The 72,089-nt window shown below is 25.3% G+C and overlaps 3 protein-coding genes and 1 non-coding gene across 6 annotated transcripts in view; 2 read left to right on the forward strand and 2 right to left on the reverse strand.

Moving 5' to 3' along the window:
- Positions 1 to 1,301: 1,301 nt before the first annotated feature.
- On the reverse strand, positions 1,302 to 22,230 carry LOC145835938 (V-type proton ATPase 116 kDa subunit a 1-like). Of its 3 annotated transcripts, XM_082943706.1 has the most exons (23): positions 22,077 to 22,230; positions 20,169 to 20,247; positions 19,439 to 19,542; positions 18,664 to 18,792; positions 17,973 to 18,082; positions 17,253 to 17,379; positions 16,540 to 16,622; positions 15,913 to 16,006; positions 15,512 to 15,589; positions 14,775 to 14,906; positions 12,692 to 12,842; positions 11,274 to 11,413; positions 10,840 to 10,985; positions 10,071 to 10,200; positions 9,779 to 9,897; positions 9,122 to 9,245; positions 7,447 to 7,638; positions 7,077 to 7,139; positions 6,760 to 6,804; positions 5,381 to 5,497; positions 4,013 to 4,130; positions 2,372 to 2,468; positions 1,302 to 2,033 (listed from the first exon to the last, which is right to left on the reverse strand). In XM_082943706.1, the coding sequence occupies exons 1-23, from the start codon at positions 22,191 to 22,193 to the stop codon at positions 1,841 to 1,843; spliced, it is 2,688 nt and encodes an 895-aa protein (XP_082799832.1). In that variant the 5' UTR covers positions 22,194 to 22,230; the 3' UTR covers positions 1,302 to 1,840. The 3 variants fall into 3 exon arrangements, with proteins under 3 accessions (XP_082799832.1, XP_082799833.1, XP_082799834.1); XM_082943707.1 differs by lacking the exon at positions 6,760 to 6,804; XM_082943708.1 differs by lacking the exons at positions 6,760 to 6,804; positions 7,077 to 7,139 and having other exon boundaries at positions 1,303 to 2,033.
- Positions 22,231 to 42,908: 20,678 nt separating this feature from the next.
- On the forward strand, positions 42,909 to 44,823 carry LOC145835796 (putative gamma-glutamylcyclotransferase CG2811). The gene is made up of 2 exons (XM_082943516.1): positions 42,909 to 43,316; positions 44,361 to 44,823. The coding sequence occupies exons 1-2, from the start codon at positions 42,909 to 42,911 to the stop codon at positions 44,520 to 44,522; spliced, it is 570 nt and encodes a 189-aa protein (XP_082799642.1). The 3' UTR covers positions 44,523 to 44,823.
- A 13,857-nt stretch (positions 44,824 to 58,680) lies between these two features.
- Positions 58,681 to 58,824, reverse strand: LOC145837315 (U4 spliceosomal RNA). Its single transcript, XR_014369953.1, has one exon. It is a non-coding gene; the product is annotated as a U4 spliceosomal RNA (small nuclear RNA).
- Positions 58,825 to 66,004: 7,180 nt separating this feature from the next.
- Positions 66,005 to 72,089, forward strand: part of LOC145837140 (pre-mRNA-processing factor 17-like) — a 20,320-nt gene continuing 14,235 nt past the window's right edge. Inside the window, exons 1-2 of the mRNA XM_082944907.1 lie at positions 66,005 to 66,248; positions 67,098 to 67,224. Of these exons, the coding sequence (XP_082801033.1) occupies positions 66,024 to 66,248; positions 67,098 to 67,224 (352 nt within the window). The 5' untranslated portion in view covers positions 66,005 to 66,023. The remainder of the gene's footprint in view (positions 66,249 to 67,097; positions 67,225 to 72,089) is intronic.

Raw genomic sequence — 72,089 nt, forward strand, 5'->3', positions numbered from 1 at the left:
CATTTCAAGGTATTAACTATAAAATCTACCTTTCGGTTTACTTTTTAAAAGTACGCTTAGAATAAATTAAAATGTCTTAACAGCAAAAATATTGTTTCTCGTTTTTATTCTTGTTTTAATATTAATATAACTTTATCTATATTGTCCTAGGCAAGATGTTATAAGATATCCGAGCGGTGCAAGACTCGATAACCGAAAGGTTTTTTCGTGCACCAGGTCCTAAGACCAATTGTTTGAGCGCTTTTTTGTCGTTCAAAAAAATATATATCATTTAAGAGAAAACTTGACTTAAACAAACATAAGCGAATTTAATAGATTAACAATTATATAACAATATTAATAAGAGTACATTTAAAAAATCTTTAAAGCTTAATTTTGGTTGTTTTGACAAGCAGGTTTTGCCCTAAAAACATAACTCAGCAAAAAAAAGCTGTAAAGGACCATAACTTGCAGATCTCAGGGTTTAACTATTATAATTGTCATAGTTAGTCTTGTTTTTGCTATTTTACATTTATAAGCTCAAATCGGCTTCCAAGAATGTTTAAGTAAAATGCTAATAAACTTTCTTTGGAAAAAAAACACATATTAAGATCTATAAAAAGTAGTCAGTTATTTGTTTTTGAAATACATCTTCAAAGTCTTGTACCGTTTTTAGGCAAGCTAAACTTAATTTATTGATGAATAATTGCGATAAAACTACTAATAAAAAGTGCTAGCGCTGAATTATAGGCCCATAAGTAAAATAGATTTTGTTTTTACAAAATTTCAGTAAGATTTTTATTGTAGTATTTTATTTCGTTAATATAGTTCATCTTAAAAAACAAACTGATATGTGTATTTTTATGCATTGCTGCAATTCAAATTTGTTAACTTTTTTATTTTACTTCTATTTTAGGAATCCCTTAGTTGTGAAGAATTAAATTATTATATTCTATACCTATAATCAATTATTTTACTACTTTTTTTTATTAATCTACTTAATTTTGTCCAAGTATACATGAGTGTTAGTCTTTTTAAAGTTTAAAGTTAATTAAGAATTAAGTATTATTAAAAGCAATTATACAAATATTTTAATATTTTATTATTTATTTTACTTTGTAATCTTGAACTTTCACCAAAACAAAACATTCAATATTTTTGACAAATAAAAATCTATAAAAGATCATTTAAAATTAGAAAAAAACTTATAGAAACTATTTTTCAAATATTTTGTCAGTAAAGAGCTTAGCACACCAAATATCACTCAAATAAAGTTATAATAAAAAAGTTTCAAATCGTTATTAAATAGAATACCTAAAGCTATATTGATTTAAAAAAAAGGTAAAATTTTAAATATTAGAATTATTTGTTCCTAAAATTTTTATGTTGAAAAAATATATTTAACAGCTTATAAATTAATTGATAAAGATAACACTATAAAAAAAGACTAAAAGTTAATATTTCCGGTCTTAGTGGCATGGTAGTAAAATTTATAAATGATGGCACTAATTTTGAAAATTCATTTAAAAAATAAGGCTTAGCAAAATACACGTTTAATTTTTAGTGTATGTAGTTTTTAAATAAGATTTTAAGTTTATATATTCTAAAATACCAAACTTTACAGAGTTAATCTAATTTTAATTACTATTTTTGTTTAAATTAACACACAGAAACAAATGTTTAAAAATTTAAAACTGTTAAGATAGAAATAATCTTTTAGAAACTATATAAAAAAGTCAGCTCTGCTTGTATAACAAGTTGAAAACAATTTACCTAATACTTAAAACACATAACCTTGCAAACACACGATAGTTCGAAATAATCGATACGCAGCACTTATCGTTTTTTATCAAACACTCGATTAGCTAGCAGCTGCAGCGTCCGTGTTTTCCGCCTGCTGCAGAATTTCCCTGAAGCTGAAAGGTTCGAACTTCTCGCCCTGCCCCTTGTAAAACTTCACTTGAAACTCCACCCAGTGCAGCCTGAGGGCGTGCAAAAACGCCGACAGCCCCTCCATGCCCAGCAGGATTCCCACCGTCAGCGCTACGAAGATCCTGCGCGAAACAAGTTCATTCAGAACTTCAGAAAATTGGCGAAAGTTGTAATTGCATGCTTTTGGTATAAACGCTCAAGCAGCTAGATTTTAGAACTTTTATTAAGCATGCGCACTTACTGTATCAACTTTGCAAGTAAAGATTTGGTGACTTAAAATTATTAGTAAAGACAATTAAATACCTTTAAAAACGGTACTTTGAAAAATCGGTAAACTACTTACTTTAAAACTTAATACTACATTTGGTAGTTTTTATAAATAAAAAAACTAAATGAGTTACTCTTCAGAGAAAAAACTAATGAAAAATTCAAAACTATTTCGAATTTTACAAGTACTAACCCAAATATGAAGTACGTTATTATTGATCCTATTAAAGAATTTGAAGATATTGTTAATCCGATATGCATTATCATTTTCCATAGCACTTCTGACAGTTCTGCAAAAAGTAAAATGAAGCATTATAGTTTAGTATTAATTATATATTTATCTTAATTCTTTCAATGGAAACGAAGAAATTGTAAAATAATAATTTTGAAGTATCTATAACAAATATATTTGTATATCTGACTATATATTTTCCATTGATAAGTTGGAAACTATGAATATGTATGCCGAAAATAAACAGGGTTGCCACTCCTTTTTTCAAAATTTTTTCCAGGTTTTCCAAATTTCTTCCAGGTTTTTAAAAGAAGACATTTTTGGATATATTTTTAGTTTTAAGCTAATTTCTGTATAAGAAACTGTGTTAAATAGTATAAAAACATTGAAAAGATACTGTAAAGTTACTTCAAATAGGTTTTTTAATAAAAAAAAATTTGATGATGACAAAAAATTTTTATCTATATGATAGATTTTTTGTGTAAAATCGAAATTTTACTACTGAAAATGTTTAAATTATTTAAAATTCCAGGTTTTTTCATCATAATTCCAGGTTTTTCCAGGTTTTTTTCAAAATATCTCAAATTCCAGGTTTTTCAAGGCTATTTTTGCCTAAATTGTCAAACTCCAGGTTTTTCCAGGTTTCCAGGTAAAGTGGCAACCCTGAATAAAGAAGCTGTTCAAATTGGAAAAAAGTTAAATAATTTTAAACTAATCAATAGTGGTTAACGTAAACTATGAAATACAAAACAGTTGATAATAATAATTTTTTGATAAAAAAGGTTCCTTTTTTGAAACTTTTCATGAATTTATCTTAAACATGTAAAAGATTAGTCTAAAGAATAGTCTAAAAGATATGCACCATCTTTTAGACTATTTTAAATTGAAATAATTCTTTTTAGAGAAAGTATACTTAACCTATAAAAAAAGTTACACACGACTTTTTTTTACTCTTCATTACAAACCGAAGGAATACTGTGCAAGTTTCAATAAATTCTGGTGTTGCAGGCAAACCTGCTTACATACACGCTGGCCGCAGATTTACGTTTTGCGGGCCGCATCCCATAAAAAAAAACATTCTTGTGCGCTGCATATTTGGCGACCTCCGTTCTGAAGTAAGTTTATCTTCTAGTTACATTAGAAGAAATTAAAACATTTTCCCAACAACGGTTCCGACCGAATCTTTATCTATATCATATCTGATAGATCACCAGCATGAAATAAATAAAGTGTTAGTTACTTACAAACAAATTAATTTCTGTTATATGTACAATTTTATTTTTCTGTGAAAACTGTTGGACTGTGTTTTTCAAATTTTTAACAGTATACGCAATATGCATAGAAAAATTAAACGCTCATTATTTCCTAATATCCTTAGTTTTGAAATATTTCTAATATATTATATCCTGTTTTAATCCAAACTGTATATGTGTTTTTTATATAAAATTAAATAAAATAACAATTATAACAACTCGTAAAACATTTTTTTTAAACGTATATCTAAAAACAAACAAAAATGCTTTTTTAACAATATGTATGTACACCATCTCAGGGTTATTCAAAAATTTTAAAACAACTGCTGTAACAAACACAACAACAAACCAGAATGAGCGAGTGATAGCGCCCACAAACGGAGATACGAAGCAGTATGTGAAATGCAATTGAGACAATACTCTATCGTGTGTATCACCTGGTATATTATCACTTCTCCCATGTTGAACTGGTGATTATGTACGGTACTTTTAGAGGTAAAAAAGAAACAAAAGTTCAAATCTTTAACGCATATTCGATTAATTGTGTATTTATTTCAAAGTTACCTCAGATTACTCTAAATACGAAAACTTTATTAAAAGTAGGTAAAACATGCAAAATGTTTAATAAAAAATACTGCTGAAAATGCTAAACATAACTGTTACGTAGCTATTTAAATTTACAAAGTAAACTACATACAAAACATATTATCTATAGTTGTAATAAATGCGATTTTTTTTTCAATAAAATATTTTTTTTAACAATTTAGCTAGCCTTCAACATAAACCATTTTTTATTTTCAGTAGTCTTCTTCTTAAGTTCGCAATTTAAATAAAACTCAAAAGAGCGAACTCAAGAAATCTTGATAATTTTGTTCCTACAAAATATCTATTTTCAATACGTTAAAAGTTTATAGTGTTATGAAGAGATATAAAATTCCCTAAAACATAAAGGTTGATCTATGAGTAATTTTAATGATGTACTTACTGAGTCTACGGTTTTGAAATGAATAGTATGTACAACATATATTAATCAAAAATACCTGCTTTGATAACAAATATAAAAATTACATTTAGCTTTTGACAACTTCCTTAGTGTTTTAAAAACAACTTAGCAACAACAACAAAAAGTATGTTCCAGACCTAAAAAGCAAGTTAGTAGTGCTGACATATTTTCTAAAGCCTCTACTTAAGTAAATTACATTGTTTATTATTTTTAAATCTGTTTTTAAACATTGCCTTCTATACAATTTTTATACTCATATATCAGTTATAAATGATGCAGATGTTAATAAGATTGTTCGTTTTTTTATGTGGAAATTTTATTAAGGGCTTTTTAATAATTTTATACTTATGTTATATATAATCATGAGATTTTTAGATTTAAACTGCACTGTTCTTTACTCCTAGTATTTTTTGACTTTACCGCATTTTTTAGTAGTTTTGAATGTATTCTTTTTGTTTTTTTTTTAATTTTAGTAACCATGAAAAACCTAATTTTTTTTTTCTAAGAATTAGTTATAAACAGAGTTATTTTTTAATTTAAACCCAAAATATACACAATTGCAGTTTTAACACAACGTTTTAAGGTTGAAAAGTGCGATTTCAACAAGAAGCGCGAACTAAAGAGGAAGACTACTGTACTTGATAAAATTATTGATTTTTAAAATACATATCACTAAGCTATGCACATAAAACAGTATATAGTAAATTTTTTCACCTCGTGTTTGTCTCTTGTAGCAGAATCATTGCTATCGTCGCTGCTTGCGTTTGATAATTGATCGTCGTTATTGAGAAGCGCTGAGTCGTCAACATTCACTAGTTGGTAGTCATTTCCCTGTGCCAAGTTTTACTGTCAGTATCATGGAAACATTTTAAAGACAATTAGCTAAGAATGCACTCACTAACTCTATAATATTGATGGGAATATGCGTTTCTACTTATGTAATATTTAATAATCAAAATTTTCTTAAGCAATTAAAATTATCGATGGTTTAATTTTGTAAGAAACTTGTAAATTAAAAAATAAAAATCTAAAAGATGGCCCTATATTTGAAAGAAAACTAATGTTTGTAAAATTAAACGAGTTGTTTTTAACAATCGTTTCAAAGGATTAAGTTTGAAATTTGCGACAAAAGCCAAGAGTAGTGTCGAAAGCGTTAAAAAAATTTAGTTAATATTGCATTTTTTAAAACTTTATTTGAAGTGTATGTTTATTTTTAACAATAATTTCCACAGTGTAAACACTTTAGACAAACTATCTTTAATTTGCTTGTCTGTAAATCTGTTAGTGAAAGAGTGAAGTATTGTTACGAAAATATTAAGTTTCCTTAGAAACTATTCAAACAAGTATAATAAAAAACTAAAACTAACAATATCATTGCTGACAATTACTGACATTGTATAGTATAAATATTTTGGTACAAAATACAAGTTCAATATAGTTAATTAAACTCTGTTTAAGTTTTTGAAAATAAAACTAATAAAATTAACATAATGCACACTAAAACTGAAGTAAAATTAAAAGCAAGGAACAAAAAAAACACACAAAAAGTAAAATATAACTAATTTAGTCAGACATTTAGTAGAAAAAAACCATCACCAAAAATCTACCAACTAAAAAGAAGACCCGTAACCGTAATGAACTAAAATTTCGTGCAAAGTCTACAAATAGTGCTTGGCTAACAATTATAATCGATCTTTTCTCAATCTTGAGCAACTTCGGATCAACGTTTGTAGTAATTATGGTTTTAACGTTTATTTATGTTGTTTTAATGTTTTTGTTGGGTATATGCGTCCTTTACATACAGAATATGTTTCAGAAGGATTCAATTAGTCTTTATCCTAAAAAACTACTTTTATAACCAATAAAGGTTAATTTTTGGTTCATAGTTAGTATGAGTGTTAAATTGGCACCCATGCATAACTGACCATTCCCACTAAAAACTAAAAATCCATTAAACATAGCCGTGTTTTTTAAAGAAAAAAATACAAGAAAACTGATATGTATTCTACTTTCAGAAAGTGTTATTTCTTAAATAAATAGCAGCCAAGCACTATCTCAAAAGGAAAATCACACCAGGCAAATTGGTTCATTACCGTTAAGTGCCTTCTTCTTATTTCGAACTCCCAATTTCGTTTGCGCTATAGTTAAAAAAATCGTAAGTAGATATCAAAAACAAACTTAAATAAAAAAATTTCAATTTCAACTATTTTATGTTACTTTGTAAAATTAAGATTTTCGAAATCATGCTATATTTACTTTTAAATAAGATTTTAAGATTTTATTAAAAAGTTAAATGATAAACGAATGAAAAATTATATCACAGTTAAAATGTAACTGCTAAAATTTTAATTTACATAAAAAAGAAATGGTAACACAAAGTGACATAAAACCACAACAAATTGACAGTTACCATGTGCTGACAGAAACTTTCCCCATTGTCGCTTGTCGGTAAAATATCCACTCGGGTCACTAGCTGATCATGAAATTCATTACATAAAATAGATGATAAGCGAATAAATTTAGTAAACGACATAACTGAAAGCAAAATAAGCTACCCGTATGTAAATTTATACTTTTCAAAAAATCTTTATTAAGGTAACTTTTTCAAAGTTTAACTGATATAACCTATAACCCCTTGAATTTTAAAAAGCTTTGAGAATAAATTACGTCTTGCATGTGACAAAAACATACCCTTTAGAATTCAAAGATATACGTATGAAGGTTTTAAAACTTCTGAACACAAACTGTATTTCAAAATTAAAAAAAAAAAACACACCAACCTGCTTTTTCCTCTGGTGCCTCTTGTAGAGTATGTATGGTTTGGCGCACAGCATCCAAGGCACGCATACGAACGCGACGATGACGAGGAAATTGTTCACTCCGTTCTGACCAGTGAACAGCAGCATCTCCTCGTTCTTCTCATGCGTGAACATGAACATGTTGATCAGACCAATCAGAAGGCTCGGCGCCGTCTGTTAATCGTTTTGATTGGTTGTTGAAGAATTATCAATTTATGATATTTTTTTAGTTGTTCTTTTTATTGGTCAAAACAATTTACAAACATTTTGCTTCTTTGTTTAAGGAAATTAATTTACGTTTTTAAAATAGGTTTTTTTTTAATAATTTGCTATGCTCTAGTTTATAGTTTATAAAACTTTACTCTACTTCTTGTGATATTCTACTCAACAAATGAAGTTATTGTTTATGTATTTTAATTCCGTAGTTTTTACATTAAAATCTAAATAAAAATTTATTTTCTAAATGTAAACCTTTTTAGAAAAATAATTTAGAACTTTTGTTTACTTTATAAACCTACTGTTTTGAAAACAAATTTAAAACTTGCTTTTTAATTACGATTTGATTTTTTAATTTGGTTTTTAATGAATCTCATATATGTTAATATACGTTTATATATACAAGTATGCAATAAAAATAAACGCAATTACTATATTCTCTAGAAACTTCAAACTATGTATAAATTTAACATTAACTCATTTTTAAAAACAACTTAATTTACAAACAGTATTTTCATATTAAGGGCATAGGGGCGGGTCCACCTTGATTTTTACAAATTGATCTTATTTTATAGAGTTTTATCTGAGCTATCAGACATTTTTAACCGCTTGAAAAATTTCAAAGTATTTCTTGAGATATGAGCGATCAAAGTCAGTGACCTAAATAGGTTCTTAATGGAAGGCACAAACTAAAAACGCGAAAAAAGACCATTTCACAAAAAATCTATCTCCTCCTTAATTTTTTAAGCAACTTTCTTTAAACTTTCACAGAGAGTCTATTATTTTAAATAAATTTTCAAAAAGATTGAATGCAGGATTTTTTTAAATTTTGAAAAATAAAATTTTTATTAAAAAAAAACCACCTATTTCTTTAGTTTTGTTTATCTAAAATTTTTATTTTTTAATATTTTAAAAATTCCAACATTCAAAGTCTTTTAAATTATAAAAGGAACGTTTCCTGAAAGTTTGAGGTCTCTAGCTCAAAAAATTAAAGAGAAGATAGATTTTTAGTGTTTTTTTTAATTTTCGAGAAAATTGACCCTAAAAAAATTGCGGTCTCTACAATTGTATTGAAAACTTTTCTTTTAATTACAATATCTTAAAAGTTAAATAAGACTTTTTAATCCTATAAAAACTGGCTTGTAGTTTGTACTTCAAGCTTTCATATAAGATCCAATGTTATTTTTAGTAAAAAAAATGTCGGACCCCCCTATGCCCTTAAACCTTTTAGTTTTACTTAAATTATTTATTAAGTAGCTTACTTTTATTAGTTTTGAAACATTAGATACAATATAGCTAATTATTTTAATTTAAAACAAGTCTGTCATTAGACAACATCTGAAAAATACCTCAGTTTGTGATAAATCATTAAACTAGATACAGTAAAGAAAAACTTATAAATGAAAAAATTATAATTTAAAAATTTATACACAAAACCCACATTAGGATTTTTACATGTGATCCATTTGAGAATGATTTGAAAGCACAAGTAGCCAACAATACAGTTGATAAAAATCATCTGAGGAATCCACTCACAGTAAAACGCTAACTTGTCCTTGAAAAACCTGTTTATGGAACAACAATTAGTAAACTTTAACAATAAAAGCTATGTTATAGTTTTTAGCGTTTTTTGCCGTATTTCTAATTGTTTAAAAAGAACTACTATTCATTTACAAAGTTCTGTAAACATTTATGTATAGAGTTGGTTATTAAGTAAACAAAAATAAAACAAAATAAAATTGTTTAAATTCAAAAGTTTTTAAAAATTTTATTGTAAGTAATATTGAAAGTAATACAACTTTACGAAAAAAAAATAAAGTCATTTGGCAAACACGTTCAAGTTCAAAAATACTTGAATGTAGTAGTTATATGGTACTAAAATTACAATGAAAACTTGAATAGCTTATATATACAATTATAAAACATTAGTTTAATTTAATATAGTTTTAAAATGAAATATATAGATAGAATTTATAAATATTTGCTTAATAATTTTTTTTTTCAAGACTATCAAAAATTTACAAGTAAACAATTTACTAACACAAAAAAGTAAAACAAAAAACAACGTATAAGCATAAAAGATATTCAGAAACTTTACCTAATATTTTTATAGGAAAGAATCAAACCAAACAACATTTGAGTCATGCCAAGGATAACCGAACTTTTCATTTTGTAGCTGTTCTGAAACATAATCTTGTTCTCTGCTGTCTGCCAAATCTGTTCAAACAACCTTTTTTTCAATACTTGATAAAAAAATTTGTTTTAAAGCTTAAAAAACTGTCAAGTTGTTTAATAAATATAAGTCAAAGAAGAAGAAAAAGAACACAGCTACAGACAAATTTTAAACTATACGTGTGCACCTTTATGTACTTAAACACTAATCAACTAACGGGGTCCATTCCATACAAGTAGGGGACACCGGATGAGTTCGGGTAGGGTTCTGGACCGACACTTCTGTACACCGGACCACCATGGTACGGGTCCAATGTGTACTCATACGTGCTGTTCAGTGTCTTTTCGCTACGAAAATTATTTATGTTAGTTACATAGTTGTACTTCTGTTACAAAAATGCTGAAACATCATTTGAAGTTAAGACAAAAATGACAAACAACCTTTTTTCAGCTCAAATATAACATTAATACAAACGAGCGCATTATAAAATACATCTTTAAATAAGAGTATATAATAAAACTTGACCGTATAAAATTTTCATTAATTTTTTATTACATTATAGCAGTCGTTCTGAAGTTTTTAAGAGTCGTAAAACATTCAAAAAAAAATCAAACATGTTTATTAATAAAATAATTTTTATATACAGACTACCACGGTATTTTATTATTATGAGTCAGACTTGTGAAGATCTACCAAAAGTCTGTTTTTAATATTATTAAGATAGAATACATTAATATTTTCAAAAATATTTACGGTCATCAAAACTTTTGTGCAAGGGAATACCATTTATTTGAATAGTAGTAATTTCAATGCACAAGTAAACATTGTGGGGAACAGTGCATAATTTAATGAAAATTTTGTTTTAATTTATAAGATTGTTTAAACAAAACAAACTGTCCAATCGTATGCTAACAATAACCATTTAGATAAAAATCTTACTTCGTTTAAACTCAATACATAATACAATGTAATAAACTAAAACTAACAAATCTTTTATAGCAGAAACATTCCAAGCAGATCCGAAAACATTAAGTGAAATTGCAAAACACTCGTTGTATAAGAAACCGGTGTACATTGAGAAAAGTCCCATCATCAAAATTAGATATCTTCCTCCGAAAATCATCAACCAAATCTAAAATTAGGTCAAATAAATAACTAGTTTTGTTTCATTGATGTATGTTTGAATATGAATTTTCAGATTTTTTTTTCATTTTAACCCAATCTTGTTGTATCAGCTTTAAAAATTTATCTAACTTACTTTACAAAAAATATAACTTTAGAAAATCAAATTTTTTGAAGTTAAAAATCATAATTATTTACAGTAATACAATCTAAACCGTCATATTGTTTCAATATGGTTGTAAGAGTTTACAAAATACAAAAGTCTAGACGTTTACTTATGAAAACACCAAAAACTGACTTCGCTCTTAGACTTTGAGTTGAGAAATCTTCTTTCGTTTCTGACGAGATAGAAACCGAACAGGAACATGACTAGTCCGTGACCCAGATCTCCGAACATCACAGCGAACAAAAACGGGAATGTTATTATGGTGAAGGGAGCTGTAGTTTTTAATTATACAGGTTTTGTGTAAAGTTAACTTAACATTATTATTATCTGTAGAAATAATTTTTTTTTTGTGTCTCCCAGCTGCCATTAATTTTATATTCACGCAAGCACTTATATAAAAAAAGTTGTGCTTAAGTATACTACAAGGGTTGCCACTAATTTTTTCAAAATTTTTTCCAGGTTTTTAAAAGTACAAATTTTTGGATCTATTTTTAGTTTTAAGTTAATTTCTATTAAAGAAACTGTGTTAAATAGAATAAAAGCATTGAAAAGATACTGTAAAGTTACTTTAAATGTGTTTTTTAATAAAAAAAATTTTTGATGATGACAAAAAATCTTAATTATATGGTAGATTTTTTGTGTCAAATCATAATTTTACAACTGAAAATGTTAAAGTTATTAAAAATTCCAGGTTTTTCCAGGTTTTTTAATCAAATTTCCAGGTTTTTCCAGGTTTCTTTAGCCTCAATTGTCAAATTCCAGGTTTTTCCAGGTAAAGTGGCAACCCTGATACTACAGACTTCTACAGTTGTAAAGTAAGATAAAGATCGTGACGCGTATTAGACTTTACATTATAAGTTCCAAAAATAAAAACAAAAGGCAATTAAAATAATAAAGTATATTTAAATAAAAATTCGAGACAAGAATTCATTTTGCAGTTTATTTTATTTTTTGTGAACTTAAAATTTTCCAATCTACCCTCTTCAAAAGTTCGTGTAGATAACTAAACAGATTTTTGTAAAATAGAAAACTTAATAAAATTGTAAGATTATGCGTCATAATAGGTAAATAAAAAGGGTAGATTGAAAAATTTTAAGTCCACAAAAAATAAAATAAACTGCAAAATGAATTCTTGTCTCAAATTTTTATTTAAAGTTAGTACCGAAAAGAAGTTACAGAGTATATTTAATTCGTTTTGAAAACAAAAATTAAACATTAAAACTTACTATTATGGGTTACTTATAATATTATGAGTTAGTATAGTAAACTATACTAGTAAAAAAATGTGTTTTTGTGTAATTTTCTAACAGTTAAATAGTTTAAATTAGTTATTTATTCTATTAAGAGTTATCGATATTTAAGCTTTAGCAGAAAAATTTGTTTATGTCTTAGAACATTCTAACAATTTTTTCTTAATGAGATTGTAATATTAATTGAAACATTAACAAACTAATTAACGCTAATTATTACAAAAACATACATACACACTGATGTATCTACAAATTAACAAACTTTTATTGATATTATAAATGAGTTATAATTTAAATAACCGGGGTTTATCTCTCTATAGGAAGCCACACCGTAAGCATCGATGATGTTTTGAAAGCTAGATGTGAAGTTATCAGTTTGGTGGAAGGTCGGAGGTTGCTCTTTTGTCTTCTTGATATGAACGTAGTTGTTCACTGTCGAGCTTGAAAGCTCCTGTGAAAAATATAGTTCTTGATGGGTAATGCTTTAAAGTTTTAACAAACTTTCTAGACAAAGAAAACAAACAGTTTTAATTCTTATTTGCATGTGTCTACTAAACTGCACAAGTTAATGTTCATAGAAAGTTTACAGGACTTTTTATAACAAGAAAACACAGCTTATTATGTGTTGCTTATATTAAAAAATATTTTAGGAAAAGCTAAGCAATATATAAATTGCAACTAAACACATAAAAAACATTTAAAAGTCTCAAGTAAAACAAAAAAACTATTTGTTAAGTATTCTTTAATTTTATTTAATGCTTATATAAAACTGTATATTTAAAATTTAGGTTTCAATGAAAAAGTTATCAGTATGAAAATGCATGACAGTACAAGAATAGAAATCATGAACAAAAGTTTTAAAGTGTTAATTACATAATGATTCTTAAAGCTAATAGGTAAAGAAACAAGCAAACAAATTGAACAAACAATAAAAATAAACCTGGCACTTATGTAAACACCAAATATCAATTACATAAAAACACTAACTTAATTAAACAACGTCACATAAATGTATAATTTTTAACAGCATCAATATTTTATGTGTAATCAAACTTTCAATATTTCGTCATTACTATACCTTAACTGTTTATATTATATTATTAAACAGTTAAGCTTTTTCACTGAATAAATACACTTTGGATTGTAAAATTATATTAATGAACAATTTAGACTTTTTATTTTTTTCTTTAGCTTTCTGTCAAACAATCAAGCTTAACTATAAAACTTATCAGTTGAACTTATATTTCACTGAAAAATGGGAACGAAGTAACAAACTTTATTGACGTTTTTATCCGTAGTAAACAAAATGTAAACCTTTTGCTTATATTTAAACTTTAATATCGGACTTTAAATCTACTTTTTTAATGGCTTAAAGGTTTTAAGAAAAAATCATCGAATTAAATAAAAAACAAATTGTACATATTTGTGGTTGTATTCATTGTAGAATTTAAATAAAAAGTTACACCAATTTACCTTTACATTTTTTTTATAATATAAATTTTTCAATGCTATTTTAACATAAAAAGTTTTCTGTTTGTACAAAAAGTCCTAATATTGACTCTAGATGGTTAGTTTTTATTTTTTCTCGTATTAAAATTCTAACTTACTTTAGAATAAAAATAGTTAATTATACATCTAAAAAGAATTAAATCTTAAAAGTTAAACTAATTTTCTAATGTTTTAATTAGTTTTGTCACCATTTAAAAAAAAATCATAAAAAAAATATATAAGATCTATATATTTAGAATTTTTTATATAAAAAAACAAAGCAAAAATGAAGATTTTTTTAAATTTAAAGAAAAAAACCTCATTTATGCATGTTGAAAGTGTTTTCAATTTGTTTTTTAATAATGTATATGCATTCAGTAATAGAAAACTACAAATACAGTTGATTGAAAACGATCATTAGTACTGAATAAATACTAAATAAAATTTCATTAAAACAATCAATAAAGTAATATAAGAAAACATAAAACTTGTTTTAGTACCTAAAATGTATACATTGTAAACTAGAAAATTAACAATTAAGGAAATATTACATTTAAGTTTTAAAAGAAAATTTTTTATCACGGAAATTCTCAAGTTAGTGATTATTTTTAATTTTAAAGTTATTGTCTGTAACTTACGAAAAAACTATAAATCAATCAGCTAAGGCATTAAAATTTTACAGTTTACAATATACAAAAAGCTTTACTAAAGCAAGTTTTTAGTAGCAAAAGTAAAAATCCACTCTGTGTTAATTACATTCACTTTAATATTATTCATTTCAAAAAATTACTTTCTGCTGGCACAACTTTTCTTCGAAGTTATATATTTATCATCTCATATTGTAATCATTAATATAATTAATTTCAAAATAATAATCAGTAATGTAACAACGAACCGAAGCCCTTCTCATGATGAACTGAACTTCTTCCACGTGTTTCGATGCCACCCAACCCTCGCCAATCAGACACTTGTCCATCGTCATGTTGAACTTGTTCAATGTTGCGTATATCGCCTTCGTCTTGCGCACCTTCATTAAAAATTATGTTAGTATATATAGATCTTAATCATAATAATCAATCTTAATCTAATTTCCAAATATTTTTATAGTTACATTACTGTAACTGCGTTAACTTAAAAAATTAAACATGAATTTAAAGTTTTACTTTTTTTTTTTTGATTACTTCACATTTCTGTATTATCACAGCTAAGAAAATTATTTGAAATAGATGTTTTTACAATTAAATGTAAGTAATTAATGAACTCTTGTTTTTTTATTAAAGAACTTTAATTTTAAATTGAATATGTGATTCAATCGATTAGTGGCCAGCTAAACACAAAATAAGTAGTATGTTTTTGACATTGATACGAAAACTTTTAATCATAGAGCATTTATTTTAATGTGGAAAAATCTTTTTTGATTGGAAATATAGTAAACAAGATAAAAAAAATTATTATTAGTTAAAACTAAATAGCTAAGACTATCATTAAAATATTTCTGATACTTAAATCAAAAACAAATTTCTATAAAAAAAGGAAAACTTTTTATATTAAGTTTAGAACTTAATAAGCCTTTACTAAGAATTAAACAATTTCAAATTAAACGTTTTTAACATTTTAATAAACTAAACAAACTTTTGTTTTCCATGTTTTAATTTGTGTTGAAACTTCTGCTAATATTAGCTGGCGAGCCTCTGAAGATCTTTCTAAAACCTGTTTTTAATAAATACAATTCAAATTAACAAAATTTAAACTTAAATTTAGTTCTCATGTAAATTATTTTATAAAAGAAAACTAACGTGTTGTTCTAGTAACTTTTTATTATGTTTAATCTTAACATTTACTTTTAACAATTTAAGTTTAACTAGAACTTACTTTTATAACAATTTTTATTTTCAAATGATTTTCTTAAACTTGTGTATGCTTAAAAAATGTACTTTTTTAATGCAAGTTAAAATAGACTTATGCAGTTTTACCTAAAACAACGTAAACTTTTTATTTTTTAGTCGAATTTACGAACAAGAATAATAAAAAACCTGGTTTAAATCATCGATTCTGGTCATGACCCCGATAGCCATTTCTCTTCGGGCTGGGGCATTGTCTGGACATGGGTAAATTGTTGCGTGGAACCTGAATATAAATTAATTACAGTGTATTTTCAGTTTTACATTAAGTGTTAATTCTTAAGAAAATTATGCTAATATATGTTTTAACACTTTACCATATATTAAGAAAGTTTATAAATAATACTAAATATTTTCGAAGTTTTGATATATCTTTATTATTTAACTATGGTATTAAGTTGTAATTTAGTAAACAAAATGATATGGTCAAATGATGTTTTGAAAATATTACGTTCTTAACCACATTTGTACATAGCGTAGTATTGTTATAAACAGTTATTTTTTATACAAAAATATAAAGTAATCGATTTCTTGTCTTATAATAGTTTTTAAATAAATATACAAACACTATATAGTTTATCTTTTCACATTTTTTAAAGAACTTTCAGCTTTATGACAATATAAAACCTTTTTTGAATCTAAAAAAGTAGTTGCATATAATGTAGCATTTTAAAACAAAAATAACAAACTGATAACAATTTATGATAAAAAATTATTCCTATCAAAACTACATAGTAAAAATATCAACGATAATCTGACCCCTCACAAACGTATCTCACTCTTCGCTCAAGCTGGCTACCTTGGAAGAAAATCACGTATACTGACTTGTGAGTCAACTTTCCCTGTTTTATTGTTTTTGTAAGCAATATTGTGTACAAACTACTAATAATATGTCTTTTATTCGTAAAAATTTTTCTATACTTTTTATAGTATTGACATTAGCGTTTTAAAAATCATAAAACCAACATTTTAGTTAATATAAACTTATTTTTTTAAAGTTTGAAAGTTAATTCTATTGACGAACAGGATTTTGTTGTAATAAAAACCATTTCCAACTTAAAATCACTACATTTTTCCATTTATTAATTTTTTTTGAATTGCTCTCAATTTTTTGTCAAAAGTTTAATGAAATCTAAAAATTTATGAAAGTATTTAAAATATTGTTGATTAGGACGTGAATATACAAGGTTATAAATGAAACAATTAAACATTAGTTTATAACCTTATAAATTCATAAATAATAAAACCAGTTTGTATAATAATACTAGTACTGACTATGAGATAGGCTAAATAGAAACTATATAATTTTTCTGGATATTTCATCATTTTGTTATACTATCATGAATTATATTAAGATTAAAGTTATCACTTAAAGAAGTTTTTGAATAACACTACTAGTCGCTTATATAAAAAGTATACTAAAACACACTCATAACTTAAACTAGAAATTATTTCGTAATAAGCAAACACACAGTTTCAGGATCTTCAAAAGCCTTTTCAATATCATCGAACTTAATAAACACGTTTCCCCTGCATGATCTCCACAACACTCTTTCGAAGCTCGCACGTTTTTCAACCGGTATCACTCCGGTGACGAAACTGTTTAGTTTATTTTGTAATAATTTTATAGAAACATGAACTGAACTAACCTACAAACAACTTAGGAGGTTTCTAATATATTTTAAAACCTTCCTAAAAAAATAATTTAATAATGAAAAAAATGCTTAATATTGCTGTTTAGTTCAAGCTAAATTTAATTTCTGTTATAAAGGTGCAGTTAGGTGATAAAGTTAGTTTCTACTTATTTTCTAACTATTTAAACAGTTTAACTTTTTTATAAAATAATCTTAGCTTCATTTCAGACGTGATTCAGTTTAACTGAACTTTGATTGATACACTTTTTTAATTTTTTTAAACTTTAAAACATTAAATAGCTAAAAGACAAACTCTGGCTAGCTTAAAACCCTTCCCTAAAACTAAAATAAGAAGTTTGAAAACAGAGTAATGAATATACTTATTTTAAGGACTTTATAACAACAACAAATTAACTACGTAATGTTTTTATTATATTAATAAAGTTTTTGAAATTAATGTATTTTTATATACCATATTATTTCAACTACTGACAGATACAAGTAAAAAAGATTAACATTTTAACGACAACGTTTTAAACTAATTTAAAATTCACAAACTTTAAAGTCTTCTTAGCAGACGAGGCACCTTGATAATCAACATCAAGTAAATTAACTCTGTCATCATCTTGGTCTGTTGAAAATGAGCTGTCTTCAAAGGTAGGTGGTCCCTGCCATAAATATGAGTTTTAAATTTAAAGTTAACTAGCTTTTTGCAGGCTTAAAAAACAAAAATATGAATAAATAGATTGATTTTTTTTGCAAAAATAAATAGTTTTATAAAATAGAACAAAAACTTAGTTCACTATTTTTTTTTGTTGATACGTAGCAATGTAAATGGATGCATTGCAGTTTTATTCTATGTTTAGAAAATCTGAATTTTTTTTCACCTTTACCGTTAATTTTTCAATATAAATAACTGTTTTAAACTTTATTTTATTATACCAAAAGAAGTTGTCATGCTTTATACAGATCAGCTAACAACTATATAAATTCTTTAAAATCTAACTCTAAACAATCATAAGATATTGTTGTAAAGACTTTAAGTATTTAGAACTTAAAAAGTATATTTAACTTTGATAATTTCAAAACTATATATATATATATAAAAAAGTATATCCTCTTTAAAAAAACTATAATTGAAAAGTGTTAAGTTGATAAAATTTTATATATTTTTCTATAACAAAAAAAAAATATTTAAAGTTTAAATGAAAGTTAAGTTACTAAATTTACAGAACAAATTATTACTTACTTCATCAAAAAAGAATTGTGCTTTTTTAAGAATATTTTTCAGCTCAAGAAGTTCTCGGTAGTTTCTTTTTAGTTTATCTTGATTTTTGTTTACTTCACTCATATTTGAATGTAACTTTTCCAATTTGCTCTGTAATTATATAAAGTATTGTTTTAACTTTTTTAACAAAAATTGTTAAATTTTGTTTTCAATTTTAAAAATTAGAAAACAACTAACTAATAAAAGCTTTAAACTTTAGTAAACAAAAGTAATAAGCTTAAAATTTTAAAACTCTTTTAGTTTCTATAAAGATAAGAACTACAGTATCCCTTTACACTTTTTTTTCACAAATTATAGCTTAAAAGTTAATAAATAAAGCATAAACTAATTTATAAAAGCAAGTGTCTACCAATACATTTCTAATTACACAAAATTTCATCATTTCTTTTATATTTTGGGCAAAACCTTTGAAAATTTTAAACTTTATAAAAATACTAACAATAACTGGTAGTCAAAAGCAAAATCAAGAACATAACAATATTTTTCATAGTAATCGAATTGTTAGTTAAACTTAACCAATTAAAAAAGTTGATCCTAAAAAATTTTGAAATCAGTAACTTAAAAAGGTTTCGTACCTAAGTTGATACTTTTTTTTTTAATTATACTATTTTTTAAATATAAAAAAGTATTTTTTTAACTTAATGTTACCAAAACCAAAATCTTCAATGTGAACTTTGTTGTAAAAACTTAATACTTTGACTAAATATTTAAATTAGAAAGATACATTTTGACTAACTTCTAAATCATCCATTTCTTCAGCTCTAAGTGCTTGAGAAGAAAAAGTTCTCGTTCCATCTTGAGCTAGTATTCCATCCTCAGTCATCTCCTTTTCTAGATATCCTGTTCAATATCTTACTATCAATTTGTGCTTCTAGTCTAACTGTCTTGTTAGAACAACGTAACTAGACATTATTTGTTATAAAAATTAGCTTGAAATTAATATTAACCAGTGAACATTTGACTGTAAAGTAAAAAAATACTTATCAAAAATAGTATTTTAATACAACTACTGCATAAAAAACATTTTATTATCAGAATATGGTAACTCGGAATTAAATTACTAAAAAAAAACTTAAATGCACAGAATTAACTTCAAGGAAATGACATAACAACGAATATTAAAAGCAATAATAACCAAATCAATAATTAAAACTTCTACAGTAAAAAACAGTACAACATATATATTTATTAGTATACTTATACATGAATTAGAGCTTTTATAACTGAAGAATATATTGCAAAATACTTTATTTTCTGGAAAAATATTGTTTAAATTTCACTAGTAATAGTATGTATGTATTTTGCTCTTAAATAGACTTACAACAGTTTTGTCATCCTAAAAAAATTATAGATAGTAAACTTCACAACTAAGACTCTAAAACTAGGTCTAAGTTTTAAACAAATTATATACATGTTCAACTAGATAAATTAGTTGTTCAATTTGTTTTTTTTTTTATTTAACTTACTTAATTTACGCTCAATTTCATCACATCTTCGAACTTCTGATACAAACTTCCGTTGGAATGAATTTACATCATCATTGAGCTAAAAGGGACATTGATAAAAAAAAATAAAACTTATAAAAAAAATTAAAACAACAACTACTAATTGAAAACTTTTGTAGTTTAATTACATTGAAACATGAAGTATAAAATTACCTATATTGAAGTAAAAGGCTTAATCAACAAAATTTTTCTAATCAGGGTTGCCAAGGGTTTTTGAGAAATTTCTACTAGGTTTTCTGAATTTATTCCAGGTTTTAAAAGTTCAAGATTTTGGGTTTGATTTAACTAAAAAATAAATTCAAGGTAAAACTGTCTTAAATAGTATAACAACATTGATAAAAAACTGTAAGGCTAATTTAAATGTGATTTTTATTAACAAAAAATCAATTATAATAAAAAGACTTTATCTATATTATATTTTTTGTCAGATCAAAATTATAAATATGAAAAAGTTTAAAATTCCAGGTTTATCTAGATTTTATAGCGATTTTGTTAAAAATTTTAGGTTTTTTCTTAAACTTTCTCAAATTCCAGGTTTTTCGGTTTCTTTAACCTAAATTGTCAAATTTCAGGTTTTTTCAGGGTTTCAGGTTTTTAGCAACCTTGTTTAATACACAACTAGGATAAAAAATTATCTATAAAAAATCATTATTTATATTTACTTGAAACTTTGTAAACAAACTAATTTTCTAATCAATCAAGTACAAAATATTAAAACAATTTATTGTTATAAAAAGGATTGTTCATTTTTATTGTTTCATTTAACCATGTTGTTAGATTCCTAGATTGGTAAAAAAATAAAAATATAAATTCCTAGACTTTTCTAATCACTTTGAGTTAAAGCAATATGAGCAATTTAAAAGAAAATGTTGTACTTTTCAAAAATTCTGCTGTGCTGTTTTACAAAAGTTTTGCTTAACTGTAAAATTCATATTTAGTACTTTTTGCTACCAATTTTAAAATCTACCAAAAGTTAAGTTATGTCTGTTGCATTTATGAACAAACACACACAACCATTTATATTATTAATAACTAACAGTTGTAATAGTTCAAGAATTTTAAAAATTTATGTAAAATTTACAATATAGCATTATTATACATAAAAACTATGAAATATGTAAACTTGCACAATGTGCCTATAATAAGGTAAGCAGACTTGAGTTTACATTTTAAGTCTAAAAACTAAATAGACTAATAAAAATGAAGTCATGTCAAAACAATAAAATGTTTGATAACAATAATTAATAAAAGATTTAGACTTAATAACTCAAACTATAACATCAATTATTTAAAAGTTTAAAACAGAATTTAAAGCTATTTAACTTATGAGTTTAAAATATTATATAAATATTTTTTTTTTTTTTTAGAATAAAATAAAGATACAAACAAAATTAGTTTTTTAGAGTATAACAATAAACTTTCAACCAAGTTTTGTTAGAAACTTTCAACCAAGTTTTGTTAGGTGATACATAAAAAAACAGCAAAATATGTAAAATTACTTAACTAGTTTTTGTTATTTATGAATCGAAACTAAGTGATTTGAACTTGAAGACTTATATTAAATAAATAAAATACTTGTAAATAAAGAACTGTAAATGAAATTATTTTTCATATATTTTCATTATTTATGTGTTGTTACTGTGTTTTACTTTATTTAAGAATTTTTGAAGTCCATGTTTAAATTTGTGTTTAAAAATGAAAATAGAATAGTTAAAATAAATTATTAAATAATACAAATAAAAAAAGTTTTACAATTAAAACTAGTAAACATTTTAAATCTAAATAGTACTAAAAACAACAAAATAAAAAGCACTAATAACTTAAATTAAAAGATTTTACACAGTTTAAAAAAACTAAAAAACAACATACATCCTTGAATTGAACCATGCCAGCCTCACCAAGATCATTTATACAATTAAAAGCTGCTTCAGGCTGAACAAACAAATTGATCAGCTTCATCTCTTCACTTCTATACAAGCTACCCATTTTGTAGTTTGATTATTACTTACATGTATGTATAAACTTTACTCTGTAATTTGTTTTAGGTTTTTTTTACTATTGCTTAATAGGTATTTAACATTGGGTTTAGAATTACAAACAGTTGTACATTTTTAAGCAGAAGACTAAACAAATTTACAAAGAGCCACTATGACACTTTTACTTATTTTGTATTAAATGATATGTTTTGTAAATCTGTAAATTTCAAAACTTTTTTTGTTTCATAAAGTTGAGTAACATTTGCCAATTAAGTAGATTAAAATAACTACCAAAAAATTATTTTATTTAAAATTTTCATTTTATATAAGTTAATCATACAAACTAATTTTAAATGATTTAAGCTAAAACTAACTACTCAAGTGGTGTGAAGTTAGAAAATTTATCTATTTGAGGCTTAACAATGTAAAATAAAGAAAAATAGTAAATAAGCTATAATTAAGGGCATAAGGGAGTCCAACATTCTTTTCTTACAAAAATTAACATTGGCTCTTTTATGAAAGCTTTAAGTATAATAGACATTTTTGTAAAAAGTTGGCCAAAAATTATGGTTAAAAAAGAAATCGAATACAATACAATATCAGCTTGATATTGGTGTGACATTATCCAAGGCAGCTACCAAATATTCTAGCATTAAGCTGTTGCATACAAACAAGTTGTGCAGACAACAAAAATTCATATCAACAAAATATTTTTTAAAATTAAAAACAGCTGTTTAATCAAAATATTAAATGTTTTGATTTACTTAGTTATCATATTTTTGAGAGAAAAAAAAAAAGTTCATTATAATTGTGAGCTGTTTCCACAAAAACTATCTTATTTTATAGATAGTAATATTTTAAAGCTTGTAAACAAACTTGATGCCACATCAGTTTTGAATGACTTTTATGGCTATATTATTATGTCATGTGCGTATTATCAGCTGGTATTCTATATAATTAAGCTACAAATTTTTATTGATACGAAAATAGCATTACACAAAAGTATAAATGTTTTCAGTAGTTGGACAGATAAGAATCTTTAATTTATTTTTCGCAGTACATTAACTGAAAAAAAACTAACGTAAACTTTTAGTGTTTTGCACTACTTATGCAGAATCTAAGAAAAAAATCAAGATTTACATGTTCACACTTTATAACTTTTTTTAAAGATATTTATAAAAACTAACAAACATTCAATAATTTTTTTTAATATTATTTCCAATTTTCTTAAAAAATAACTATTAAGCATACTTAAAAGTACAAATACTGTCTTTGAAACACATTAAGTAGTGATTTACCGGATCCTAAGATTCGGACTCAGATCCGGCCGGATTCTAATTTCAAAATAAGATTTGGATTCGGTAAATCACTATTACTTTTTTGAATTATACTCAATTATTTTTCAAAAATTTAAACAAGTGTAAAACTGTGTAGAGGAATATTAAAATGAAAACTATTTGGGATGTTAAACATACAAGGTTATAAAAAAGTAAGCAGTTAAAAGTTTGAAACGAATCTAAGTTAACATAATGTCAATAAAGCTATTTTTTGATTTTAAACTTCTTTAAAGTTTAACTTTAATTTTATTTTTTTGATTAACATTGATTTTATATTATAAAACTTAATTCGAACACGCCTCTAGAAATTTTAAGTTATTCTCAATATTTGAGAAGAATTAATGCAAGTGATCAAAAACGGCATTAAGAAGTAAAAACTTTTTAAAACACTTGTACCGATATCTTTCCTATGTAGGTGATGTTCTGGCCTACAGAGCAGGTAAACTTGTTTATGACATTTGACTCAAGTGACTTGATTTTAATATCACTGAATATTAGTAATCGAACTTTATTAGAATTAAGGATGGTATTATTTAATACTTTGTGTTTTCCAAAAACAGTTATATTTCGATTTAAAAATCTTAAAGAATAATTTTCAAAGTAGTTAATTGCCAAATACGAACATTGTTGGACTTCAGAACTTTCACCAGTTTTTTTTTGTTGTTTTTTGAAAGTTGAACTATCGATTTGATGATTTCAAGAAAATTCTTTAACTCAGTTCGTATATCAAATCTAAAAATGTTTATGACTTTTTATTTCTAAGACTAACTTGTGAACAGTATTGAAGGTATTTATATATTTTTTATTTTTCCATTTTTTTTAAAAAGTTTACTATGTTACTGTGTCGTTTGAGAAAAATAAGATTTTTAATAAGTATGTTTTTATAAGTACTAATATAATACATTATTATTATTTGAAAACTTGTATTTTACTACATTGCAAGGAACCTTAACCTTTAGAATTCCAATTTTTAAAACATTCTGATTCGGATCCGGCCGGAAACAATTATCAAAATAAGATTCGGATCCGGCCGAATCCAGAGTTTTTGGATTCGGTAGATCACTAATATTAAGTATAACCACATCATAGCTTTTTATTCAAATTTTGCCGATAAAACATATACTTAATATGGGAACGGGTCTAAATTGCACGAGAACAAAATTGCACGAAGACGATTTTGCACGAGTTACATTTTTACCCGAGAGTAAAATAATACAGAAAAAAAAATTGATACTAATTTATAAAAAAAAAAAGTTACTGACCGAGGGTAAGGGTTAGGGATAACAGTGATAGTAAAAATAAAAATAAGTAAATATCTAATAAAAATTAAAAGAAAAATAATAACAATAACTAAAAAAAAAGCTACTGATCGAGGGTAAGGGTTAGGGGTAACAGTGATAATGAAAAAAAATTAAAAAACTAAATTAAAAATTAACTTTAAAAAACAATTAAAAACATTTGACCAGTGCAAAAGTGTTTCTGTGTAAAAATTATCTGGTCGTGCAAAAGTATATTCGTGCAATTTTATCTTCGTACAATTTTATCCCCTTGTGCAAAAGTATCTTCGTGCAATTTTGTGCACTCGTGGAACTTTGTACACTCGTGCAATTTTGTACGTTCGTGAAAATTTGACAGCTACCCACTTATTATTTAGTTTAGTTAAGAGCGTATCATTAATAATCAAAACTTGTTTGCAAATAAACTTTTAACCAACCGCTAAAATTATGAATATTTTTACGGCACATAATGCTGCTTTTATAAAATTCTACTAGTTAAAGCTTTTAGCTAATATTGACTTGACAATTAATAAATGCAATGTTATATATAGAAAAATCAAAAATATAGAAATATATAAAGTATTTAAAAGATATTATATAAATTATTAAAACCTAAATACTGAAAGTTAGTAGTAAATTTTGAATAAATAGCAAGTAGTTTAAAAGTATTTAATTAAAAATATTTTTTTAAATGCTTTAGTTGTTTAATCTGAAGGTGTTGGTTATACCAATTTAAAATATTTTTTTTTTAATTTAGGGTTTTATTAAATTAGTTTTTGGGCATCACTTATCAATTGAAAAAATTAAACATTTATTATTTTAAGTTCTGTAAAACTTAAAATATATTTTTTTCTGTACTTGAATAGAAACTAAGTGTTACTTAAAAGTTTGAAACTCTGTACAGATGTTTTTTGTGCTCAACATTTTTTACTAGTTTTTTAAGAGTCATAATAAAATATAAAACAATTTGCTTAGCTTATTGCGTTTATATTAATTTATTTAGCGTTATTAGTTTCTACCTTAATTAATAAATTTTTAATTCAAGCTCTATCTTATTCTAAAAAAGTTTTGAATATCACTAATTTTCATAAAAATATATTTTAAACTTTATTTCTTAGTTTTTAACTCAAAAGTAGTACTCTTTTATTAAAACAAATCTTAATCAGGGTCATGTTATGATACATTAGTTTGTTCAACTACTTATTCCTGACCGGAGATCTCTACAATTAGTAACAAAATAAATAACAACAAAAAAATTACACTTAAAGTTTAATAATAAACACTATTTTTAATGCTTAGAGGAATGTTCAAAATAGTATATCTACAATGTAATGTATAAAACTATTTATACTGCTATGATTAAAAAAAAAGTAACCATGATTACAATATTAATCAAGATAAGTAATATAGTCATAGCTTTTTTTATATAACTTATAGTTGCTCTAACAGCTTTCAAAATTCAAAAATTTTTAACTGAAAAACCAATTATAGTTATAAAATTTTGCTTTAAACATTATTATAATTAAGAAATAATAATAAAACAAGACGGTGCAAAAATTAAAATTTTCAAACATAACAATAGTGCAAACAAGAAAAGTAAACCATAATGGTCAATTATAATAATTTTTTCAAGTAAAAAATACTAAAATTGCTCTCTATGTTGATTAGTTATGATCTTGAATTTAGAGATAATTTAGTCTCATCAAAATTTATATCTAGTTTTGGTTTTAGTACAGTTCTTTCCTGTTTTACTTTGTTTTTTTTGATGTATGATCTAAAATTTAATGTTGTTCTTTTTATAAATTTTATTAAATTTGCATTGTTGCTATAAAATATTATAATTGTACATTTTTTTATCTTAGTTTTTCTGAATTTATGCATATGCTCATTAGATCGACTTTAATAACTTATTTCTGCTGAACTAAAATAATACAAGTTTATACTTTTATACGTGACCGTAGTAACTTTATAAAAAACACTCTTAGTATTTCCTTTTACAAAAAAGAACAAATTTTTCTAAAGTTTTTACTATAGTTTTTACTAGCGTTTTATTGTTTTAGATTCTGAGTTTTGCATAGAAGAATAGTTAATTTTGATGGTGTTGATGAACTACTTTTAGTTAGCTAGTTTTGGAAAATTGTGAAAGTTATCGATAAACTCATAAAACGATTTTTTCGAAAAATTCGGGGTAATTTTATGGAAATTTTGATGCATCTAAATACTGAGGATGATATAATTTGAAATTTTTGAGTCAAAAGTCTGTAAGGAAACTTTTTTTCAGGCTAAAGCATATAAAATACAGGACCTACAAAAAAAATTCAGAAATTTAAAGTTAAAGATTAAAAAAATTAACAACTTAATAATCTAAACTTTAAAGAATTTTAACGTTTTTTAAGGCAGTTTAAAAAAATAAAAAGTATTTTTTAAACAGTTTTAGTTTATAAATAGTTTACCTTATGTTTTGATGCTAGTCATATACTTAAGAAAAATTGCGAGAGATTAGTTATTAGTAAGTCTTTTAGCTATGTTGTGCAGTTTTTACAAGTCACTTTTAAACAAAGGTTTTGAAGAATTTCTCGTATTTCTGGTATTCTGTACTTGAAATAGCAAAAACTCTATAAATTTGTACTAAAATGACTATTATAATACTTAGAACAAAACAAATTTTGGAAAAAACAAATCTAGTTTTATCTAAGTATGCATAATAACTAGTTTTATTTTCTATCTATCAGAAATATTTAATGTAGTTGATAGCTACTTGACCACTTAGTCAACTATTATTTACTTATGTTTTATAAATGAAGTATTTCTTTTAAATTCCAAAGGGCAAGAGATCGTTAACCTATCACTTATAGTTAATAAAATTGAAAGTGACTTTAACTAACTCGAATGTTAATCTTTATTACAATATTTTATGTACCAATTAATTGCTAATAACAAAACTTTTTTCATTTAAACGGTTTATTGAGCAATGCTTTCAAAATTTAACTAATTTCCTTGTCAAAACAAAATAAATACTCACAAAAATTAATTAATCAAGCACAATACGAGTAAACTAAAGAAGCAATCAATATAAAACTAATCAAATTAATCATAAAAACTAAAATAGATAATTAGAACAAAAATGGACTATTTAAAAATTTTAAGTGTAATTCTAAATCCTTTATCAGGACCTAGTTGGTGATTAAGTTTAGGTTTATTAGTTTAGGAAATTAGTTAAATTTTGAAAGCATTGCTCAATAAACCGTTTAAATGAAGGAAATTAGTTAAATCTTGAAAGCATTGCTTAATAAACCGTTTAAATGAAAAAAGTTTTGTTATTAGCAATTAATTGGTACATAAAATCATGCAAACACCGTTCGCTATATTCTGTTATTACAATATGTTTTCAATCTCATTTTATTTATACTAAAACCTAACAGATATTGGCTGGTAAAAATTTAAATGACTGAACTTAGTTGATATAAAAAATCTCAATGTTTAGAACCAGAAAAGTTATGTTTATCATATAACTGTTATTGTATTTATTTTTTATAAGTACAGCCGTTATAGATCAAGCTCTACTAATCTAGCTGTTTTAAAACTTAAAATTATAATCAAAAAATTGATAAAACTAGCTTAGTAACGACTTTAGTATGAAATACTTTTAAAACTACGCCAGTTATAATTACGTCATTATAAAATTCTGATCACTTTAGTCTTCATATTACTTGTTGTGTTTAGAGTTAAACTTAATTAATAACCATAGCTTTCGGTTAAACTTTTATAAGTATACACTCATTGAATATTTCCAAGCAAATATTTCTAACTATTAGAACCAAACTTTTTCTTTCCTGACATTTATAATTAATCTAAACACTTTAAGTAAAATAACAAAAAAATTTAAACTTATTTTTGAAAACTTTAATTAAACTAACTATATAAATAAGTACTATATTTTAATACTACAAAGTTACAAAAATAAGCTAAATTATCTTAACTTGGCGGCTGGGTTATAAAGCCAATTAAATACTCTATAAATGTTCCTTTATATGTCATTTTGAAACAATTATTCTAAACTAGTGTAAATCAAAAAGAAAAGTCTGCTTTTCGGTATTTTTGAAACAACTTTAAACATATTGAAAAGTTTAAAACATTTTTTTTAGTTTTTAGGTTTACATAAAACTGTGTTACATAATTTTTTTCTTCTAATGTTTTTATAAATAGATAATCTAAATAGACAACTGAGTTAGTTGTATATATTTAAATATATATATTAATTTTAAGATGTAAAGTTTAAAGGCGTTAAATCCTGGAGATTCGATAAGCTAAGCTTATCGAAATATATACCACAGATGTTTTTGTGTCAAAACTTTATTCCGACTAACGGCGTTTCACTGCTCTCAAATAAATCAAAAATCAGATCTTTAAGCTTTTTTGAGACTCCGTAGATCTGTTCTTAAATTTATTTGAGAGCATTAAAACGCCGTTAGTCGGAATAATGTTTTGACACAAAAACATCTGTGGTAAATTAATTTTATTATATTTATATGAAACTTTCAAATTTTAGTCGTTATAAAATTTACTTAGGATAAAAACAAAAAGCATAGGTTATAATTACTTTTTTTTTCGAATTTTAAAATTTATAGCTTTTATTGTCATTAGAATTTAATTTAATAATAATTTAATATAAACTAATAAATTTATTTTTCATAGCATTTATTAAAATAAGATATAAAATTAACTCTATCCGAAAAATATACACATAAAAGCAAAGGTGTGTTTCTTAACAGTTGTAGTTTAAAAAAATGAAGATGTTTTTTCTTATCTTTGTAAAAATGAAAATAAATATTTAAGTTAAAAAGTAAGTTGTTATGATTTACAAAATCTTATTTTTTTAATTTTCGCCTTTTTTTCTTCCATTTATGTTTAAGATATCTTAAAAGTAAAATTCCCTTATGCGAAAAATAAAATATTGATTACATGCTAGCTTTTAATTTAATTGCATGCATATGAGCATGAACTTAGCTCATTTAAAATTTTTTGCAGTTTTTGAAAAATATCCAAACTTTAGATCCAATTATTTTCCTAATCTTTAAAGCTAACTAAGATTTTTTAATTCTAGAGAACGTCCCTTTGCTTTTAATTAAACAAAATCCATTGGATTTTTGAGTGGGGCCCCTTAGAATTTTTTTTTTTTTTGATTTTTACTTTAATGGATGTTTTAGCCAAAAAATATATATTTTTTTATTTTTAATTTTAATATTTTTACTTTGCTGTGTTCTCAAGGGTTGTTGTTTTTTTCCTAATGTTTAATATTTTAATAATATATACAAGTATGCCCAATTGTAAATTTCATAAACCTTCAATTTTCTAATGGTCACTGAAACAAAAATAATTAAAAAATAAATTTCAAAGTTATTTTAATACAATTATTTATTACTATTTTAATGGTTTACACTTTTTCTTATCTAAACTGTTTTTATGTAAGACATGACCCATGTATGTTTTACTAAAATTATTATTAATTAAACCTGAAATCCCTCATATTTTTTATATTTTTTTTTTTTTTTTTTTTATGGTAAAAAAACATCAGTCTCAAACTCTACCCCTTGCAACGATAAACGTTTTCTGGGGAAAAGTGAGTGTGTTACATCATATGTAATTTTACCTGCCCCATTAATATTTAACTTTAACTATCCAAAAATAAAATAAACAAAAAACTATCTTTTAAACAAATAAAAAGCCCTTGGTGACACGCCATTTGGAGAACACTCACAAGGCTAAAATCTCAACACTAAAAACCACAAAGTGTGGGAAAATCATGAAGCTCAAATCCCCAAGTAAGTGTTCACCGGCGCTACAACAAAAAAATCACACCAACAATCCAATCATGTGATCACCGCCCAGGGTTGCCACTCGGTCAGGAAATCAGGAAAAGTCAGGAAAAATTTAAAAAAATGACAAAAGTCAGGAAAAGTCAGGAAATTCGATAAAATTTAAAAATAAGTCAAAAATTTTAATTTACAAAATTCCTTGTTTTCCAAAGTCTTCAAATGGTAAAAATTAATTAAAAGTCCTTTAAAGTCAGAAAAAAAATCCAAATTTATCCTAGAAATTTCAGGGTTGCCACTCGGTCAGGAAAAGTCAGGAAATCAGGAAAAGTCAGGAAATTTGATAACATTTAAAAAAAAGTCAGTTTAAATTTACAAAATTCCTTGTTTTCCAAAGCCTTCAAATGGTAAAATTAATTAAAAGTCCTTTAAAGTCAGAAAAAAAATCCAAAATTTTCCTAGAAATTTACAAAAATTTTTATTTTTATTTCCAATGCCTTCACCTGGTATAAATTAGTAAAATATCCTTTATAAAACTGCAAAAATTTTCTATTAACTTATTAAACAAGTACCCTAGTAGATCAAGCAGATTTTGTAAGCTTTTTAGTATTGATGATCTGTAGCAAGGACACTTCCATAGTGAAACAGTGATATATACACAAAAGTTTATCAAGCATAATTTTAGAATCAAAGTGTTTTTTGTTTAAATAATTGAGTTCTTTATAACTAAGCAGTTAGTTTAGTATTTTATGTAACAAGTTAATGTGTATGCTTTACCTCTTTATAATTTTTTCAAAGTTATTTAAATTTATAAATTAAGTAATAAAAGAGGTATATGCCAAGATTAAATTTACTTATTATGTGTATTTTTTGTAGAGTAACTTAAGTTTTTAAAGTAAATAAGAGTATATTTATTTGTTACAAATTTTATACTAAATGATAAGAGGAAATATTTTATACAACAGATATATAGTTTATAGCAAAAGGTGTTTACATGATTTTATCTACCAATTAATTGCTAATAACATTTTTTTTTTCATTTAAACGGTTTATTGAGCAATGCTTTTAAAACTTATCTAATTTCCTTGTCAAAACAAAATAAATACTCTCAAAAATTAATTAATCAATTAAATTACGAGTAAACTAAAGAAGCAATCAATATAAAACTAATCAGATTAATCATAAAAACTAAAATAGATAATTAGAATAAAAATGAACTATTTAAAAATGTTAAAAGTAATTCTAGATCCTTTATCAGGACCTAGTTGGTGGTTAAGTTTAGGTTTAATTTTTTTAATCCTAATAGCCTTTACTGCAAGTAAAACTTTTCTATTTTTACAAAATTTAATTACCTCAAAAAAAATTAAAAATATCATTATGATTCTGACAGATTCTACATTGTTCTATATATGAAAAAACTGCACTACTTTTAGGTTTTGTATGTTCTTTAATTCTGACGAACAGTTGTTGCTCCGTTTCTCCAATATATTGGGTATCCAGGTCACCTGGACATTAAATCTTATAAACGATGCAATTTCTGTAGAATTTGTTGATCTTTTCTTTCAATGAAAAATAGTTTCCAACTTTAAATGTTCTGAAAGCTACTTTGATATTAATTCCAATTGTTTCCAAATTTTTTGTTATATTTCTGCTGAATTTTTCTGAAACCTTTTTATATAAGGAACTGTTAAATACTGTTGTTTAGGAACTTGTGGCTTATCTTCTAATTTTTGAAGTTTTCTATTTTATTGTTTATGAAATTAATCGGATAACTGTTTCTCAAAAGAAGATTCTTTAATCTATTTGTTTCTAGGTTCTGTAGTTCTTCTGACACTAATCTTTTGTTTCTGATGAACAATTGTCTAATCAAGTTTTTCTTCTATGATTGCGAGGTACAAGAGTGAAATTTTAATAGAACATCTGTGTTTGATCGTTTCTTGTAAATTGAGGTAGTAAATCTGTTCTCTTCCAGCTTATCATTTATGTCAAGAAAAGGAACTTTATATGATGTACCTGTTTCCATTCTGAAAACAAGATCTTGATGTAGAGTACTTAATTTTTGATTGAATTCATTTGCCATCTCTTCATTTGAGAAGATAGTAAAAATGTCGTCCACATATCTCGTGTACATTTTAGGTTGAATTTCATTTAGAAGACCTGTTTCTAATTTGCTATCGAACCAATTGGCCAAAAGGGGGGCCAATGGCGATCCCATAGATAGTCCATCTATTTGTTTGAATACTTGATTATTAAAACAGAAGATGCTCGGTGAACAAGTTTTCAGTATGTTCTTGAATACCTTTTTTGTTATTTTTGATTTTGTGAATACTGAAAGATTTTCTTTTGAGTATAAATCGTTTGCTACTATGTTTATCGTTTCCTCTAATGGAACACATGTGTATAGACTTTTTATGTCAAAGTAAAATCAACTTTTCTAAATCAGTAAATTCTAAATCAGTATTTTCTAAATCAGTTTTTTAAATCAGTTTTACAAAGTAAAACTTTTCTAAATCAGTTTTACTTATATAAATTGTTCACTTAGTTTAATAATATACTACCCAAAATATATAGTTTACTTTTTTATGTCTTTTTTTTACAGTTACTTAAGTATATTCTTTTTTAATTGATTTTTAATTTAAGGATTTTATATTAAATAGTTTGGGTAGTATTTTATTAAACTAAGTGAACAATTTATATATGTAAAACTGATTTAGAAAAGTCAGGAAAATTTTGGTAAAAAGTCAGGAAAAAGTCAGGAAAAGTCAGGAAATTTTTCTCAGCTTGATGAGTGGCAACCATGACCGCCACCAAAGTGAACTCACAATCAGCTGTTGAGCAAATGCATAAAACTAGTATTATAATGAATACATTAGCATTAAATAACTAAAGCTTGATAATTAACTAATTTACTGAAATGGTACTCAGAAAAAAAAATCTAAAAATTAAGCTAAATTAGAAAAAAAAAAAAAATAATAAATAAATAAAAATTAAACAAAAACTATTAAGAAAAATGTAGTTTCTGAAACTTGTATTGGTGGAATTAATTTTAGTCTAATAAAAGTAAAAAAAAAATAAATAAATAAATAAATTATATTTATGCAATAATAATTAATATATACAGCTAACAAATAAATATACAAAAATATAATAAAAACTGGATAGTAGCAAAAAAAAAAAAACAATCACGCACAACCATACAATACCCATCAACAGACCAAAACCAGCCAATCATGATCAGAGTAGACACAATCAAAATTGACCATACATATAATAAGAGAAACAGATAAAAATAACAAACAAAAGCAATTAATCAAAATCTGCATGCAACACAAAATATTCAACCACAGCACTCTAAACCTACTCAGTATACTGGCTCAACAAGAATTTTTTGTAACTATATTTAAACTGATCTTTTTTTAGGTTTTTAAAAATTTCTGGAACACTAGACCACAACTTAGGGCCCAAATACTTGAAGGAGTTTAGGCCAAGTTGTGTTCTAGGTCTTTCAATAACAAAATTATTATTTTTTGAATGTCTTGTATAGTGTGTATGAACCATACTTACTGGAGTAAAACAACTGTGGTCAACCTCAAATCCTCTCAAAGTATTCAGCATCAACTTACAAACTTGCAAATTAAACACCTCATTAAATTTCAGTATACCAGTTTTTAAAAACAATGAATTTGTAGGAGTCAGTGCAGGTACGCGACAAACATATCTTACAATTCTTTTTTGCATACAAACAATTGGTTTCAAATGACAACTAGCAGCACCACCCCAAACAGATATACAATACAGGATATGAGGATAAAACAAACTATAATACACCATTTTCAAAGTACTCGTATCCAAATAATATCTTAATTTTGACATCATAAAACAACTTCTTGAAAGCTTAGACTTAAGGTACTTTAAATGTGCCTTCCAATTTAAATTATCGTCTAATACCACACCTAAGTATTTAATATTTTCACTCTGCTCAATCACAAAACCATTTACCTTAACACTGAACTCATTCTTTTTTGCAGTTCTATTAAACAGCAAAAACTTAGTCTTTGAATAATTAATAAACAATCTATTTTTACACAGCCATTCATCAATTTTCTTCAACTCCATATTTATAACAACATTAACATGGTCAATATCACAATGTTGATAACTCAGACAAGCATCGTCTGCAAACAATCTCAATTTAATATTTGTAGCTGAAAATATGTCATTTATATATACAAGAAACAACAATGGACCAAAACAAGAACCCTGAGGTATCCCAACATTCAAAATTTCACGCTCAGAAACAACATTATTTACAACAGTAGACTGACTTCTATCTTTTAAATAACTTTCAATAAAATTTAACATTGAGCATTTTATATTATAACATTTAAGTTTTGATATTAGAATTTTATGGTTAACAGTGTTAAAAGCTTTAGCAAGATCCAAAAAAACAGAACAATTTACCTTTTTTTTTTCACCAGCCTCAATTAGTTCCTCAACAATCTGATTTACTGCTAACTCAGTCGTACTATTTATTCTAAACCCATATTGTTTGCAGTGCAGTAAATTATTTGACAGAAAATAACCACTCAGTCTCTCACACACCAATGACTCAAAAATTTTAGAAAAAGGAGACAAAAGAGAAATAGGTCTGTAATTATTTACATTGTTTTTTTTACCATTTTTATAAATCGGCACTACCTCAGCATGTTTAAGAGAATTAGGAAACACACCATACTCAACACAACTATTATACAACATAGAAAGATAAGGAGAAATTATTTTTGCACTAAGCTTCACAAAACGAATACTAGGGACATCAGAACGCACACTCTTGTTAGGGTTCATTGTTTTAATATAATTTTCAATTTCGCTTGCTGATATATTCTTAAAAACAAAACCATTTTTTACAGAACCTATTGAAAACTTATCATAATCACAAGCAACATGTGTTCTTTTTTTTATTAAATCATCAGCAATTGACACAAAATTTTTATTCATAACATTACCAATTTTTTTTGGTTCAACAACAACATTACCATGCACATCAAGCACACCATTGATTTTTGAATGAGAGATAGGTTTAGTAGCAACAATATTGTTAATTATTTTCCACAACTTTTTACTGTTTGTTTTGTTTTTGTTTACAACCTGTTTAAAGTAAAGTATTTTAGATCGTTCAATAACTCGATTCAGAATATTTCTATATTTTTTGAATGTAATTGAAAATTTTTTTGTTTTATCTTTGATGGCAGACTTAAACATTAGATTTTTCTTTTTAATTGAAACAATAATCCCCTTTGAAATCTAAGGTTTAGCTTTTAGTTTTTGATCTTTTTTATTTAAAATTTTAATTGGTGCATGATAAAACACTGTGCTACCAAACACACTCTCAAACTCATTCCAACACTCATTTATATCCTCACCTTTTGTAATACTCATTTGCAATTTACCCAAGTTCCTTCTAAGATCATTTAAAAAAACTCCAACATCAAACTTACTGAAATCTTGAACTGATTTTTGATAACACAATTCATTTTTATTCATTAAACATTTAATTTCACAAACAACAGGCATATGGTCAGATATATCATAATCTACAACATTAACATTTAGCTTCTCACGCCCAAAACTAGAATAAACATGGTCAATCAAAGAACTAGAGGAGCAATCAGAAGAAAGTCTAGTTGGGGAATCAACAAATTGTTTAGCACCAGCACTAGAAACACAATTCAAATAGTCACAAGTACGCTGATCTCTACTAAATAAGTTTATATTTACATCACCACCAATTATAAAATCTCTTTTCTTTTCATTTAATATATCTAAAACTTTAACAAAATTTTCTTTAAAAGTATTAAATGTAGAGCTTGGGTGTCTGTACACATTACCAAGTATAAGATTTTTATTGTTTCCAAGTTTAATAGAGATCCACAAATCATCTACATCACACTGTTTAAATGATATACCTTCTACAACCTCATAAGAGTGACAAGCTCTTACAAAAAATGCAACACCACCAGATTGATTACTATTAGACAGTTTATTTACAAAATCATACCCATGCAGTTTACCCATAAAAGGTCTCAGACTAGTCAACCAAGTTTCACAAACACAGATTATATCAGGTAGATTTTTCACTAAATTCAAAAATTCCTCAATTTTATGTAGATTTGCATTTATGCTTCTAATATTCATGTAAACAACACTAATAGTATTTTCATTTCCAAAATTCACACAATTTAAGTCTAAATATTGGTCATCTTTTCTACTAATATTCATCTTAATAGGTTTATTAAAGCAATCATAGTCAAGATCATCAACATTCTGAAATGGAAAAACAGATTTTTCACATAGATCACAATAAAATCTAATACTATTGCTTTTAAATTGGTACAGAGCATTTTTACTAGTTGTACATTTAAAATGACATTTTCTATTACATAAAAAACAAGTTAAACAATTTTCTGAGTCTTTACAAACTAAACTACATCTATAACAAACAGACATGTTCAAATCACAATCTTTACAAAAAAAAGGTAAATCATTTTTACATATCTTATTAAGACTCTTGTTTGGTATACTGACACATTTGCAATGCATCCATTTAAAACAACCTTCACAATACACACATTTATCTTTAGAAGAAAATCTTTTAAAACAATTTTTACAAAAGTCTTCACTCCCAACAATGTCAAACTTAAAATTATTTGTACAATTTTTACAATAAAATAAATCACTGTTATAAGAATAGAAGTTAAAATTAAGCTTAGATAGCCCAGAACAATTTAAATGTATCCATCTTTTACACCCATCACAATATATGGATTCAAAATTTGGAGGTTTAAAATCATTTTTACAAACTTTACAAATCTCAACAAAAGCAGTTTTAACTAATTTTGTCTTATATGAGCTCATTTAAAGTACTAAGTAAAATCTCAACAAAAACTCAAAAAAAAAACAAAAAAATAAATAAATAAATACCTAAATATATTAATATTTATAATTAAGTGATAGTTAACAATCACTTTTAGAATATTTTTTTAACTCTTCTACACAATGAACTACCACAGCCTTGCTTGTTTCCTTCTCTCTCATCAAAACCACCCCACCAGAAGACCAAGAGAACTTCCAGCCATTAGCCTTTTGGAACCTTCTTGTATGGTAAAGAAGGTCCCGACTATATTGTGATAGGTTCTCGTTGATGTAAATCTTCTCAATATTTTTACATATTGAGTTAAGATTAGCATTTGCCAACTTTTTCTTCTCTTTCATGATCTTGACCTTCTGTTCAAAAGATCTAAACTTAACTAAAATCGGATTAAATGCTCTCTTCTTATCTTCAGCCTTTCCAGTTGGTTTCATCCTTCTAAATGAAACAACATCTTTTCTTTGAATCCGTGGGTCAACTATTTTCAATGTGTACATCACTAAACTTTCCAGATTTTCATTTTCTGATACCGGTATCCCTTGGATTTCAGCATTTGATCTTCTAAGAAAGTTGTCCATCTGGTTAACTTTTTGGGACAACTCACCACCTTCTTTAACTTTACTAGCAATCTCAGATAATTTTACATTATCTGATTTTAGAACTTCTATTTGGCTTTTCATGGCTTTGTTTTCCTTCTCCAGCTTGTCAAAACCACCACTAATAAATTTCACAGACTTTTCAAGCTCAACAACTCTATTCTTCTGGATCATTAGCTCCTCCTTCAGTTCCCTCATATCGTTTGAAAGACCCCCCATACCTTTTGCAAAGTCTGCCCTCACCTCCATGAACAACTTCTCCATCAATTTCTCCAAACTCTTCAAGGTTGTTGGTTTTTGCATTGACATTTTAATTTATTAAAATTACACCTTATTCAAATAGAATATTAAATTTGTACATAAAAAAATTGGATACATATAATAACTATTGATTCACATTTGAAAGTAATTAACAGTTCTGCTATGTTAATAACGTTTGGAAATTGACATTTTCAATAACTAAATATAATGAACTTGTTTTCTATGCTCTTGTTTGTTTGTGCATTTTGTTTTCAGATTAGTATAAAGTTTATTTTTTTTAACATATAGAATCAAATCTTACAAAATTTTATAATATAAAATCAAACATCATCTATGACAATTAAAATTAGTTTTCAATACTACACATAATGAAAATCTGGAAAAGCCAGCAAAAAAGAAAAAAAGACAAGTGTAAGGAAAAAATGGGGGTTGAAAAAAAAGTCAGGAAATTAGATGTAAACATGATATTAAAAAGAAAGTTTATCATCACTAAAAACTGCTTTTTACTAATGTAATTTTCTAAAACTTATTATTTGCAATTTATCTTTTTTTTTTCAGGATCCAGTTAAATTTATGGATTAAGTTAAAATATTTTGTTCTCTTTTTTTTTAGAGTATTTAGTTTATGTATTAATGAATGGTTTGAATTAAGAATTTGATTTAGAAAAGTCAGTATTTTTTCAGAAGAATCTGTGGCAACCCTGAATGGTGATCAAGAATATTTTTTCTCTAAGTGTAATATTTAAGAGATATAACATGACCATTAAAAACTGCCAAGTTGATAACAAAAAAACAATATTGTTGAAAAATAGTCATCTCTAAAAAATAAAAAAAGTAAGTACAATTATCTTGAAACATAATTCAAAGTCAGCTAATATATACTGAACTAAACTAAGTTATTTTGTATACAGCCATAAAACTAGTAAACATATAATGTTGGAATTTATAGACATAAATATTAAACATTATCAAAATTTAAGAATTTCGAATTAACTTAGAGTTTTAGAAAAAAATTTTAAGAAAAATTATCATTAAAAGTTTTAAATTGTTTGACCAAAATTTTACTTTTTGTATCTAACAATTATAGCTAAACTTGATATATAGTTGTGTAAAACTAAATATTTCAATCAACCAATAGATTCACACCTATCTGTAAACAGAAACAAAACTTTTTCTATAAATATAGTTCTAAATTCACATAAAACTTAGATTAAGACTAAAGGTTAATTTAAATTATGATATTAAAAATAATCATGTGAATTGCAAAAGATTAGATAAAGCAATTTTGTGGCAAGGAGTAGAAAGTTTTTTCTATATGAAAAGTACTATTAGCTTTTATATAAAAGCTTAAAAGTACAAACTAAAAGACATATTTTATAAAAAACCTGGATAAAAATTTTAAGTAACCTTTGGCAAACCTGTTAAAATAATTAAATTTAGTTTAGATAATAAATAACTAGTATAGTATATACAAAAAAAACATGTATATTATATACTTTTGGGAAAATTTTTAATTATCAAACACATTCAAAGTAGCAAGACAGTATTTTTTCAGTAAAATAAAAAATATTGTTTTTAACCTTATTTAAACTTCATACTTTGAAAAGGACAAGAAAATTTGTATATAAGTCTGGAAGAAGTAGGAAAACTTGAAAGAAACTTTTTTTAAATTAAGTTGCCACTTTATTATTTATTACTATAATAATTATTATTACAAATATTTTTAATGGGTAAGTGTTGAAATGTACGAAAGGAAACTTTTACACAAAGGGAAACTTTTGCGCAATAAGTCACTTTTGCATGGGCTGAAAGTATACTTATTTTTTATTGTAATATAATATATTTCTTTTTTTTACTTCTACTCCTCCTAACCCTTACCCTTAGCTGCTAGCTTTTATTTTTTTCTTAGCAGTTTATATTTTGACATGGATTTTTTTTTTTATGTCCATGTTACCCTTACCCTTGGTTTAACAAGAGGGTTGATGACACCAATTCTATCATCAGGCTAGAAGCTTTGGTAGAATGAGACCAGTTTCATCCTTATTAGGACTCCTCAGGCTGTCTCAACCAAAAAACTTGCAATCTTCAATCTACAAGCGGTTTATCATGCTTTCACATGAAGCAACCATTTGCTGCCAATGATCAGTGACGTCAGCATTGTCTTTTGCCAAGTGAACGTTTAATACATTGTCTGCTAGGTATGACATCTGGTAAGCTTGTATTATACACAATCAACAAAAACATCGGCAAAAATCTTTAAAGCAGAAGCCTGGACTTTTGTATGCCATGAGACAAGCTTAAGTTTAAAAAGTTTAATTTTGACTGACTGATAAGTCCTATTAAGAACAAAACCGGTCTCAGTCTACCAAAGCTTGTGGTCTGATAATCGAATTGGTATGATCAATCCTTTTGTTAAACTTGAGCTTGTCTCACAGCATACAAAAGTCCAGGCTTCTAACCTTTACCCCTAACCATTACTCTTGGTTGGTAGTTTTTTTTTAATTAATTTCTTTTTTACCTTTATGCAAAATTGTTACTGGTGCAAAATTGACTGTTTGTACAATAGTTTCTTTGTGCAAAAGTAACGGTTTGTGCATATTTGACTCTTTGTCCAAAAGACCCATACCCATTTTAAATACAGGTTCTTAATAAACCTACATTTCCCAAGATAATCTTAAGTTTACAAAAATTTTCATTGATTTTTTTTCAAGTAATGGACCATTTTTAAACATTTATATAATTCTTTTGATGTGATAGTTATAAGCATTTGAGTGAAAATAAAATATACTAAGCCTATTAAAGTACTATGATTTCTTACAATACCATCTGCTATAACGCTCTTCTTGAACAGTGTTTTTAGCAAATGCTTTCATTATGTTTATAGATACTATAAACCAGGGTTTCCAAAACTTTTTTTCATATGGCCCCTTTTAAAGAAATAAAAAAGCTATGGCTCCCTCCAAAAAGACTTCTCAAAAAAACTTCACTTAAATACGCTTAAGTTTTTTTTTTGCTCTTCACCATTAACTTTAGAATATCTAGTATAAGTTTCAAATAAAAACCTCATTGCCCCTTTACTACACGTAGCCCCCCAAGGAGACCAAGTGGCTGACTTTGGAAAATCCAGCTATAAAACTGTATAAAATTATCATAAAATATTTTTGAAAATGACATTTTTGTAAAAGAAGCCTTACAATGTATGATGAGAGTAATATCAACTAGTAAATTGTTATTAAAAGTAAGTCAAACTAATAATTAAGAGCAGCCTAAGTTAGAAGTTGTCTAAATCTTAAAAAACTGTGCATAATCAATAAGTAAAGGATTGACCTTGTACATATAAAAATTTAAAGTAAATACTACTCTAAAATAAACATTTCTTATAGTTGTATTTTAAGTTGAAAACTATCTAGAAAAAAAATATTATCTAACTTTAATTTAAAAAAAAACAGGGCCTCCTGGTGGATAAAATTTATTTTTAGATTAGCCCTGGATTTATATTTCCATAATTTAGGAATATAAGGGTAAAAGCAATAAAAAACTGATTATTTAATCTTTATAAGCTACATATTTTGGATAATGAATTGTAAATGATTTACTAAGTAAAAACAATGCTCAATACAGTAACTAATTATGGCAAAATAAGTTTATGTAAAATTGTAACAATTTGAAAAATATAGCTTAGTTTAAGACTTTTTTTACAAAAATTTAACTTTGGCTTTTATATGAAAGCTTTAAGTACAAACTACAAGCCAGTTTTTTATAGAATTCAAAAATATCATTTTACTTTTGAAATATTTTATTTTTTGTAAACAGTTTCCGATACAAATGTATGGACCGCAAATTTTTTGAGGTCAACTTTCTCTGAAATTTTAAAAATCTATCTCCTTCATTTTTCAAACAATCTTCTTCAAATTTTCAGGAAATGTTCCTTATATTAAGAGAAAAAAAGTTACTTATAAATTTTAATAATTTATAAAAAGAAAAAAATTATGTGAAAATAAAAATAAAAAGTCTTTTCAAAAAAAAACAAAATTAAATAACAAAATATTTTTTTAAGTCCAAAGTAACTTTTTTTTGTTATTGTATAAAGATTAGACTGTAAAAGTTTGAAGAAGAAAAATGCTTGAAAAATGTAGGAGGAGATAGATTTTAAATAAAATAGTCTTTTTTTGCTGTTTTAGTTTTCAATTCACATAGGGAACCTATTTGCGGCCGGACTTTGACTGGTCATAACTCAAAAAATAATTTGAATTTTTTAAAACGATAAAAAGCATCTTGAAGCCTAGAAACAACTCTGTAAAATAATATTAACTTGTAAAAAACATGGCTTACCCCCTATGGCCTTAAACTTATTTTATGGGTGGATAGGTTATTCAAAATTAGCAACAAGAAAATAGTATGGAGCTCTAAAGAAGCACTTATTTATTGAGTTTAATGACAAACTAATCATAAGTTTTAAGGTATTGCTTAACAGTAAACCTTTACAGTTCATTTACAAATTAGTTTATTAAAAAATGGATGAAAAAAATTTCAATGTTTTTGTTTACGGCACACTGAAAACTGATTTCCCCAACCACTACTTGATGAAGGACCATGATGGTAAGTTGAGCAAGTTGGTAAAACCGGGCAAAACACTTTACAAGTTTCCGCTGGTTGTAGCCTCTTTCTGCCAAATCCCTTTCCTGTTGAACTCTCCAGGTGTTGGTAACCACGTTGAGGGAGAAGTTTACTCAGTCAACAGAAATATGCTGCAATTTCTAGACGAGTTTGAAGGTCACCCGCAGCTCTACACAAGAAGTAGTATAGAAATCCAGCTGGATGATCCCCTTGATTCGGGCGAAAAAGTTTTGACTTGCGGGTGCTACATGCTGAAAAATTTCAAAGATGAGCTGCTTCAAAATCAATATTTGATCTGTTATGAGGTGAATGATTCCAAGTCTTATATTGAAGAATATGATAACTCTGATGCAGAGGAAGAAATTATTAAAAGTGTTAAACAATAATTGCGTTGTTTTTGAAAAATATTTTAATTATTTTTATTCACTCTTTTATTTTAATTACATAAATTACAATTTTTTAAATGTACAATTAGTATTTAGTAAAACTTATTTCATAATATATTTTAAGCAACCATGTTTCAAAATCAACAAATAGTCAAAGACAACAGTTTATGTTGTGTTGTATATTATTTTTATATTTGTGTTCTAAATTTGCTAAAAATAATGTGCCTTATCAAAGAATTCAAAAAACCTTCTCAAATTTTCATATTTAATCCAATCTGAATAGTACCTTTAATTTCACTTGTTTTTCATTAAATAAATAAATTTGAACTATTAATATAGATAATAAACTCGAACTTGACTTATTTAATAAAAAAAAAAGTAATTTTAAAAAGTAATTAATGTGCTAATGGTTTTAACTATTTTTGATAAATTTGAGTTTTTTTCTGCCATTGCAATTACTCATAGTTATGTCACTCAGTTTATTGCTATTAAAGAAATTATAATAGTTATAAAATGATTTTCGATGCTACAATAAACAAAAAATAATTAGATCTAAATGTAGCAATGTAGAAATCTATTTTTTAAAGATGTATTACATAATAGTTTTTTTGGACATTATTTTATTGTAGTAGACTTGTTTTTTATACAATAAAAGTAAAAGTTAAGTGTTAAGCATTTTTAGATAATATCTATATTTTCTGCTTTTTTTAATTGATTTTTTTGTATTACTTTACATTATTGCTGTGTTTAATTTTTATAATTATGTGTTATATTACTTATTACCTGTTTTATTAAATCAAATTAAATGTATTATAAAATTAAATTATGTTTTAACAATTACCAACTGATAGAATCTAAACTTATTAATTTTCTAATAGCCTTAAATAAAGCAAAAGAACAAGACAAAAATGGACAAGTATCAATCCAATATTCCGTATGAATTCTTAGGAAATGTTTTTCCAGGAAACTTACAATCAATGGATTTTCGTGCTGAAGCAAAACCAACTTCGAACACTGTTGTTCCTACTGTTGACAAAGATTTTTACAATGATTTCGGTGATCTTTTCGCTGAGGATGGAGCTACTGACGGTGAAAAAAAATCATAAGTTTGCAACTACAAGTTGAATTGATGTTTTCAGTTATATGTTGGATGTATTTTGAAACTATCGAATGATGTGTTTAAGTTGTTGGCAAACTGTTTTGAATTTATAAATTTGTTGGTATAAGAATGTTTTTGTTATCTATTTCGAGTCGATTGAGACGAAGTGAAAAGGTCAAATTTTTGATCATACTAAAAATTACTCTATCAAAGATAAACTAAAACTTTTAATTGACTTTTTGTTTACTCCGTAAAACTTGATATCTAAAATTTTAGCCAAATTAATCTTTAAAAGAAAAAATACACTGTAGTTTGTAATAAAAAATTTCACCCAAACTATGAAATTTTGTCTTATTTTGTTTCTAAGTATTCTAAAATATATATAAAAGAATATATAATATTTGAAAAAAAGTTATTGCATTTAGGTTCTCAGATAGTTGATTTTTCCAAATGATAATTATGAAAATACCTTTTGATCTTGAAATATTAATTTCATTTTTAAAAACCTTTTTTTTATCTTTATGCTTAACTCACCTTACACAAACATTAAAAATCAATTAAAAAACAAAGTTGAAATTATTCGAATATCTTGAACAAAAGCTTTATTTGCATACTCTGCAAATATGCAAAACAGACAACCCTTTTAGTCTGTTAACCCTATACGATTAATGTAGTTTTATCAAAGTATTTAAATTAATAAACTTATTTTTATATATAAAAGTCTATGAAAAACTTATAAAGTACTAAATTGTGCAGAATTAACGGGTTAAATCACATACAATGTTTAAAAATTTAAACAACATTTTGGCTTTAAATAAATGAGTACATTGACCTACCAACTAGATCATGGTTTCCCAAACTTTTTTGCTAATGGCCCCCTTTAAAGAGTTTGAAAAAGTAATGGCCCCCTTCAACATATAGATTACTCAAAAACTACGATAAAATACACATAAGAGCTTTTTTTTTTTTTTTTTTTTTTTGCTCTTCATCTGGAACTCAAGAATATCTAGTGTAAGTTTCTAAACTGCCATAAAATACACATAAGAGCTTTTTTTTTTTTTTAGCTCTTCATCTGCAACTCAAGAATATCTAGTGTAAGTTTCAAGTTATGGCCTCATGGCCATGGCCCCCCTGTGGCTCCTTTACTGCTCATGGCCCCCTGATTATATGTCATGGCCCCCTAAGGGGCCACTTGGCCCACTTTGGGAAACCCTGAACTAGATACACACTTTGAATACACCGTAAATGCGAACCCAACTGGCAGTGCATACCTAGTACTTTTTAATCTTTAACTACCAAAATTAAGCCTTGCACTAACATGTTAAAAGCCATTAAATTTTACAAATAATTATCAATGCAAAATTTCTCAAAACAATAACTTAATAGACCATAAAAACAAAACATGTTAGTTGAAATTGGATGTCTTGAGTAATTATTTGATACGTGTATTTATATTTGTACCTTGTAGATTTACAATCTACATATAATTGAACACTAATTAAAAAAAGAATGATGTAAAAAACGATTATACTTTTATTAAATTCTGCTTCTTCAAAAAAGCTTTCGTAGAGTTGTAATATTTTACTCCCGGCTATTATTTAGTTATATTTGTTTTTCAACTTGTTGTTTTGGAAAAACATATCAATAAAGGATAAAAGGTGTTCTGCCCTTCGGAACAAATGGTTTGGTGTTTATAGTAGACTGTGGTTTTTATAGTAAATGTTGATAGTACAGTAACCTCTCGGATCTTTACGCACTTATGACGTTACGCACTCTCGTTTAGTTACGCATTTCAGAATTCTATAAAATTCAGAAAATAAAATTTTTATTTTTTTTTAATATTGCACAAATTAGGTTTAATGTATATTTTTTAATTAAAATATGTTTTTGAATGCTAACACCTCTCTATATCTTTAGACTTTGTAAATTTATGTTCCTTGACTAATTGATAAACATTTAGTTATACCTCAGTAAATAAGAAATTTTATAACAATAAGAATTAAATCAAAATTCTTAAAAAAACATGACTGTGTTTAATAATGAAAGTATAATGAAATAATGAGAGTTCAAAACACAAAGAAATAATACAGCAGTCTTGCCCTATATATTAATATACACCATTTTATAATTGTAAAGAAATGCTTAATTATAAATTGAGTTTGCTAAGTAGAATAGAATATAAGTGTCACATATAAATAAAGATAAAGATAATTTCTACTTATAATTAAAATAGTAAAATTATTTCTACTCGTTATTTATTATTTTATAGAAGTTCAAATTCTTTTTTTTTAATATATGTATAGTTTTATCTTTTGTTTTCATATTTAAAAATGAAGTAAACAAATAGTTGAAAGTGGGAAAGTGCCCAGTCTGCTTTTAACTAGAAGCAATATTAAAAAACAGCCATTATAGTGAGTATATTTGGTACCTCTCGTTTCTTTACGATCTCTCGTATCTTTACGCACTTTTTCTGTGGACACAATGTGCGTAAATAAGCGAGAGGTTACTGTAATAGGTTTTACAAAGAGTGCTTAACAGTTTTAATAGTTTACTTATTACTCCTTTTGCAAATATTTAATTGTCATGGTTACTACGATCTCAAATTACTAGGTTCATCTGGACAATTCAGGCTAGCTTTAAATAATAAAATACGGTGTTTGTCTTAATTTAATTTCTGACCACAGCTTTTTTTTGCTGAAAAGTGCGTACCTATTAAGTGCATAGTAGGCAGATAGGTGTACTGAAAATTTAGCACTTAATCCGCAGTAACTAAGTTTTAAATATTTTTACATGTATTTTAAATTCACTTTGTAATGTTTAAAGTAGCTTTTGAGGTTTGAGTTATTAATTCTACTGTGTACTATTAATTCTTATCTTAATAATCGTATTAATTCTTCTAAGTACTGTGTTTTTTATTTTGAAAAAGTCTTTTTTTTTTAATTTAGTATACATCATAGTTATTTTCTCAAATGTATATAAGTATTAGAATTAAGTATTTAATGTTAATTCCTTTTATACCAAAAAAAAAGGATAATTTTAAATAATTGGCTTTAAGTTTTAATAAACTGACCACAAAAACACGTTTTATAAAACTACGGCCAACATTTTTTTAAATCTATCCCGCAACCACCAAATGATTGCTGATCCCTGTTCTAATGTAATTAAAAAACTATCTTAACATTGCGAATAGTAGCTACAAAACGCATTCCTACTTGGTCTATAGTCGTAAATATCATCAATTTGACGTAAGATGACATTATTGTAACTAAACTCAACTTATACGTTTCTAGTTATATTAGTTAATTTTTTTTTTGAGATTTCAATTTCAAGCGTATAATCTTTCAGTACATACCTAAATACCTTTATTTATAAGAAATTAGTAAACAAGTTTTTGACATAAATGCTGACGGGGTATTATAAGTCTTGAGATATTTTTTAAGTAGCAAAATAATCTTTATAAATATACTTTTTTTTTTAATTTGCGAACAAAAAGTTTATATACAACAGCTGTCAATGAGTTTAAAAAGTTATTAAATACATATGCATAAAATAATTTCAAATAACCATCTACATCAAAATTTTCGGATCAACACAAAATGAGTATTTTTAAAAGCATTCAGTGTATCAACGTTTAACTATATTTTATTTTGTATAAATGTAAATTTATCACTTTAAGTTTTTTTAATTGTTAGCATATCATAAGAAGTTGTTTAAAAGTTTTATATGTAAAGCAGTTTTATTTTTTCATGTCTAAAACATGTTAATAGTGTTTTTACTTTATAACTTTTTTTAAACAAACATGTATAGTTACCTTAGTTTGTATTTTGTAGCCATTATACAGTTTCCAGGAAATAAATACAAAAAATAAGTTTGATATAAAGTATATTGTTGACTGAAAACTTTTTTTATTTGAATTTCTTTTCGATCTTAGATGGACCTTGTTGTGAGATTCAGGTTGGGTCTTTTAAATTCATCAGGTAAATCGCCCACTTACAAAACAAAAATCATTACCTGATCGACTACATCCAAATATACCAAACATGTATAATGTAGCTTTATGTTGTAGAGTTATCGTATCAAAATTTAAGTAGTAATATTATGTAAAATACAGTAATATCATCGACAAGGTACGTACTTTTAAAGGTACGCACCTCACGTTAGCTGTGCGCTTTTGCCTTGCTTTAAGGTGCATAAATTATCAACTGTACTTATTTTTAATTACATAGGCCAATGTACCTATTTTAGATTATTTGGCTCAATAATCTGATTATTTACTTAAAATACTTATACTTTTTTTTTCTTCTTAAAACAACTAATTTACTAATATTTCTATTAAAGTACATACGAGTTATCACAGTTTCAATAGTTTGTTTAAGTCACACAAAACTAACTAAAAATTAAAATCTTATTTTTTTTCCATAAGAAATTGAAAAACCTAAAGTTAAATAGGTGATTTATTCACACGTTAAGCATAGATTTCAAAACAACAATATAAATATTTGCTTTAGATATGCAACTGAGACATAATATTAGGTAATAAGATGAGTTTTTTGTAATTCAAATAGACACGTGATCTATTCTATACTAGCTTTCTTAAATTTTGTGTGCTTACTTATTTTGTACATGATTAAAATACTTTACTGGACTTAATTTAAAAGCTTTTATTTTCATAAAGCAAATATATCATAAGTACTTTTAAAAACATACTTACCAGAAGACATGTGTTGTACTTTTGACTCAGGTATAATTCTATAAAAGAATAAACACTACATTGAATGCTTTGAAAAGCTTAGCGTTACTTATCTTAGACAAAAAAAGAATTGAAACTTGGTTATTAATTTTAATCATTAATTAAATATAATTTATAAAATATTTGATACATAGCACGCCAAGATATTTGAAAAAGAGAAAGATGTAACTTAAATAAGCTTATACTTGTAGAAACCTTTGTTGTTTTACTACTTAAACTTTTTGGTGTTCATATGAAAACAATTTATACCTGTGTATTATCATAAACAAACTGATAGAGAAGTATTATTAATGTCAAAAAAAAATTCTAGGAAAAGATCGCTTAAAAGTAACAAACTGAACGAAATTAATAAAACAACTATTTTAATTGAATATATGACGTTCTAAGATAGGGGTGAGCACCGAAGTGAATATGACCGGCCCGTCGATGTTCACAGAACTTAAATGAAGTCCGGCCCGCGAAAGGTAAAATTGCAGCCCGCTAAATCAAATTTTGGAAGTTACACTAGATATTATGGGATTTAAAACGAAGAGCATAAAAAGACTTACCACTGTAGTAGATTAGTTACTATTACTAGTATTAACTTAGATACTATTACTAAGTAATGATTAAAATACAGTAAGCCAAAACTGTATTACAAAACAGTATTGAATAATATATATTCTTACAAACATTAAAAACAGCTGTAATCACTACTTTTAAAACAATATACTATCTGATTACATAAATCTTATTAACATGCAAATAGTGTAATTCGTCAGTATTGATAAAAAACAATAACGAATAAGTAATATGGATTTAAGTTAAATGTTAAAACCTACCAAATGACTATTTTGGATTAACAGCACACTTATTACTAAAATATTAATTTATTTTATAAGTTATAATTTAGATTATCTATATTCTTATATTATTTACTTATGTTATTTACAAATATTATTATAATTTTCTGAGCGCCTTAATTTCCTTCATTGTCTTGCAAGTTAAATTTTAGACAACAAATTAATTTTTTTAATTGACTTAATTGTATTAAGATATTTTGTATTTAATAATCTTTTCGTTATACAGTTTATATAGACTTGTTTAAAATTAAGAAAAATTTAATTTAAGAGTAAAGCTACATTAAGTATGAATAAACTTTAATACTAAACCAAATAACTTGAAATGAAATTTGTGAAAGTTGTGATTTGAAATAGAGGTATATATCTAACTAAATTTTTTGAGGTTTTAAAACTAATGAAGTAACGTTAGTTTTCATAAAATATATCAAAAAGATTTTTGTACTTTTTTTAAGTACGCACTTTCTGCTGAGTTCGCAATTTACGGGGCGTAAACTAAATGCATAGTCGACATGAAATTAATGTACTTTAGGATTCATTTAATAGCCATATGTTAATATACATAAAAATCGTTAGTTAAATAAAATATAATAGCAGATATGCTTGGATTTTACAACGGAATTTGATTTTCTAACAATTTTATGATTTATGTATCAATACACTAACGCTGATACGTTCCTTTATTATTTTTTATCTAGCATTCTTGTAAGAAACAATTGACTAAGTTTTAGTTAATAAACAATACACAACTAGTTATAACTGTACTAAACTTACATATATTTATAGTTTATTTTGCTGTATTTCAAATACATGAATAACATTATTCAAATCAGATAGAGAAAATGAAAACTTTTGTTGTTTTAACTTTGTTGTGTCTTGGTTTAACCACAGTTCAATGCAAACCAGCTAAGAAGCACACTGATTGGATTTGTGAAGAATATGTTAGTATGATTATGAAATTATAAATTATTTATAATGAGATCAAAAACCTGTAAGAAAACTTTTTATTTACCGTAAATAAAATAAATAATATTTTTCTTTAAAAAACCAAATAAATATTGATCAAAAAACATAAACTAATTTAAACACTGACAAATATTATGAACTAATAAATTATCTAATATTTTTAGCCTATGCACATGACAAAAAATCTGAAAAGGATACTTTACCTGAAAGGAGACAAGTTCAACAGATGGTTGTATCCATACGGCATCCCTATCATTGAATTTGGACATGCTCACCCTAAGTTAATAAAAAAAAATTATACTTGATTATTGGTAATTTAAAACATACTTTGATTGCACAACAGTTTTATCATTTTTTTTTTAACTTTTTTATGCTTTTAAAACATGAAAAAAAAAATCATTTAATTTTTTTGATTATTTATCGCTTTTTATTATGTTGCTTACAGCAATAACGAAAACAATATCATAAACTCAAACTAAATAGTTAAAATATGTAGTTATAAAAAAAATTATTATAATATTCATTTTTTGGTTCTATACAAAATTGTGATGAGTTTGTTGCGAATAGTAACAAAACAAGTTAAAAATAATCCAAGTACTTAGCTTTTACACAACAAATTAGAAATAATGCTAAATAGGTATAAAAAAAAATCATTAAAAGTATATTTTTTACAGTTCTCTACTAAAAGCCTGTTACACAATCAAGTCTATAATGATGCATTCTGAAGCATTAAAACATTTGTACGGTGATAGTGAAATTAGCTTTATTATTCTTGCAGATGGAGAAAAAAGAGAAGACGTGAGTTTAAATATTTCTTATGAAATGAAGTTTTTAAACTATTATCAGCTATTTAATTAATTTTAATACTCTAGCCTACTTATAACTTTAAGAAATAATTGGTTGAGTTAAAAATGTTAACGAACTTTAAATGAGTATTCAAAGTTATGTATTTCCGTAGTCTTGGTATTAAAGGGAGGGTTAAGCCAGAAGATAATAATTACTTTTTAAAGGCCCTATTAACAAAAGTCATATAAACATTATTATTTACAAGTTTTGTTAAAAATCATACGTTTTTATCTGGATGCTTCAGTAAGTGTACTAATAAAAACTGTATAAAAATAGCTCGAATAAAAAAAAATATCATTAAAGAAATATAGATTAAAAAAAAGTATTAAAATTTTAAAAACATGATTTTTGGCTGACTCAGTTATTTATAATAAGTAGTTAGCAAAGCAGTTCAAAATTACATATTTTATTCTAACAACAATTTTTTGTTTTATTTATTGTTAACTAATAAAATACACAGCAAAATGGTCAAGTTTTAATATACAATTTAACACTGTACAGATTCCAGGCATTATTCTACCTCGTAATTACAAGGACGATGGGGTTTCATTTGCTCAGAGAATCATGCATATTGACTATCTAGGTAGATTTGAAATCGTACCTACGGTTGTTGTTACTGAAAAATTCATGGAGTGCCGACAGTTTGTTTTACTTCTGTAAACATAATTATTTTAAAAATAAGTACTATAACTTGAAAATAAGGTTGAAAGTTGCAACTGTATTGTTATTGTTAAAATACCTACTGATGTTTTTTACTTGAAAGATAACATTAAAACTGTAAAAAACATTAAGGCATTATTCTAATAAAAATTTTATACCTTTTATATTTTAAAAATATTAGACTGTTAAAATATGTTGTTATTATTAAGGATAACATTTTTTTATACAAAGGTATAACAAAGTTTTTGCTCATGTGGTTGCAAAGTCGATTTCAGTTTACATGAAAGAATTTTTCCAACGATGGCTCAACTTCAAGCTGATTGTGAGCGATGTCGAGAAAGCTTACAAGTTAAAAAATGCTAGAGGCCGCTTGAATGGAAAATATTCAAAACCATCTGTTCACGATTACTTTGCTGACGGTTTATTTTATTTTGAATACATACTAACAACAAAGCTAAAGTACTACATTCATATAGTGCTATTTCCACTCACTGACTATCAAAACATTTTAAAAATGTTTTAAAAGTTAGCTCGAGTTATTTTTTACTTAAAGTTAAAACTTTTTGTATCCTTCTCCCTTAGTGTATTAAAGTTAGTTTTAGTTAACTAATGTTTGATCGATTTTTTACGTTTAACTTTTAATTTACAAGTAATGTGCATTGGAAGTTTAATTTTTTACAATGTATTGTTTACTAAAAAAAACTTGACAAACTTGTTATTTGAAAAATGATACGACAATTATTCTAAAATAAGGGAAATATAAGTTATTTTTCTTGACTTATAATTTTTAAAACACAACAAATTCTTTGTCCAAAGAAAACTTTTTTTACAAATCTCATAGCTTAATGATATAGCTAAGATAAATTATGATTTTTTTGAGTTGGTATTTAGTGCTAGAGCCCAAAAATAAAGTAAGACATTTTGGCTTTTATTATTTCTCGGAACATATCTCAAAAAAAATATTTTAAAAAATTATATTGAGTTAACTTAATTGGTGAGTGATTTTTTTAAAACAAACTTGATACTTTTTGAGATATAGGCCATTTTTGGTTTTTTCAGTTTTTGTTTTTAAGTAGAGTTTTCTTGCTTTGTCAATAAAAAAAAATATTTTAAGAAAATCTAAATTTACTAACTAAAAAAGTTTTCTTTTAGATATTGTGGAATAAGAAAATGCTTATTCAGATTAATTTTTTAATATGTGCGAGAACTAAGAAACCACAAAAAGGTCTATTGATTTTTGTTAGTTCTCGCAACATATTTTTGAAAAAATATTAAAATAAGTATTTTATTTATTTTAATATGTTTAACAAAATATCTTTATTAGTTAGTGGATTCATATTTTCCTAAAATACCTTTTTTGTTTTATTGACTAAGCAAAAAGACTCTAATTAAAGACAAAAACTGAAAAACCAAAAATGGCCTATATCTCAAAAAATGTTTAGTTTATTTTAAAAAATCACTCACCAATTAAGTTAATTCAATAAAGAATATTAGAAAAAAATAATTAAAAATATATGTATTTTTCAGATATATTCCCAGAACTAAAAAAAATCTAAGATTTCCCTCTTTTTCTTTTGGCTCTAGCACCGACCCAATAAAGCCCAACTCAAAAGAAAAACATAGTTTATTTTAGCTGTATCATTTAGCTATTTGTAAAAAAAAACATTCTGTAAAAACAAAGAAATTGTTATGTTTTTAAAACTAAAAGTCAAGAATAATAACTTAAATTTTCCCTTTAAATGATTGTCGTAAAAATAGTATTGTTCTGTTTAGTTTAATATCAAAAAACTTTCAACAGCTTAAAAAATATTGCTATAATAAATATTTTATAGATAAGACTTACAATGTGTTCTAGATTTACAGAATAGAAAAAATTATAGAAATACAAACTGAATGTTTAAACTAATAACAACAATATTACTCAAAAAAAAATATGGATGACTATTGTAGACTTCTTATTATTTTTTCTTTAAAAGTTTTTGTTAGAGAAACTTAAGAATTTTAAAACAATTTTGTAACATTTTGAAATGCTTTATTTTGCTTTTGAAGTTTAGAGCAAGCTTTTTAAATTTGTATGCTGTTGCAACAAAACTTATAAAAGTTTATACTTATTCAAAACTTCTACACTTTCAAAGACAAATTACTTGAAATTTCTAACTAGGTGTCTTAAGATATTTTTGGTATTCTGAGGCGACGATGGTTGGTAAAAGTATGAAAGACAAGGGTTATTTTAACAAGTATATCTTTAAGTTTAATGACTTTGAATTATACAAAGTAATCCACAATTTGTTTCCGTGTGAAATAGAGCCAATGCTACAACAGTTTGTTTATTTTTATTATTTTAGCCTCTTTTTTTTCCTAAGAAAATTTAAAGCAGAGAATTAAAATCTAAATTATTTGATTTTGATTTTAACAAGGTTCAATTATTTTCTTATACTATAGTTTTTGTAGAAAAAATTTAGTGTAAGTTTATAAACCAGATTTTTAAAACGGGTTTAAAACTTTAACAAAAATAATAATTATCTTTAACTTTTCGTTTAAACATTAAAAAATAAATTTAAACTATATCTGCAACAGATGGTGGTCCTTTAGAACTAATTTGATTTTTTTTAACCCACAGGTGCAATACAGCAGCAGAGATGAAAAGACACGAAAGAAGCAGCAATTGTACAGTTGAACTATCTGCAAACTGCAGGAATGTTCTGTCTAGAGCTGGTTGCGTACAAGTCAGAAAAATGTTCATGCAATATTATCCAAACTCTAAAATTTGCCACAACACGCAGTATAAACAACTTTGTCCTAAGACTTGTGGGTTAGTATCTGCAAAAGAGTTTAAAATCAAAAACTTTTTCTTAAGCTTATTGCAAAATAAACAACATAAACGTTCTTTTAGACGAGCTAGCTGTAAATTTCTACAAAACTTTGATAAAATAAGTCTTTAATAATTTTATAATTTTTTTTTAAACAACTTAGACGTAATAAAACAATTTTTATAATTAAAGTTGATTAGAACTACTAAATATGAAATGACAAAAATATTTTTCGTCTTACCTTAAGCAATAGAAAAATAACAAACTTAAAAGGAATATGATTGAAGATAATAGCAGAAAACCGTAACAGGTGCGGAACAAGTGTTGTGGATAAATTTGATGGATTAGTTTCTGTTGAAGAATGGCACAGCAGAATCCCAGATAAAAGCGCTAGGGCCCTTTTCGAGGTAACAATTTCTTAAGTGTAGATAAAAACCATATTTAAATAGCAAACGTATTCAGTTTTAAGAAGTGTACGTACACAGTACAACTACTGCTCTGTAATTATAAAAACTATTTATCAAACCCTTTTCTGAGTTCTTTAAGCAATTATAGCTTTTATAATAAAAATTTTTTTAATAGCTGACAATAGTTTTTAATGAAAGCTCCTGAAAATATACTAAAAAATCCTTATAATTAAAATGATTTGTTTTATTTTCTGCTTTAAACAATTCAATCTGTTCTTTTTGATTTTAAAAGCTATATTTGAGAAAACTCTTAAACATAAGCACAGTTTAAAATATCTAACAAAACAAACAGTCTATAACAAACTGTGTTGGTGTATTTATAAATTGAAAAATTTTTAAGGCAATTGCTAGAGAGGAGCAAACAAAAACTGGAAATTTAGTTAAAGAAGAAAAACAAGTTACAGTAGAAAAACCGAAAACCGATACAAACGTAAATATAACTATTTTCATTATTAATTAAGCTGATAAAATATTAACTTTACTTGAGATATAATTTAAAATTTTTAAGACTTGAAGTATGTGATTTTTAACAATTCAATTTTTTTAAAGTTAATAAGCATCTTTCCTAAAAAATTTTGTTTTAATAATGTTTTGTCATGAACAGCTTAAAAAAGTATATTTGTTAAATGTGAAACTTTTTTTTAAACCTCAGTTGATATAAGCAAACTAAACAAAGCTTTCTGATTTTTTATAGATAAAAAAGTTTAGCTTATACTAATAATTAGTGCTTACAGGTCAAGTCTTACATCGAAGATAAACAATCAAATACAGAATAAATTTTCCAAATATATCTTTAAACATTTTAGAAGCTTACTTTAGATTAGATAGTGCTTTAATTTTTCTACTATTTATTTGCACCAATGTTTTTTCAAATAACAAAATAAAGTTCTATGCAAATAAATTTGTTCAAAATTTTTACTTTGTGTTTTTTTTTTTAGAGTACAAAAAATTAATTAAAACTGTAATGGTTTACTCTAAACTCATCAACAAAATAATTAGTAATACTCCTCAACTTTATAAATTTACTAGAGTTTTATTAATTTGCTAAAACTATCTTATTACTTTACAGTTGTTCATTTTATTAACACAACTAACATTGTTATAAAGTAGTATGTAAGTTAGATAATTTAACAGTATGAACTAAAATAATAAAGAGTAAAGAAATATAAAATTAGTTTCTATATACTAATTTAAAATTATTAAATTGATTAAAAATTGCCTCAATTTATTCATTGAAAGCTTGTCGACAGTAGACATGTTAAAAAAAAGCTTATTAAGTTCAACAAGTATTAGAGTTACTTATTGAAGTTTTATAGGTTTTGTTTGTTAGTTCGAAGCGAAGTAGAATTTATGAAAACAAACATTATGTCATAAATTCTAATTTACAGCATATTGATTTAAGTCTTGTGTAACTTTATTACTTCTTTACTGTTTGCTTTCAGTTTTAATTTTATATTCAAATAGCTGAGGATAGGTAGCATAAAACATTTGTTATACTTTTACAATTTACATGAACTAAGAACTGTTTTTGTTCGCAAACACTTTATTGACTTACGGCGTTTTTCTGCTCACAAATAGCTCTACAGATTTTGAAAAAGATTCTCATAGATAAAATTTTTTGATGCGTTTTCAACAAAGTTGACTGATGACCTAGTCTTATCAATAGGCAAGGGAAACATTTGAATAAAAAAAAAATATTTAAATGCACGTTTTTTTTTCGATATGCATAAGTACAGATACCAAAGTGTAGTCATTAGTAGATTTATAAAAATCATCTTCGGTTTTAATAGAGAATAAATAAATTAAAAAATTTAAAATTTCTTTAAATTTATTGCTTTTCAGTAGAATTGAATCATTTATAAATATGTGTCTTTATTAGTTTAAAAAACAACTACAAAAGGTAATTATATAAAACTACAACAAATTGATTAAAATTAAGCACTACTACCTAATTTACACGAAGATAAGTACCATATTAGTAACTTTTAGGTGTTTTTGCAATTTTTTTAAGGCATAAATCGACGGCCAATTGTTTTGTTTGACCGACCGGATCCAATCCGTGAGCCGTAGTTTACAGACATATGCTTATAATAGTAATAACGTGCTTATTATGAGTTTAAATAAGAAATTCAACGTCTTTAAAAAAAAAAAAATTTTAAGTAGTACAAAAATAAGTTCTACGAAATAAATTATCATAACATTTTTTAAAGCTAAGTATTTAACTGTATAAATATTTCCTATTGTGAAATAACTTATAGAATACTTTTTAGATACTTAAAACATTTTTGTGTTAATTTTTTAGGTTTATTATTTATTATTACAACAAGTTTTACAAAGTGATTTATATTTCACAAAATTTTACTATTGTATGATAAAGACAAATATATACAATTTTAAACATATAAACAGTTAATTAAACCTTTGAATGTTTAAAAAGTAATGCGAAAAAATATTTAAAATTTTTTGTAAAGTAATTTAAGAATTAATTTGTCGGTAAACTTAGACTAAATTAATTGTAAACGTTGATATCAGAACAAAACACAAAAAAAATTAATTTCATAAAAGTCGAATACTACATCTAATTAGATGATAAAACTTATTATTTTACCTAACAAGTTTTTAATTACTATTCTATAGATTAAACAATAGCAAGAGTATTTTGTGAATATAAATGGTTTCAATAAGTATGCTAAGAAAGAAACATCAGGATCAGACAACTAGCAATAAAGTAGTATGATAAGTTTAACTAAGATATCCAGTAACTTATTTAGATTCATATTCATTACTTACAATATATTCTAAAAAGGAGTATTTAATGATGATACAGTATGATAGATATTATGAAGATGTCCGGTAGACACCTTGCAGAAATTGCCTCAGAGTCGAGTCTTTCATCGACAAAGGGCGGGGTATTGGGTATAGTTTTCAACTAGCAATAAACGCACCTCGGATAAACCTCATTGGTTACGTTATCGCCGCTGCGCAAAGCTGTACATTCAATGCGATGTTGGGTTATGACCCATCTAATGAAACTATCATTTCTTGTACTGATTATGACGTCACAAAATGAGAGACGAAATCAAACAGAATTAACAAAGAAAGGAAACTCTTTTGAAACTAAATTTGTTCGAACAAAACATTTTGTATTTTACGATTTAGTTTTTAACTTGTCACTATAATTAGTTAAATAATTGTTTGTTTATGTTTGCACACGCTTAATTTCTAAAAATTTTTCATTGTTTTAACGGTTTAAAAGAACTTTTGTGCGAGTCAGTTTTATTTTGCATGGATATATTTCGTTTAACAAATTTGACAAAATACTAACAAAAACTAATTTCTAAAAATAAGCTACGAAAACATCGACGAAAGTCTACAGAGCCTAAGGTTTAAAAATAATCTACAACTTAGTAGTAATCAAACTTTTAGAGACCGAACAAAAAATATTAAAAGTTATAATACAGTATTCCTAAGTAAACCTAAATATTTATGCAAAGTGTCTACCTCTTCTAAGTAGGATCAGATTTCAATTTTAAGGTGTTTCACCTAATATTTATTGAGGCAGCACAAAAGATAACGCTTTTTTAAATATATTTTTTATCTATACCCTTAATCATTATCCCTAACCCACCTTACCCAAACATATTAAAAATTAATCAAAGAATTAATTTTTAATAATTAAAATTAAAATTAAGATTAAAAAAATGTTTGTGCTGAGTCAGCAGATATTAAGGGAAACACCTAGCGTTTCAATAAGACTCCTCTACGTATTGACAAATTGTACATATGGTGTAAAAAAGCTAAATAAGTTTTACAGAAACATGAAGTTAGTATGTTTAAAAGTTATATTTTAAGAGTTAAGTATTTGATGTTGGTGCTTTTAAAAAAATTAAAAGTTAATGTGTTAACCGAAATTGATGTTAAAACATTTAATTTCAAACAACCTTCGCTAATTTTTGTATTTAACTTTTATTATAAAAAAAAATATTTAAAAAATTTATTGTTTGTTTTGTTTTGTGTTTGTTTATTATTCTTGTTATAGTTATACTTATTTATAAATATTATTTATTTAAACTTGTGATCGTACCACATGAACCATCAGACTAAAGTCTGACTGAACCATCAGACAAGCTTTCTGTTTTTTGAAAGCTAGTGGTCTAATAGTCAAAGTAGTAAACTTAAAACTTTATAACAACTTGAGCTTGTCAAGCGGTTCATGTAAGTCTATATTTTGGTTCTGATAGAATTTAGCTTCGCCAACTTTTCTTTTAATTAAGTTTATAAGTAAAAATAAATGTATACGTTCTATAATTTCAATAATCTAAAATAGAAGGTATTTTTTTCTGTGGAAGCAAGTAGATATTAGCCTAACTAAGTATGTTGTTTTAAGCAAAAGTTAACTTTACGATTTATTTTTTATGTTTAGTTACTTTAACTTAAGTTTCATTTTCTTATTTGTTTTTAAATTAACAAGATTTATACAAAATTCTCAAATTCGTCCAGGACACAGTCAATCTTTTTATTTTTTATCCTTTAGTTATTTGATAAAATGTTTATTTTAATAACAACATTTTAGGAAAAAATAGTTTGCCGTTAAAGCAATTTAATTTAATTCTTTAATCTTTTTTTTAATTTTTTACTTGGGTTTTGTTTCATAAAAGTTGTTTTTGTTCATTGATAATACTATTTCTTTGAGATAAGAAGTTTGTAAGATACAGTTTCTTATTAATATAGGTTTTTGTAATTACTTTAATTAATGTTTGGGAACTTTTTTTTTTATCTTTGTTTTACCGATAACAGTAACTACTTATTAACAACAACTTACATCAAATAGTTCCTTTCTATAAAAGTTTTTAATTTAAAATTTATATGTAAAAATTGTTTGTTTTTATACTCATTTCATTTGGATTTACTCTTACTTACAAAAATATCATTATATGTAATGTAAAAAATCATTTAGCATTTACAAATTTTGGTTTTACACACAGTTTTGAATTACGACGTCATAAATATACTTTTTCACTTTTATTTACTTTTCAATTTTATTTTATTTAAATGAATGTGTTTCAGTTCTTTTAGTTTAACAAAGTTCACTGAGGACGGGACGGACTGTTGTCTGAAAGCGCTTTGAACTTAAATAGTATGCATTAAACTTGTAGATTTTTTAAACAATCGTTTGGTTTTTTAAATTAACGTATACATATATACTTTTTTATCACCATTTTTATCAATCTACTACTTCTTATGTTAAAGAGTTGTTTATTTCTTATTTACGTTATCTTGATGATCAAAATGATTTTTAAAGACCAAGCTAGCCCTTTGACTATATTTTGAAATGCTATTTGTATACTGATTTAAAAAACTTACTCAAATATTTTGTAAGCTCTAATCTAAGCCTCTAAGATACGGTTAGACTAAAAAAGTAGTTATAATTAAACATCTAGTTTTAAACATTCTAAAATTTCACAAAATTTTGTTTATAACTTATTTTGTTGATTTTGGTAAATTTTGACTTGTTGATTATTTATTTTATGCTAAGTATTTACTTAATGCCACTTTTATTTGTAATTACTTTAAAATTTACTTTAAATAGTTTACTTTATGTTATGTGTAGTATTGATATTAAAAACTAAACTACATAATTTTAATCTCAAGTTTCGTTTATTGTTTGGCTTAGTTTTTAGGAAAATTAAATAATTTAAAACTTTTCAGACTATTTACGTCATTTAGGATCTCTACTACGGCCTACGTAACCAAACCAAACAAGTTCTTGTAAAAGGTTATCAATTTTTATTTTTTTATTTAGTAAAAAGGTATTATAATTGTTCAGTTTATTTTTTTTAACGATTTTTTAACATTTTTTAACATTTTTAACGATTTGAACATTTTTTAAACAAATGACTTGTTTAATAAGTTTTATATTTCGTAAAAAATAAGTGTTCTAAGTCTTATCGACTGTAATTTTTATTCTTTTTGTTCATAAAAATTGTATTGCTTGCTTTTAGCCCTGGCTTATTAAAAAGTATGTTAAAATATTTAGTTTATGTTATACAGCACTAAATATATCTTTTTAAATTAACAAATCATCTAACTACATTTTGATCTTTGCTTTCTAATGGACTGAACTTTTAAAAAATAAATTCACCATATGAAATATATTCAAAAACTAAAAATCTTTAATGATTAAAAATAAATTTCTAATGTATACTGTTGAAATTGTTAGTAGAGCTGTAAGAACAAATAATATTTTACTGTTTATAAAAACCAAATAGTTTATAAGCTCTTAGTTTAGAGTTTTCTTTAAAAATTCAACTAATGTGCTTTTGTCAAATGATGTAACAACAGTAAAGTCTTAAATAAAGAAAGAAATTTGTGAAGCCCACAACTAAGGTCAATGGATTGGTGTGGAGAAAGACCTTTTGGTCATCAAGCTAAGCACCATAACAGAGTTCTAAAGTGGGCCTCTTGTTATCTTAGGGGCTATTTTGGCCACTTGAGGGCTAGCTTCCTTTATTTTATTATTTTTGAAAAAACAAAAACTTGCTTGCTTACCTTCACATAATTTTCATAACATTTATTTTTTGTTTAAGGTGGAAAAACATGAGTACTTACTTTTCCACCTTAAACAAAAAATAAATGTTATGAAAATTATGTGAAGGTAAGCAAGCAAGTTTTGTTATGTTTAATTTTACTTGATTTTTTTGAAATTGTGTCAGCCATGGATTCTAATCATGCAGCATTCTACTTAAAGAGTTTTTAAAGCTGTCATTAAAATTACTCCTTCAGGCCACACTGTTAACTAGTTGTTAATTATCCAAAAAAAAACTCAGTAATTCCCTAGGATGATGTTGCACCAATATTAAACTGAAAAAGTATTATATTTGATGTCTTTTTAAACCATAATTCTCGGCTAAAAATTTGTGTTTTATAAGTATATAAATAAAATTTAACTTATTTATCATAAACTTTTAAAACTTAATATTAAATTGCTTTTATTTGACAATATAAAGCAATTATATCAATACATAAATTTATATTGATTACAATATCAGAAAATAAAGTCAATTAAATTTTTTAGTTTATCAATTTCAATTTAGTTCTTACTATGAAATGATTTTATAAAGCTTGTTTAAAGCAAAGTATCTTTTTATAATAAACATGTTAGGCTTAAAACATAGGTTTTTAGCATATAATTATGGTTAAAAAAGACATCAAGTATAATATTTTTTCACTTTGATATTGCTACAACATCATCCCAGGGAATTACCAAAAACTCAATCTTTAAAAAAGAAAATATTTGGTGACTAGCCATTTGACAATCTTTTACAATTTTTAAATCTCAATTATTATTAAAAATGACAATATGTAGGAAAATCCTGATGCTCAAATATCCAAGCAATTGTTTATTAACTCTACAACTAAAAGTAAAGCTGTGTGATCACTACCAGTAGAACTCACATTCAGCATTGTAAAAAAAATAATAGAAAAAATTCTAATCTTAGATTTATAAAAGCAAACTATTACTTAAAATAGTGCTCCAAATCTTTGATAGCTTAAAATACCACAAAAATTTAATCTATAATGATTCTTATAAGTTGTTCTAAAGCAAATATAAATAGTTAACTGCAATTAATTAAAGAAAAACTAAATTAAAACAGTCAAATAAATAGAGTGCATACATTTAAAACTTCTTTATAAACCCAAAAAACAAAACATTGAACTCAAGTTTAATATTGAATTTTTAAAAGCTTTAAGACATTGTATTACAAAACTATTTTTCTCTTGTTTATCTTGCAAAGGATAGAGTTTGAGAATGGTTTTTTTTTACCATTTAAAACATAAAAAAGTTTTATTATCATTTCAACTTTTAACATTTTCTTGATAAGAAAGAAAAATGTGAATGCTAAAAATTAAGGTCAATGGATAGGTCTGGAGAAAGACCTCTAGGTCATCAAGCCTCACACCATATTTTTGTAAACAGTTTTTGAGCAAAAAAAAAAAGAATATCTTGTTAAACATCTATTTTTTCCTACAAAATATTAAACTGTTGACCTTAAATTTTTTTTAAATTTTTCCCTGAATTGAAAAATATTCTATGGTGACAATTAAAAAGCAATTAAATTTTTTATTATCTAAAGCAGTAGTCTTTAAGCTAATCAAAATCTGTGCACCCTAAATTACAAAATCAAAATTCTGTGCAATCAGATGTGCGAATATCTAGTATAAGTTTTACATTTCCTGTGATATCTAATGCAGGGTTTCCCAAAGATTTCTCAAAAAACAACTATAAACATCGCTTAAGACCTCTTTTGCTGTTCATTGTCATTTAAAAAATTACTAGTGTAAGTTTCAATTTATGGCCTTGTGGCCCCCTAAATTTCCTAAATTCTTTCCATAATATCTAGTATAAGTTTTAAAATTACCACTAAAAATCTCTAATACTTTTTTTTTGCTGTTCATCATAAATTCCAGAATATCTAGTGTAAGGTTTAATTTAAATTAATCGTCAAGTTACTATTCATGCACCCCAAAATAAATTTCGTGTGCACTGGTGTACACTTGAAGACCACTGATTTAAAGAAAAAACAATATAAAAAAAATAACTCAAATTAAAAGCAATTTTAAAGTAGAATTTTTTTATTATAAAGTTAATAGTAAGCTGAGAAAGATTGCTTAAAAACTGTAGGAAAAGATAAATGTTAAATAAAATTTTCTTTTTTTTTTGTATTTTTAAATTTGCCTATCTATAAGGATGTTATTGTACTTTCTGACTTTTTCCCCTTATATATCACAAACTAGTTTTAAATAAAAGAAACAATAAAAACCTGAGTTGAAGATCTTTAGAATAAGATCAACATGTAAAAAACATGCCTTACCCCCTATGTTCTTAAACTTCAAATTTACACTAGTAACAATGTATTCAACATCATTTTATATAAACAAAATACAATTTAATTCTTAGTTTGTTTTAGGCTGTTCTTTGTTTAACAATTAAGATTTTATGGCAATTTATTTGCATATGTCAAAATTTATAATGCATATTTACTTTTAACATTTTTTTGCTTCCTTAACTTTAGAAAATTTAAGCCTCTGTAACAGGAGTAAGGCAAGATAGTCACTGGTCTTTATAAATTTCATCCAGGTGAACTGATTTTGGTCCAGGTTTTTGAAAGTACAAGTTTTCTTGTTAATTAGTATTATAAAATTAGTTTTAAAGTATAAAACTGTTTTAAAAAATATAAAAATATTGAAAATGTACTTTAATGGTACTTTAAATGTGTTTTTTAATAAATAAAAGTCTAGTTGGTACAAAAATATTATTGTGTGTAATAGATGTTATGTATCTTATTTAAATATTATTATAAAAATAAAAATTGTTCAAAATTCCAGATTTTTTGACTTAAATTTTTTAATTGCAGAGTTCCAGGTTAAATGGCTACCCTTATAAAAAATCTTAGTTCTGCAAGTTTTAGAAAAATGTTTAGATAGACTTCAAATGATTTCAACCTTTTTCAAAAGCTTAAATTTGACTCCAATACATTGTTACTTATTGATTTTAAATATGTTAAGCGGGTACACAACAGTTTAAATTCTGACAATTCCAATTTTAATATTTTTGAGTTGTTGTAAACTGTATCTTTAAAAATATATTAAAAAAAAAACAACATAGACCTATTTATTAGGTTTTTAATTACATTTTTCTTATTTTTAGCATCAAGTGACTTTTGAAGATGTTACCTCTTAAAAGTTGTATAAAAATTTGAATATCCTGAATTTATATTTTTATAATATTAACTTTCCTCTAACCATGTTAGGCATTTTATATTTGAAAACAATAAAAAGTTTATATAAAAGTAAATTAAAGTTTGTACACAACTATAAAATTTGATATAATGTTTATAGGGGACTTTATTGCATACTAATCAAAATAAAACATAATTTAAACTACTTCAAAGGTAAAATAAAAATCTGAAAACTGTTATGTTTAAAATTTAATTTCAGTATCATTCTATAAGGACTTTAGGCACATTGCACAAACCCTCATATCATGAGTTTTGAAAAATAAATTAAATTCTATATAAAATTAAGAGTGCTAAGTTTCCTTTAAAAGTCTAGCAGCTTTTAGATATTTTTTTAGTAACAGTAGTTAAACTTAAATTTTTTACAGTTCTTTTGTTGGTTAAATTGTATAATGGACGCAATTCAAGGATACGGAAGTTCAGATGAAGAAAGACAACCAACAGAAGATGAAGTACTACATTTAAAGCCACTAGAGTCAAAAATGTCTCTGGTGGTCAACACAACACCAGATGTAATGATTCCAAAAGAAGTTTTTAATACACGAATTGTTGATCCTGACAGTAAGAAGCAAGTCATGTACAACCCAACTTATGAAGAGATGTGGCAACCAAAACAGGTGGTATAATTTGAAATGAGTATTGTTTCTTTTTGATAACTGCTGTGGTTTAATTTTCTTAATTTTTGTTTTTAAATTATTTTGATTAATTATAATTTTGATTATATTAAACTACTTTTTTAAACAACATGGAAGTTTTGATAATTAATAGTTTTTAAAATGTTTAATTTTTTTATGGCCATAAAGGGAGATTGAAGCATTTTATAAAAAAATACTAATTTATATTTCTAAGCTTGTATGAACCAAATGTTTTTTATACATTATTTTATAATATCAAATTTATTGATGTATTGTCAGTTTAGTAAAATTTTAATAAATGCAAAAAGGTAAGTTTTTTTTTAATTTTTTAATATTTGTCAAACTTTTGATTTTTTAAGCTAGAGACTTAAATTTTAATTAAATATTTTTTGCATGATTTAAAAAAAATCTAATTAAAATTTTTTATTATTATTAAAAAAAAGAATTTTAAGTTTAGTCATAAGTTTTACTGTAAGCTTGGAATTATAAGAACTTTTTTATAACTTCTAAAGATTAGTTTGATTTTTTTTTAAACATTTATTCTAAATAATTGGGAATAAATAAGTTTAAATACATTTAATTTTTTTATTTTATAGTATCCATTCAAAAAGAACAACCTATTCTAGAAGTGTTAAATTTTGATCAACCTCAAAACAAAGTTATAAAACAAACTTTATTTCTGTGTGGCTTAAGCATATATTTAAATTAATTATATAGTTGTAGCATATTTTTATACTATTAAATTAATTATCAAAAGACTTGCTTCTAGCCAAACTAGTTTTTACATAACAAAAAATATTCAATACAAAAGTTATATGTGAATTTATTTAGGGCCCTTTGGATCCCACGAAAACGCAGCAGCAGCTAGCAAGGAAGAATATGCTCACAGGTTTTATAGAACCTGCTCATGTGAGTGAATTCCAATTTGAAAACCAAAGAAGAACTTTTCATAGCTATGGTATTTACATTTGTTTTAAATATATAGATCTGTAATTTTAACTGCATTTTAAATATTTATTTAAAGTTTTTAAATAATTGGTTTTGGGTAAATTTCTTACTTAACTTGAGTTTTTCATAAACTATTTTGTTCTTACTGCTTTTTGTTTTAATTACTAATTCATATACTTACAGGGTTCGTGCGCGTCAGGCTAAATCAGGCTAAGTCAGGCTAAATCAGTTTTTTTGAAAATAGTTGAAAAACGTCAGGCTAAATCAGTTTTTTATTTAAAAATTTGAGAATCTCAGTTTTTATCAGTTCAAATGCTTGAATATTTTTGATTAAAAAAATTGAGAAATCTTTTAAGATCAAATTGAGATGTCAATTTATTTCTAAATAAAGATTTACTTATTAAAGACAAAATCAGTCAGTATTTGTTAAAATAAATGCTTAAAACCTTTTGTTGAATCTCTAAAAAAAATTTAAGAATCTTCATTAATATGTTTTGAGTAGATTATATACGTCATGGTTATGACAAATCATATTTAAAATACAGTTTAAACATCACAGTTTAGTTCAACAACTTGGCTGTTTGTTTGAATTTGTTTACATCAGCTATGTTTTTCAGAGCTTAGTTGGTTGAACTGTTTTAATTTCTAATTTAAAGGCTTTATACCAAATACTTTTTAGATTAAAACTGTTAGCAGTTATTCATATATTTTACTGATTGTTTAAAGTTATTAGAGATATTCTCAACACTATAACTTAGCTTTAAGATTTAAGTACTAAGTTTTGTGGGAGTATAAATTTTAGGTACAATTCATTTTTCTTTACAAGAACAAAATATTAAGGGTTTTTTTTAATTTAAGTGTCAGTTTTTTCAAATCTGATACAACGTCAACAATCACTGTATTTATTTAGAGTTTAGGATTTATAATTATGTTTCAATTTTAATACTTGTGTTATTTTAGCGTTTCATTTTAAATTTTAATAAAACACGACAATGCTCATCTTTTTTTAAATCTTCTAGTTATTATGTTTTTACTTAGTGTAATTAAAATGAACAATTGTGTTTAGTAATATATTTTAAATTTTTAAACTAGAACTTTATTAGATATAACACTTATTTTAAAACTTATCACTGAATTTGTTATGTCAAGAGTATAGGAGGGGGGGGGGTCAATCACCTTTTTACAATTTAGTCTTATTTTAATGAGTTGTAACTAAGCTACCAGTTGCTTTTTGCAGATTTTTAAAGCTCAAAATATTTTTGAGATAAAGCTGGTTGAAGTCGAATACTACAATAGTACTAATCAAGACCCACCAATACCTAAAATGACTTTAAAGGGAATTTTCCTCATTTTGAAAAAATGTCAGGCTAAATTGGTCTCAGTCAGGCTAAATGAAAAAAATTTCGCGCACGAACCCTGTACTTAGTTAAAGAAATTAAAACTAATTTTAAGATAAGCTGTATTTTAGCAGTTTGTGCCACATTAATCAAAAAAAACTGTAAACTGTATAATTGTTTTTAAGTCAGAATTTTGTAAAGGGGACAGAAATTTGTGGGCAAAATCACTAGCAAAATACTTATTTACAACTAATGGGATCTCAAAGCGTGTTTGTTGCCCTTAGTTTGGGAATTACTAATGTAAATATAGCTCAACATAACTGAAAATTGTTTTGTTTATAAAAGTCAACTAGTTATATTTTATAATTCTCTGCCAAGTTTTTGAACAATTTAAAAGAATTATGAAAATAACTAACCTTAAGCAGGGTTGCCACTTTACCTGGAATCCTGGAAAAACCTGGAATTTGACAATTTAGGCAAAAAAAACCTGGAATTTTGAACACAAATCACTAAAAAAACCTGTAATTTTAATAATTTTCACATGTTCAGTAGTAAAATTTCGACTTGACTAAAAAAATATATCATATAAATAAAAAGATTTTCTCATCATAAAAGTTTTTTTTATTAAAAACATATCTAAAGCAGCTTTACAGTATCTTTTCAATGTTTTTATACTATTTAACACAGTTTCTTACCTTAAACTTAACTTTAAACTAAAAATAGACCCAAATATGCGTACTTTTAAAAGCCTGGAAATTTTTTATAATAAGTTTTATAAAATAGGTTAAGTGGCAACCCTGTTAAAGTCAAAACTATAAATATAAGTACTTGATTATTAGTCAGAGATATAAATAGTTATGATTTATGTTCAAGATTACAAAACATTAAAAAATTGCATAATTTTAGTCAAAAATATAGCTGAAATTAAGTATATTATAGATCAGGGGTCGGCAGGCAGTTAGTACTCGGGGGCCAAATTTCAAGTTCCCAAAATCTTCGCGGGCCGCAGTTTTAGTTTTAGTGACATTTAAAAAAATATTTTGTTTTTAGTTTTAGTCACTTTACAGAAAGTTTTTATTTTTACTTAGTTTTTTTTTTCAATGACTTTTTGCTACAAATAGTTTAGATTTAAATTATAAGTATTTATCGGAATAAATTTTCATTGACTAATATACTTAAGTTTTAATAAAATTTTAAACACTTAGAAAGCTAAACTTAATGTTTTTTTTTGTTTCACTTACAACCTAACTATGTATAATAACCGAGCTTGAAAAACATTTTAGGGGGTATTTTTTTATAAGTTTTTTATACTAAGAACCACTTTTTCATATTTTAAAAATACTAAGATTTAAAAACAATTTTTTTGCATCTAAAATTTTTGCGTTTTCACTCTAAAAAAATCAGTAGTCAATTAAATAAAACTAATACCTATTTGTACTACAGAAAAGCTAAAACAAATTCTTTAACTTAATTAATGGTCAAATAATTAAATAAAGTACATTATTAGTAATTAATTAGTTTTTTCATGGTTGCCATTTTAAAAGCAAAAAATGTCTGAGTTATATTAAACCAGTTAAATTTATTAAAGTTAGAAAAGTTAAAAGGTTTTTGTTATTCAAGGTTTAATACCTAACTAAAATATCATCATTATAAAAAAATACCCAATACTTAAGATGACCAGAAAAAAAAACTAATGAGCTATAGTACAGACATAAAAATATTTTGAAATTTTGAAGATTTATTCGAGGTGTTTGATATAGATGCTTAACACATACCTGAGTTACTAAAAAATATTTCTAATATGTTTAAAATAGTCCAAGTTTTTAAAATTTTTAAACTAGCCTGTGTGTTTAAAAACACTGTTAAAAATTCAGTAAACTAAAGAACAAAAATCATTTTAAGTCAGCTTGCATGGACAATTAAGATTCTTAAATATTTCTAACAAAAACATAAATGTTATTAAGCCATTAATGAAGTAGAAAAAAATTATTAAGCAAAATAGCAATCTTTATCTGCAGTAAAAATATATAATAATAAAAACATATAATTGTTACAAATAATAAAAAGAGTAAATGTGAAATATAAGACGAGCTACAAGAATTAAAAAACATTAGTTAGGAGTTTACGGAGAAACAAAAAAAATTTGCTTAAGTCTGTTTTAACAAAGAACATGACTATTTTCAGTAAGTACAGACTAATCAGTAAATTTTTTTTAGGCAAATTATAAAGTAGCAAAATTAATTACTCAAAAGAAGTTACCCTTTAGAATCTTAGACTTTTTTAAAGAATTTGTGTTGGCGTAGCAAACTATTTTTGCTTATTTATTCTATTACAACAAGAAGTCGTGTTTAGGAAATGTCTGAAGATTATAAAGCCGCATATATCAAATTAGGACTTTAATCAATCTGTTAAGATAAGAGTACTGATACAACAAACATTGTTTATAATATCTAGACCAGGGTTTCCCAAACTCATTTTCTAAATCGCCCCCTTTTCAGAAATTTAAAAAATAATCGCCCCCCACGATTTTACAAAGTATTTTTTCTTTTGAGTACAAACTTTTGAGCCTAAAAAGTTGTGTTCAAAATGTAACTTAGACTGGTACTTCTTATGCACGCTCTTTTGGGCTGTGTTTAAAGTAGTTTACAGGGCTTGAGAAAATAAGTTACATTTGTTTTCTTATAAGCCCAGTAAAGTGTATTAAAATACTTAATTATTAAAAAGCCTTGTGTAATTTGTAATTAATCCTGTTTAGATATGAATTGTTTTGAAACTAATGAAACTTTTAGGGTAGTGGTGGACAACTTTTGTAGTTAGCAATTCATATTTACTAAAAAATCTTTTCTAGTTTCAACTCGTTAAAAAAATGTAATTGCGGGCTGCATAGTTTAAAAAAATAACATATATGAAAATTAAAAAACTAGAGCAAAATTGTAGTAAAATTATTTAGTATTATTGTGATCTAGAAAATACTATTGTGAACTGAAAACCAAATTGAAAGTGTATTTCAAAATATTAAGTATCAAAAGACTAAATTTTGTTTATTTTGCACAAGTAGTTTTCAAAATATTTAGCAGGTCGAAATTTGACTGGATCTTAACCGTACGTTACCCATCTAAAATCTTAACTTAAACCTGACATTATAACAATCTCTCATTAACGAATTTCGTACATTTAAAAGTTACAAAGTATACTAAGTAACTTATTTAAGCCGCACAAAATACTTAAATTATTTAAAGATAGGCATATTCTAAAATTACTATACCAGAGATTAAAAAGCTATAAAAGAATGAACAGTTATTTTACACATAATAAAATACATATTAAAATATAATTTCTGATCTAGTTTGAGGATGTTTGACCGACTGGTTGATTATCTCACATGAAAAGTGGTTTTATCAACAGCTTCAATTAATGCAGTAAAATTAATAATTTCAATGCTAAGATATATTATAAGCAAGTTAGTTGAAAAGTTAAAAACTTAATTTTAAACTTTTTAAACTATATGTTTTGTAGTAGAATACTATTAAATAGTATT

Source organism: Thalia democratica, chromosome 5, assembly GCF_965202585.1.
Source record: "Thalia democratica chromosome 5, ktThaDemo2.hap1.1, whole genome shotgun sequence".
NCBI lineage: Eukaryota > Metazoa > Chordata > Thaliacea > Salpida > Salpidae > Thalia > Thalia democratica.

Excerpts from the sequence above, each read along its gene's own strand:
- LOC145835796 (XM_082943516.1), top strand. The coding sequence starts at position 42,909 with ATGGATGAAAAAAATTTCAATGTTTTTGTTTACGGCACACTGAAAACT. Across the intron at positions 43,317-44,360 it reads AATATTTGATCTGTTATGAG|GAAACTTACAATCAATGGAT; the intron begins GTGAATGATTCC and ends ATGTTTTTCCAG.
- LOC145835938 (XM_082943706.1), bottom strand. The coding sequence starts at position 22,193 with ATGGGTAGCTTGTATAGAAGTGAAGAGATGAAGCTGATCAATTTGTTT. Across the intron at positions 11,414-12,691 it reads CTATAGAGAGATAAACCCCG|CTCCCTTCACCATAATAACA; the intron begins GTTATTTAAATT and ends TAAAAACTACAG. Across the intron at positions 7,639-9,121 it reads TCACATGTAAAAATCCTAAT|ACGGCGCCGAGCCTTCTGAT; the intron begins GTGGGTTTTGTG and ends AACGATTAACAG.